A 70,003-nucleotide genomic window follows, 5' to 3' on the forward strand; every position below is an offset into this window, starting at 1 on the left:
TTTCACACCAGGAAGTTCTATGCTCCCTGCTGAACACGACAGCGCTCTCCCAAGCAGCCGAGCCCCTGAGGGCAGAGCTGCTTCCCTCATGCCGTGCCAGGGGACGAACGCGGCACCGCATCCCACACTTGGTAGGGACACCCTGTCCGTCGCCATTCCAAGGCGGAACCTGCCGCCGTTAGCCAAGACGAGCTCCCTGCCGCCGCCGCCGCCCCGCTAAGTTTGGTAGGGGCACGTCTCTCCCCTATTTCTGAAGGGCGGTGTGGCGTGCCCTCATCCAAGATGGCGGCGGCGGAGCCTCAGCGGGCGCGGGGCCGGGCGTGCCGCCGCCGCCGCCATGTTGGCGGCGGGCAGCGCGTACCGCTGAGCTGGCCTTGCCGGGCGCGCGGGGCGTGCCGGGAGGGAGCGGCGCGAGCGGCGCGGGCAGGTGGGAGCGGCGGGGCTCCGAGGGGATGGGGATGGGAATGGGAATGGGTCTGTGTCCCATGAGCGACACAGGCGGTGTCAGGCGGTCAGTGACGGCCCCTGTGAGGGGGAAGGGGTCGTCCCTTGTGAGGGGAGCCAGTGGTGTCCCCTGCGGGAGGGTGTGGAGGGGGCGGTCAGCGGTGTCCCCTGAAGGGATATGGAGCGTGGTCAGCGGTGTCCCCTGAAGGGATGTGGAGAGGGCGGTCAGCGGTGTCCCCTGAAGGGGTGTGGAGAGGGCGGTCAGCGGTGTGCCCTGAAGGGATATGGAGCGTGGTCAGCGGTGTCCCCTGGCCCGGTGCTTTCATGGGGTCAGTAGTGTCCCACAGAGCAGCACGGGCTTGGCGCTGTTCGCTTCGGCCGGGTTAGGCATCAGCAGTGACCCCCAGGGCAGGGCTGGGGTCAGGCGTGTCCCCTGTGGAGGGTCCCCTATGGTCGTGCCGGGGATCAGTGGTCTGGGGGGCGGAGGTGGCACCTATGGTTGCACTGGGGTCTGTGATGTCCCCTATGCCATGCCAAGCACACCAGCTGGGCCATTACACCTCTCCTGACCCCAAAGGAGGGCCACAGCTCATGTCAAACCCAGCATGGCAGTCAGGGCTCTGCCTGGGGCAGGGAAGTGATTGCTGGGCTGCAGCTGGAGAAACATGGAATAAATTTACCCTGTGGCTCTGCTGCATGCCTGAGATGTCAAATGTTTGTATTGCTGTTCTGATGTGCGGGATCTTTTACAGGCAGACTCAGCTCTGAGTTTCACTTTGACAGACCTGTTTGTGATGGGGATGTGCTGTGAACCTGTCTGTTTGTCCATCCAGTGACAGGGGTGGAAACATGGGGCAATTCTGCCTAAGCTTGATTTACATCCTTAATAGCATAGAGGAAAATGTCAGTGAATTTGGAGTTCTGTAGGAAAATGTCACACCAAAACTTCCCCTCCTCTGAGGGGAGGTGTTGCTTCTGGTTTCTCATGTGTGTGGCCCTCCTGAATATTCCACCTGCAGTGAGGACCAGGAGTAAGGTAGTCCTGGAGCATCTGCAGCTGTAGGTGAACCTCTGAGTTTCCTTGTCTGAAGCACGTTGTGGAGCTGCTGCTTTTGGCTCTGTGAGTTGCTGCTAGTGCTGTGTGGTGTTTTTGTGGTCTGCATTTGACAAGTAAGTTTTTTGGTAAGCTTGTCCTTGCCTTTCTCAGAGAAATCAAAAGTAGTGATGGCCTGGAAGCTCTTGTTTGTGCCTTATTTTGAAGAGTTAAGTTAGACAACACGGAGAATGACTCCTCTGTTGTGTTGGAGATATTCCTCCTTGATGTTTTCTGAAGTCTTCTGGACTCCCAGTTCCTTCCTTGCAGTGGGCCAATGATGCCATGCAGAGTGGGTGTTTTTTGATATTTTGTCATGTACTTGCTTCCCTTTGTAAGCAGGTCAGGCTGGCAGCTTGGTGACACTTGTGACTGGTTTGGTGTCAGACTTGGCCTCCTTTTCTCCCTGCAACGTTTCAGCTGAAGGCTTCAGGACGTCTTGCAAATCTGGCCTGTTTTCCTTTACTGACCCAGTCAGGAAGGATTGCCTTGAGGCCAGCATGAGGCTGATTGGATTTTGAGATGTTAAAAGTGAATCATAAGAAAAAAAACCAAACAACCTCTTGCATTTTGACTTTGAGTGTCGGCTTTCCTTGTTTCTTTGTTGGATTTGAGTGTTTTAATTGGCTGTAATGTTGATGAGAGCCCTGGACAGAAGAGATTAATGGAGTCACGTGGTTTATTTGATAATGGGATTAATGCATTGTGCTGTGTTGGCTTTGTCCTGCAGTGCCTTGTGCCCCCACCTGTAGTTGATCTGCTGAGCTCCTTTGCAGGCCCTGTTGCCCACAGCAGTGGCCTGAAGGTGCCTTTTTCTGTCCTTCAGGAGCTTCTGGGGGCCATGGCGACGTACCTGGAGTTCATCCAGCAGAATGAGGAGCGCGACGGAGTGCGCTTCAGCTGGAACGTGTGGCCCTCCAGCCGGCTGGAGGCCACCAGGATGGTTGTGCCCCTGGCCTGTCTCCTGACCCCGCTGAAGGAGCGCCTGGACCTGCCCCCCGTGCAGTATGAACCAGTGCTCTGCAGCAGGCCCACCTGCAAAGCTGTGCTCAACCCTCTCTGGTAGGAGTTGCTCGGATGGGGATGTTGGAAGGGGCTGGATAGGATTTGCATCTGAGATTCACTGCTTCCTTATTCCCCTTTTTCTCTGCCCTGTGCCTGGCAGCCTCTTTCATTTAGATGTGGTGGGCTTGTTAAAATCCATACATCAACATGCCTGTTACTAGAGCTGACAGGAGCAGAGGGCACAGGAGGATCTCTGGGGAGGCTGTTAAGGCAGAGAGTCCTCTCAGCATCCCAGAGAATTTAATGGTGAATGAGGAAACTCGTAATAGACAAAGATGCCCATTATACTGGTATACTCAAATCTGATGATTTGAGTGCTCTGGACTGTGACTGTGTTAACTTGTTTTCCTCTGGACTCTGCTGTTCACTTGTTTTCCAGCTTTCTACACATCCTGCTGCTTGTAGGTCAGCTCCAGTATGAGCATAATGAAGTAATTTTAGAGAAATATCTTGGTCCCAAGATCATGTGATGATCATGCATACTCAGAGCGTGGTGTTGGGCTGAGAAAAAGCAGGGAATGCCAATAAGAGGAAGTGAAATAAGATCAAAGCCATGGAATGAGAACGTGGCATCCTGCACTAGCAGGATGTTGTACTGGGCTGAGGAGAGTAAACTGTGGGACAGGGAACAGCCTGTTTGTTCTGTGTTTGCACAAGATCTGGGTGGATGGCTCCTGCTGCTCTGAGACTGGAGCATTTGTGTGCTACAGCTGCACAAACAATAAGACATGAGACGAGCCTAAGTGTAGTGAAAGAATTATTAGACCCAAGTCTGTGTCTGCCAAGGGCTGAGCTTCAGAGAGCTGTCAGTGGTCCCTCATGCTGACAAGCCTGAAAATGGCAGAGCTGGATTAGCTAATGAACTTCCTGGGTATAGAATCAGAGTCTGAGTCCCTGAAACACTTGCTGTTCAAGCTGGAGTGTCTGTTTCTTAGTGCTATGAACCAGCATGGATTCATGAATTAATTGTGAAGCTTTGCTGTGAAATTGTTCCTGAAGTCACAGCAATGCCTCATCTTTCCCTTGCAGCCAAGTTGACTATCGGGCCAAGCTGTGGGCTTGTAACTTCTGTTTTCAGAGAAACCAGGTAGGTTGGAAAAAGCACTTCACCTTTTCAGTGAACACTTTATTGATGGCCTTCCCTGGACATAAAACATAAATTCTGCTTCTCTAGATCCCTTCCCTTGGCCTTCTTGCTGAACCCAGGCTAGAGTACAGCCTGCTTTATCTGACATACTGTCAGTGATTTTACTGGCATGCAGAGCATAGCAAGGAGATAAAAATGCTATTTTGTTCCATGTGTCCCAGTGTATTTTTTGCATCTGATATTTACTGTTCCTGAAGATTATGGGATTCATTAGATTTGAGTAGACTTTTGCCATCAGAAAAGAATGGCTGAAAGAATTTCAGCTACTGCATCATTGATGTTGTAGCCTTACCTTTTATTTACACTGGATTGAGTCCATCCTGCTGGCCACTTTTTGTCTGTGCTTAGGAAAAGCACTGTGGGTTTCTTGCAATGAATTAATCAGGTTGGTGCAGTGGCAGTAAATAAAAAGTTGAATAACCGCATCATCAGCAGGGCAGGCTCTGTGCTGAAGAAGAGAGCCCTACATTTTTGCCCTGCAGCTTCCTTGTCCTAATTTTTTGTTCTCTTTTTCAGTTCCCCCCAGCATATGCTGGCATTTCTGAAGTCAATCAGCCAGCAGAGCTTATGCCTCAGTTTTCAACAATTGAATACATAGTGCAGGTAAATGAACCACAGGCGAGTTTGGAGCTCCCAGAATTGTCTTGTTTCTGACAAATGATATATGTGTAAAATAATTTTAGGATAATACAAATAAACACTATGTCTGCAAGGTGCTCAAAAAGGGGTTAATTTTATTCCTTGGCTGGAGGCTTTATAGAATGTCATTTCTTCCCACTTCAGCGAGGTCCGCAGACGCCGTTGATCTTCCTGTATGTTGTGGACACGTGCTTGGAGGAGGAGGATTTGCAGGCCCTGAAGGAGTCCCTGCAGATGTCCCTGAGCCTGCTGCCCCCCGATGCCCTGGTGGGGCTCATCACTTTTGGCCGGATGGTCCAGGTTCACGAGCTGAGCTGTGAAGGGATTTCCAAGAGCTACGTGTTCCGGGGCACCAAAGACCTGACAGCCAAGCAAATCCAGGTGTGCTCTGCTATCCCTCAGGCCAGGGGCTTGTACTCTCAGCTCTGTTGGGCTCTCAAGCACAGGAGCCCTTTCTCTTTCTTCTCCCAGTATCTGTCTGTCTTTTTGCCTTTGTAAATGTCTTGGAAGCTTGTTCAGGATTGAGTTTGTGTATCTGACATAATGGACCCATGATCCATTCCTAATGGCAGTGCAAAGATGAATAATTTTACAGATTTAAGTATATTTAATGCTGCAGTATTGCAGGCCTCAGGGTATATTCAATAATAATACAAGTAATATGTAGTATGTTTAGTGTTTGAATAGTACATCTCTGCCTCCTCTTTACTGTTCTTAGGATATGCTTGGGCTTTCAAGGCCAGCTGTCCCCATGCAACAGGGAAGACCTCTTCAAACTCCAGAGCAGCCTGTAATTTCCAGCAGGTAAGCTTTACCAGCACAGCACACAGCAGGGCAGATGTTTTATGCCCCTTTATACCTGTAGGTCATGCTTCTAACCCTGGGTTTCCCAGGAGAGGAAGGAGGATTTAAATGGTATTGTCTTGTCACATTAATTTACCTCCATTGAGTTTTCTCTTTCTCAGCTTCTCTTTTTCAGTGGTAGCTCTCATGCCTTTCAGCAAACTCACCTTTGAACTTCTTTCCTCTTCTTTATGTGACTTTGCCTTCTTGCCAGTTCCTGATGTCTTGCTTTGATCAAATTTTTTATTTTGCACAGGCTTGTTATCTTGGAAAGTTTGCATGTAAGAAGACAACCTGCTGCATGTCTCTTTACTTCTGATTATTGTCTCAGTGCAATTTATGTGTGCCAGGAACAAAGAGGCAGTTTTTTCTTCTCCAGACTTAGAAGCAGGAAAACACTCTATTTCTATTTTTGCAGGTTCCTACAGCCTGTGCATAAGATTGACATGAATTTAACAGATCTGCTTGGAGAGCTGCAGAGGGACCCATGGCCAGTGACCCAGGGAAAGAGACCCTTGCGTTCTACTGGAGTGGCTCTTTCCATTGCAGTTGGCTTATTGGAGGTACTTCCAGTGCTGTTGTTTGACATGAGCAGGCCAAAGTAAGCACATGAGATGAGATGAGTGCAGCTGGGTTACAGTGGGGTGCAGAGCTGCAATTTGTCTCTACTGACATTTGAGCTGTGCTAGCACCAGCTGATGTAGGTGGGCTGGAAGGTTCCATCTAAATGGTAAAATTTGCAGATGTTGAAAGGTCTCTGATTCTTGTGTGTGTTGCTACACAAGAGGTGATACTAAGCACTGGATTTATCTAAGTATTATCTAAGATATAAGTAAAGAGAACAGAAACTGCCTGCTTCCTGTTTTGGAGACATGAAACTTGATATGGTTTGAGTTTAAACTTTATCTGAGTGCTGTGACTGTCAGGAAGTGCATCACTATTTATCAAGGTGGCCTCCAGCAGGGACAGATCCCCATTGACATTGCAGGAGCACGTGCAGACCCTTCTCTAAAGAAAGCATTGTTGCTATTTAATCAATTTCCCTTTTTTTTCCCCTCCTCCCCCTCTCTGATATAAGTCTTTGTTTTTATTTTAGGGCACATTTCCAAACACAGGGGCCAGAATAATGCTGTTCACAGGCGGGCCACCAACACAAGGGCCAGGCATGGTGGTGGGAGATGAACTGAAAACACCCATCCGTTCCTGGCACGACATAGAGAAGGACAATGCAAGGTTCATGAAGAAGGCCACCAAAGTAGGTACTAGGGCTTGATGGGTGTGTTTAAAAGCTGAAACTGAGCGTTGTGTCAGAACACTACATGGGTTGCGTGGTTGTCCTTGAAGTAATGAGTCTTTGTGTATGCTAAATTATGAGGATGGTTAAGGGCAGGGTAAAGAAGCTTCCTCCTAGTTAGTTCTCCATCATGGTCTTGTGCCTTCTCAGAGAAGAAAGTATTTCAGTGTTGTTTCTTAGCTGGTGGTGGGTGGAGAGTTTGTTCATCGGCATCATTGTATCTCCTCCTGGAGAGGAACAAATCTCCCAAGAACTGGTTATTTCCAGAAAGCCTCCTTTGTCTTCTTGATATATAAAACAACCATTAAAATAGAAAAAATGTCAGATATGAAATGTGCCTGTCAGCTTAGAGAAAGTTAAGAGAACAGGTGTCATCCTGCTATCTTTGGGTTCCCAGCAAGTCACCACAGACTAGATGATTCCTTGTCATTTATGCACTGTTTATATTTGAGACAATAAACTCAGGCTCATCCAAATGCATCCCTCATCCTAGAAGGGAGCAGTGTACTGCAGCCAACATCTCCTTAGCTACCATGGTGATTGTCCCATTGTACCTTGTGTTGGCCTGAGGTGGGGAGCAGCACAAGTTGCACTTTGCAGCCTCCTAACCCCCTGTGTGTGTTGCCAGCACTACGAGACTCTGGCCAACCGCTCTGCGGCCAACGGGCACTGCATCGACATCTACGCCTGTGCCCTGGACCAGACAGGGCTGCTGGAGATGAAGTGCTGTGCAAACCTCACTGGGTATGTTCACTGCAGGGCAGCACACAGCTGGCACCTGCTTTTTGGGGTTGGTTTTTTTTTTTTTTTGGAGGGGGAGAATAGTTCAGGAAGCAATTAGGTGTGCTGGCAGGGCAGAAGGGTTTTTAAAGTTCTGTTCTAAACTGTGGTTTGAATTTGCCAGGAATTATATGGCAAGCCTCACCTGATCCCAGTCCACATTTCTGGAGTCTCAAAGCAGCATGTGAATTAGCACTGCTGCTAGAAAACTCAATGGTGGGTAGAAGCTTTCCTTGTGTGGGCCAGATTTTCTTTGCTTAACAGCTCGCTTGTGCTTTCTCCAGGGATTCTTGACTTCCCTGGGCCCAGTTTTAAGTGACATGTCTAAAGGATAAATGTCTCTGTCCCATATTGCTAGAAATGATCTCTGTGAGGAAGGCTGTGTGCTAACCCAGGCCTTTTGGGGACTTGGCATGTTTTACTGCAAGTGCAAGGTGTTTGTAAATAACCCCTCAGTGCTCAGCAAGGAGAAGAGAGACTGTTTGACCCTGTGGATGTGTTAGTGAGCTGCATCTGGTCAGGCCTGGGCTTGCCAGGGCACTTAGGGGAGGCCCAGCACGTTCCCTGTGCTGCAGTGGTGCAGCCACCCCTGGTGTGGTGTGGGTGGTTCCAGCCCTGCTCAGGGAAAGCAGGCTGAGCAAAGAGCTTTCCAGAGCTTTTCCACACAAACATTTTGAAGGCAGCTGAAGCAATGGCAAGGAACAGAGTTGAGAAAGGAAACTGACAAAGGTGGAGCACTAACCTGTGTGGCTTTGTAGGAGGCACCCATGAATCTGCACTCCCTGGTATGAATCCTGCCTATGCAAAGGCATGCTCTAAAGCAGTAACTGCATGTGTTTGCATGTGTCAGAGGTTCAGGGATGTATCCTTTGTACTTCTAGTTCCCAACTGCTTCAGTTCCCTTGTTTTTTCTTTCCCAGAGGACACATGGTGATGGGAGACTCCTTCAACACTTCTCTCTTCAAGCAGACCTTCCAGAGGGTATTTAGCAAAGGCTACAATGGGGAATTTCGGATGGCTTTTGGTGCAAATCTGGATGTGAAGGTGAGAGATGAGTTTGATTGCAGTTTCTGGCATGTTTGGGGTGTAGGAATGTCTACATGTTTGAGGTCAGATGTAGTGCTTCTTTGGGAGAAGAAGCACTGTACTGGAGGGATATTTATTTGGAAGTTAGTAATTTTGTTGTTGTGTGGGTTTTTTGTTTAGTTTGTTTAGTTTGTTTATGTTTTATTTAAAGCAGCCTCTCCTCACTCAACAAGGAACATTTCATACAGTTTCATCCCTATAAATATGTCTTCATGATTAAAATGTGGTTCTGCAAATTCTCTTACCTTCACTAATTGTAGCAGTGGATGGTCTGGGAAAATACCATCTCATTAAAGCTGAGCAACACATTTAGACTGTGTGTATTCTATTTGACTGACTTAATGAAAAAAACTAACTTTTTTTTTTTATTTTTACCTTGTTCAAGACCTCCAGGGAGCTGAAAATTGCAGGAGCCATTGGACCATGCATATCCCTGAATGCTAAAGGACCATGTGTGTCTGAAAATGTAAGTTTCTGACATGGAAAAATCTTTAATAAAGAAGTAAATATACAATGGAAAGTTTCTGTCTAGACCTACAGTTGAACCAGAATGTCAGAGTTTTCCAGGAAGCATCCCTAGGAAATTACAACCTTTCTTAGACTAAATTCTTGCTTCCTAAGGCTTTCTTTTAACTGTATGGCCTTCAGTAACTTCATTCACACCCAAAAGATAAGCAATCTAGAAGGCCTGCCATTACTTGTACCTCTGATCAGAATTTAACAAAAGCTTACCTCTCCTGCTGCTAGAGGAAAATTGCTGATTTCTTTCTGATTCTGTGCAGGAACTTGGAATTGGAGGGACATCTCAGTGGAAAATCTGTAGTCTGGATCCCAGTACAACTCTGGCCATTTACTTTGAAGTGGTAAATCAGGTAAGCCCTGGCTTTTTTTTTTTTTTTTTAATCATCTTTTTTACTTCTTACAGGTCTAGATAATGCCATGGCACCCCCTGTGTAGCAGGTGGATGGTTGCAAAGCAGCCAAGTATTCTGCGATGACAAAATAGTTTTGGAAATTTTTTGCACGTGTCTATTTCTTTTATGTGCTGTGGGGGCTTGTTACAGCTGGGAAGAGTTCTGGAAATCATGTTTTGAAGTGTGCCTTTGTTTCATTTTCAGCACAATGCACCCATTCCTCAGGGAGGCAGAGGGGCAGTGCAGTTTGTCACCCACTATCAACACTCCAGCACCCAGAAGCGCATTCGTGTCACCACCATAGCCAGAAAGTGAGTACCCCGTGCCAGTGCTCTGCCAGAGTAGCAGCAACTTCAGCTCCAGTCTGTGCTGGGGTTCCTGGCTTTTTGCTGCATGCACTGGCACACGTGGATGCACGTGGCATTAACCCTTTGCTCACCCTGCAGCTGGGCAGATGCACAGACTCAGCTCCAGCACATCGAGGCCGCGTTTGACCAGGAGGCGGCTGCCGTGCTTATGGCACGGCTGGGAGTGTACAGGGCTGAGTCTGAGGAGGGACCTGATGTTCTGCGTTGGCTGGACAGGCAGCTCATCAGGCTGGTAAGACCAACACACTGAGCTTGGGGGCATTCTTGATTGCAGTAAAAATGGAAGAGACAACAGCAATCTTTTTTCAGATTGCCTTGCTTTGTTTGTGCTCAGATCATGGTGACGTAGCTGTAGCATGGAATAACTCAGAACCCAGTGTGATCAGCAAATTTAGGATGGGATAGGTGAACATCCCATTATGCTGAAAGGGACTGAATAAGGGATAGTGAAACATGGAATAATGCAGGTGGGATTGTCACTGGTTCAACCCTCCTGCTTAAAGTAGGACCAGCTCTGAAGTTAGAGCAGCTTGCTCCAAGTCTTGTTCAGTGGTACTTTGAAGATCTCCAAAGGTGGGATTTCTTACACTTCTCTTGACAGCCTGTTCCAGTGTCTGGTCACAGTCACTGTTTGTTTTTTCCCTCTTCTCTATCTCTCAATCAGAGTTTCCATGTCCCCATTTACCAGTCAGGTAGACAGCAAGTTGACTCCCTAATCTCACTCTTCACCAGGCTGAACAAACCCAGCTTCTTCAGCTTCATTTTCTTCATAAGATGCTCCAACCCCTGACTAACTTGGTGGCCTCTGCTAGACCAGTTTGTTTGTATATGCTAGAGCATATCCATGTTTGTCTTGCACTGGAGAGCCCACAGCAGACACAGCATTCAGATGTGGGCAAGTTTAGGATAGTAATCTGAATTAATTCTGCAACCTCCTACTGTCTCTTGCTTTGAATTTCACAAGCTCAAATTGTCAAAATCAGTGCTGGTCTTGTCCAAACACTCATGTGGGGTTGCTACTAACACAATATGGCACATCAGACCCCCAAAAAACAGGGCCAGTCAAATAGAGATTGGAGCACAAGCACAAACAGGGCCAAACTGTTTGCTGCAATGACTGTGGGATCATTAAGAGTTTAATTTCTAAAACCACTGATACTTATTTTCAGTGAAATGGTGAAATACCTATCTGCTGTTCTGCAAGAAGTGTTTCATAGGGTACAGAACAGTTTAGGTGTAATAGCCCTGAATTAATGGAAAAAAAAAGGGTAGTACTGTAGAGGCACCATTTCTTTCATTCTTGGATAATTGCAAATCTAGACTTTATGAATATATATATATATAAATATAAATAGATTAAATCTTCATTCTCATTCTAGTAAGACAGAAAAGAACACTGACTTAAAGAAAAATAGCCTGTAACTGCTGTAGTACTTGTTTGGTTCGTGCCTTGATTGTTTAAAAATTAGCAGAAGAACACCCTCTAGAAAAAGAGATCTAAATTCTTAAAAAAAAAAAGAAAAAAAAAAGAAAAAAAAAGAAAAAAAAAAAAAAGAAGAGAGAGATAACCAAAGTACCCATTTTGCTTCCAACAGTGTCAGAAATTTGGACAATACAACAAAGATGATCCCAACTCCTTTAGGCTGTCAGAATCATTTTCTTTGTATCCTCAGGTAAGAATGTCACTTCCCACAGCCGTGGGAAGAGTGTGCAGGGGTGAGTGGGAATGATGATAAAACATCTTGCACTATTTATCAGATTCAGGAGGGGAGGAACAGGTGCTTTTTTAATGTAATGGACTGGTCCTGTAGTTCAGCACTGCAAGAGACTGATAAGGGAAGAAATCTGAGGAGTTACTAAGGGGCAGACTTTTCCCCAAAGAATTTGCTGTTCATAAATACTGGAATTGGGTTGAGATGTTTTGGCAACTTTGGCTGACATTTCTTGTCTCACTCCTCTTTCTGGTGCAGTTCATCTTCCACCTGCGCCGCTCCCCATTCCTGCAGGTCTTCAATAACAGCCCGGATGAATCTTCCTATTACCGGCACCACTTTGCCAGGCAGGACCTGACCCAGTCCCTCATTATGATCCAGCCCATCCTTTATGCTTATTCTTTCCATGGGCCTCCTGAGGTGAGTCTGTGTTTTCCAGGAAGAGGTCAATCAACTCAAAATAATGAGTGTTCAGTTGAAGTAACACTATTTCAGCCAAAAGGCCCTTGTAGATTTAAAAAAAATTATTACAGGACACGATACTTTTAGTCAAGATCATATCAAATTACACTTGGATGGGCATAGAAATTGCTCTCTGGCATCCTGAGATCTGAGAGCTTAGGGGTGCCTGACTTTGTTCTTTATTTTCCCCAGCCAGTGCTTTTGGACAGCAGCAGTATTCTTCCTGACAGAATCCTACTGATGGATACTTTCTTCCAGATAGTTATCTACCTTGGTGAGGTATGGTGAAGCACGTTCTCTTTCACTTTTTGTGCTCCTTCCCTCCTGCCATGCATGCAGCCAGCTTTGCTGCTAGTATGAAATATTAACAAACTAACTTCTTGCAAGCTCACACAGCATAGTGACCATGTCGTGTACATGCTGCTTGTTGGAATGAAATTCCCACCACTGTCAGAATAAAAATAATACTGGAACCACTAAGGATATGTTCTGCACCAAGTAGCAGTATGGGAATGTGCTCTCTGTGGATGGAGTGACAAAACTATCTTTTGTCTCCTTAAAAAGGAAAAAAACCTAGAAGTTTCTTTCCTCAATCAGGTAAAAAGACACTTCATAGGACTTGGGGGACTTCACCTCAAACTTAAGGATAGCCAATTGGACAGAAGCCAAAAAGTCCCACCTAAGCTATTTACTAGAAGAAGTCAACAACAAAGGAACCAATCACTTTTGTGAGATGTTTTACCAGGAGCAAGAACCTCTTGCACCTGGCTCAGTTTGTCTCTGTGAAGAGTTTTGTTATTTTGCCTTTTATAAATCTTTTCTCTTTCCAACACTACCACAGAAGCCATCCTGCTGATTTTATGCCTTCTAAGGTAGCTGAGCTATCTTGGTGTGATATAAATCTCCAAGAGCTTATGAGACCTGGCTCAAAGAGACCAGATATCATAGCAGCTGTTGTGTTAGCTTGGCCACGAAGGTGGTCCCTTACCATGCCTGGAAAACTCCAGAGAAACTGGAAATGAAGCAAGGCAGAGTTACAAGATGATACATACTTTAACAGAGTTGCAAGTATTTTCAGAGGAGTGACAGACTTTGTTTGCAGGGTTTTCATACTTAAGTACTGTAGCTCTTCAAGAAATCAGGCAGTTTTCCAGTTTTTGCTTTTAAATACTGGATGTTTTTGAAAGCTGCTGCTATATTCCTTCTCTCACGACTGAGGGAAATGCTTAGATACTTTTCCTTTCTAAAAATCTTCTGGAGTTACCTTAAGGAGTTTCTGTCTTCTGTTGCAGAGCAAGACACTCAGCCGGTGGGTAAAATTCAGACAAGGGAAGAGCTGAGTGTCTGACCTGTGTATGTACAGAGGAATTGCTGCAGACATACAGTGCATGCAATGGATGCCTTGAAAATACTGTAAGGCCAAGTCAGATTCAAAAAGTCAGTGGTTTATAAATGTTTCATTTCTGTGTTGGCACAGGCTGAAGCATATTGAAGATTTTCAACAAACAGCTCTGGCACTGCACAAATTGCTGCCAGGTTTTGTGTTGGGTGCCTTAAATTTAGGGACAGAAAGTAATGTTGTAGGCACAGTAGTGAATGTGTGTGTTTGCCCCTAAGCAGAAGCACATGTAGCATTCTGCTGCCTTAAGACATGCAGGGTGAAAAGGGGAGGCTTGTAGACATCTCTGCTCCATTTTCCTTTCCTCCCTATGCCATCAATAGACTATTGCCCAGTGGCAGAAAGCTGGATACCAGGACATGCCTGAATATGAAAACTTTAAGCACCTCCTGCAAGCCCCACTGGATGATGCCCAGGAAATCCTGCAGACCAGATTCCCAATGCCACGTTACATCCACACTGAGCACGGGGGCAGTCAGGTAAGGAAGTTTCTGGAGGAACTCTTTCTGTTGTTGCCTAGAGCAAATGGCTCATTCTGCTTTTCTGAAAGGATGGTTCTGGTAGTCAAACACAGTTTAGCTCTTCAAAGTACAGAGCTTGCATATTTTCTTACCAGCTTTTACTACAACTCTGTCTTTTAATAGGCTGATCACTTGCTGGATGTGGTTATGAAATATGAGGGTGGAAAAAAAAGGGAAAAGCCAACTTAAATATGTTTTTATTCCCAAGTAAAAAGGTGGGAAATAAATTATTTGGCTCTGTGTCTATAGTTAGCTTGCTAGGACAGTAATGCTGAATGATTGACCATCTGTATCTTCACTCTCAGACACTGAATGAGGATATGAAACTGTTCTTATTTTCACTCTTCCTGGAATTGCAGTATACTGTAACTTGTGTACAGTCTGCTGTACCTGTAGCAGTGAAGGGGCAGGAACTGATGCTCCAAACCAAAGATTTGGTGTTGATTTTTGATGTGACCCTTTTACACTGGTCTTGCACTGAGCCATTTTTGGAAGAGCACATGTGGCAGGGGAAGAAGAGCAGTGCTGGTGTTTCCTGTGCCATGGAATCAGAGCTGCCAGCTGGGCACAGCCTGCTGGAGCCGGGCACTCAGTGCCCCTGAGAGACAAGCTCTCTGTGGAGCAGGGATTTCTGGACTTGAAACCTGCTTAAATTAACCTAGAACCTTGCAAAAGCAGAGGAACATTGCTGGTCATGCAGCCTGAGGGAGCAGACAGGGCTCTCATTTTACCAAACTCCTCCTCTTCTGTCTTTATAGGCCCGGTTCCTCCTGTCTAAAGTGAATCCTTCTCAGACCCACAATAACCTCTATGCCTGGGGCCAGGTAAGCAATGGAGGAGCTGCTCATGTTTGGGAATGCTGTAAAATACACATAGACACGTTTGTGTGTGCAGTTGCCATCCTGTCTCACCAAGGGGCCACAAATAGCATTACACTTGTCTTTGGTTCCTTATCATGGTAGCACTGGATGATCAGAATGGAGTTTTCAAGCCTGGATGTCATGCTTTTTCAATATTCTGGAAAAAGCAACTAGCATATGGATACCTGTAGATCTAATTTAGTTGAGAATATTAGACTTTTTTATCCTGTTTGTGTAGAGCTTTGGGCAGCAAAATTCCCAGTGCTTTAGGAAGAAACTTCCCTGCAGCAGTTCAGATTGTAGGAGAGGATAATGTCAGTGATGTTGCCAAAGAGTGGCATCTGGCTTTTGCAGGAGAAAAAGGTTTTAGCAGGCAATGAATTCAGAGTGCTGACATTTGATTCACTTTTACTTCATCCCCTGTGTTAGCAACAGTATTTTAGGCTTGTTATTTCTTTGTTTTTTCTGCAGGAATCAGGAGCTCCAATCCTGACAGATGATGTGAGTCTCCAGGTATTCATGGACCACCTGAAAAAGCTGGCAGTCTCTAGTGCATCGTGACTGATCAGACTGAGCAGCAGGAGCAGACGATTTACATGGATCGTGTTGATGACAGAAGTGGACCAATTCATTTACATTTCCTTTCCTCTCTTTTAAACTAGGGATTTTAACTGTTACACGAAATAAACATTCAGGGAGAGTTTTTTACTTCTCCCTTCTAATTTATTTGTACTGCTGTTTGTCTATATTCTGTTCACTCTGCGTTTTCCACGCATCCTAATTAGAGTTGAAAGGTGTTTTAGCCAACAGAGATTTTGACAGCCTTTAGCTTAACTTTTAAAAATTCTCTTTTAATGCTCTTAAGAGGTCTCCCAGCCAGCAGGGGCCTGTATTAATGAAAAACACAACGGGGTAGGAGCACTGCTCCTTAGTGTCGTCCCCAAATCCTGCTGTCGGTGCCATGGGCGGCTCTTGGCTCCTCTTGCCCCGCCCCCTGCGCCTGCCCCGCCCCCGGCGCGTGCCCCTTTAGGGGGCGGGGCTTCCGCGCGGGCGGCCATGAAGTCGGTGCGCGCCGCTGTGTGGAACGCCAGGGCCGCGCTGATCTACTCGCTGGGCGCCTGGACCACGCTGGGCGCCCTCATCTACTACGGCCGCCTGGAGAAAGGCAGCACCGGTACCGGCAGCGGGGCCTGCGGTCACCTCCGGGGGCTCGGGAGGTTTCGCTGAGGGAGAGCCCGCTGGGCGCGCGTCGTGTCCGGGGCGGGGCTTGCTCAGGGGGCGGGGCTTGCGTGAGGGAGAGCTCGGCCGCGGGCGGCTCCTGGGCTCTCCTGGCTGCCCAGGGTAGGGCCGGGTCCCGCTCTCACCGCTTCCCGACCCGGGAAGGTAACGCTGGGTGCTGCCCGCCCGCCCCTCGGGGCACTTCGGGCTGTGCGGCTGCCGCTGAGTGAGCCGGGTGTCCGCCTGGCCCGCCCCAGCTGTCCCTCCTGAAGAGAGTTAATCCCGTGTTGATGGGAGAAGGTCGTGCTTTATCTCAAGTCACGGGAACAGGCACTGTACTCTTCCCAACCTGTTGCTTTTATTTGCGCTCTTGGAATGGTTCGAAGCTGTGCTGCGGGAGGGCTAGGCTGGACATTAGGAAGCGTTTCTTTACTGAGAGGGTGGTCAGACAGTGGAATTAATGGGTGTTTGCACTGGGCTGCTTGGGCTAGCTTTGATGTGGATAGCTTGGGAAACCTGTTGTTACTGCTACTGTAGTACTGATAATTGTCCAGTACCAGTGTAGGTGTCTGATCTACCCCATTAAATCAGTTTTTCTGGCTATGGTTAACAGATCTTTGCTATCTGAGCCTCAGAATGGAAGGAAAAGCAAAAAGAATACTGAATGCCCACATGGCTGCCATGATAGAGGGATAAAACATTTTTATTGTTGTGCTCTTTTTTGTCTTCCCTCCCTTACCATCCTTTCTATTCCTTAGAGAATGAAAATGATCCTGAGGCAAACCAACTTCGCAAGGAAGTACACACTAAGGAATATCCTTTTGGATTGACAGTGAGAACAGAAATAACATACAAAGAGGTTCAGCCTCCTCTTACTCGGCTGCTCAGGCGTGTGGTATCATTCTTTGTTCCTGATGACAGCCCTCCTTCTGAGAAGTGATCTGTTCAGAAGCTCAGAACGTTGTGCTGGACCTCTGAGAACATCATCCCAGTGCCTGGCACCAGAGCACTGCTGGAAAACTGTCCCTTGCATTGCTGGAAGAGCAGCTCTGCCCCGCTGGTGTGAAGGTGCTTTCTCAGCGGGACAAACCCAGGTGATCCAGGCTGTACCTGGGGTGGCTCCTCAGCTGGGCAGCTCTGAAATGGATGCTTCAGGAATGATGAGTAAATGGGAAGGAATGTATTTTAATGTCTTGGTTACCGGAGTTCTTAATGGTCCTTCAAATAAAAGCTCAGAGAGATGAGTTACAAGTGTGGAAATGTTTTTGTAAGCTAAAAACTTACTGAATGTTCTGCTCCAGGCTCTTGTTCTTTAGGGGTTTTCCTGATCCTTGCACAAGCTGTCCCCTTGTAGGGTACTGTCCCTCAGCTCTGTGGCCAGAACTAATGTTTGCTCTGTAGGATTTTCCCTAGTCCTTATGGACATCACCTGCCCTGTTTCTCCGTACAGCCCTTTTAGGACACATCTTGCCCTGCCCCACGAGGGGATCTGAGGTTTCCCATCTTGCTGTTTGGAAAGCTGTCTCCATCTCCTCTGCTCACACACCTCAGCTTCCAGATCCTTCCCACTGCTGAAGGGGGCCCTGCATGGATGCTGCAGGGAGGGGGAGTCTTCGTCAGGAACTGTGGTGATACAACAAGGCAGAGTTGGTTCCAATAAAAAGAGGGGAAATTTAGGTTTGGTATTAGGATGAAATTCTCGACTGTGAGAGTGGTGAGGCACTGGAACAGGCTGCCTGGAGAGGGTGTGGATTCCCCCGCTGTGGAAGTGCTCCAGGCCAGGTTTTGGATAACCTTGAGCAACCTGGCCTGGTGCAAAGTGTCCCTGCCCTTCCAGCCCACACCTTGACTCTATAGGAGCTTTTACAACCCAAGCTCCACCCGGCCCATGCACCTACGGACCCACCTTTCCACATGGGCTCCTCAGGTCCTTACAGCCACCACCTCCTTTTCCCAGCCACTCATTTTTATGGGCATCCCGCTGTCTCCCTATAGCTGTTCCTATAGCGGATGCCAGTCTGCTTACTTGCATATTCCTTTTTTGGAAGGCACCCCCAAATTCCTACAGGGAGGGGAATTAGGAGGAATAAGAGGAAGAGGGGATTAAGGGAATAAGAGGAAGGCCAAGCACCTGGACACGCACCTGTCCCTGTCCCATGGAATCCCCCAGCGCGGCGCTGCCGGGGCTGCGGCGGCACCTCCCGTGCGCCGGGGGGCGCTGTGCGCGGGGAGCGGCCGCCGCTGCTGCTGCTGCCGGGCGCCGCCGCTGTCCCCGCTCGGCGCCGGCCGCGCTGCGCTGCGCCATGAAGGCGATCGTGCAGCGGGTGGCCCAGGCCAGCGTCACAGGTCAGTGTGTCCGAGCGCGGAGCTGCGGGGGCCGGGGCGGCCGGGCGGGGGTCTGTGTACGGGGCTGGCTGTGGGGGTGTGCGGGCGCTCCCCTCGCCTTGTCCCCCCGCGTGGGTTTGGCGTGGGTCCGCTCGCTCGCGGCTCTCCCAGGGGCCCGGCCCCGCGGGTGCGTGTGTGTTCGGGGTGTGTGCGTGGAGCTCTGTGTGCAGCCTTGCCTGGCGGGCGTGGGCTGGCACACACGCTGCCATCGCCTCCTCCAGCGCCTTTGTGTCGGCAGCACAGTCGCAGTCGTCTTGCTTCGCTTGTGTTCACGGAATCGCACAGTATTCCGAGTTGGAAGGGATCCACAGGGATCGTGGAGTCCAACTCTTAGCCCTGCACAGGACATCCCCGAGAGTCATAGCACTGTCCAAACTCTTCTTGGGCTCCGGCAGGCTCGGGCCGTGACACCGCCTGGGTGCTGTGACACGGCCTGGGTGCCGTGACACGGCCTGGGTGCCGTGACACGGCCTGGGTGCCGTGACACCGGCTGGGTGCCGTGACACCGGCTGGGTGCCGTGACACCGCCTGGGTGCCGTGACACCGGTTGGGTGCCGTGACACCGTCTGGGTGTTGTGACACCGCCTGGGTGCCGTGACACGGCCTGGGTGCCGTGACACCGCCTGGGTGCCGTGACACGGCCTGGGTGCCGTGACACCGGCTGGGTGCCGTGACACCCCTGGGTGCCGTGACGCGGCCTGGGTGCCGTGACACCGGCTGGGTGCCATGACACCGCCTGGGTGCTCTGTTAGCGGGGCTGCCCTGGCACGGCCGTGCATTGCTGTGCGTGTGGTGGCAGTGCCACCCCGGTGTCCCTGTCCCTGGCACTGCAGTCACAGTCACCTCGGTGCACGGCAGGCATGTCGGCAGTGCAGCCCGGGTCATCTTTTTGCTCTGCCTGTGTGTGTGTGTCAGTGGTGCTGTCCCAGCTGCCCCGCCGGGCGCTGCTCGCCTGGGCTCCTTCAGGAATGGTGCGTCCTGATGGAATGTCCCTGCTATTGCACTGGTTTGCACCTTCTGTGCTCAGGGTGCTTCAAATCTCCAAGAAGTTTACCCGTGAGGCAATGAGTGCCTGCTGTGGGAGTCCCTGGTGTGCAGCAGGGTGGCTTTGGAGTCATTGAGGAGTTTCTGGCTGTGTGTCACCGTGTGTCAGCACGGGCACAGCGTGGCTGCGAGGGCACAGCTGCTGGGCACAGCTGCTGGGCACACCTGTCAGCACGGGGGTTCTTGCTGCCTTGGGTCCACTTTTCTGGGGAGAATTTCAGCTGTTGTTCCTGGCTGTTGAAGAGTTTGGTGGACACTGCTGTACTTAGCAGGACAGATTTCTGGACTGGAGAATTCATAGCCTGATCCAGCCACTGGTGCACAGACACTTGCAGCTTTCACTGGAGGCCTGATCTCCTTTCATTTTGTGGGATGTTTGGAGCTTTTTGTCCCAGTCATGAGCCTGGATGCAGTTTTAGCAGCTGGGTAAACTAGTGCTTATCTCAGTTTTAAGACGACATTTATTCTTACCACAGGATGAACCACGTTAAGATAATTTAATTAAATTAAGATAGTTTAAGGCATTTCTTAGGAAAACACTACAGATCTATGATAATTTGTGTTTTATTGTAATTGTCATTAAAGGGGTTAATTTCCCAATTAGAAGGATCTAATTTGCAAGTTGCTGGGAGTCATGTTTCAAAAAACCCATGAGGACTCAGGTAGAAATCACCTGCTCAAAATAATGGCAAAGTATGAAGGAAATAGTGGAGTAGAGAAATTGAGTGCACTTAGTGGCATCAACCAGGTGGATAATTTTTCAGGGATTGGGGAGAGTTTTACCACCTTTCTGTTTAGGACAACTGATGGAATTGCAGTATAAAAATCTTCATACAGTGTTTTTAAATGCTGGAGTAAGTAACCCAATCTGATAAGGAAGTGCTGGCATTGGAAAACTTTTGAAAGAATGCTTCTGTGTGATCTTTCAAATCCACAAACTTAGGACAGAGGAAACAGGGTTTAGAATGCTGTTTTCTTTAATGGTTGGAGTGCTGAAACCAGTCCTAACTTGTGCCATAGAACAAGACAGTGCATTTAGCCTTATTTTTCTTTTCCCTCTCTGCTTTCTCCAGTGGGTGGTGAACAAATCAGTTCAATAGGACGAGGCCTCTGTGTGCTGCTGGGCATTTCTTTGGAAGATACACAAAGAGAGCTGGAGCACATGTAAGTCACTCCCTTCCTTTTGCCTTGTACTCTTCTGTTTGTGCATTGCTGATACCTGTGCAGTAGCCAAACAAATCAGTTCTTCCTATTGGGAAATTCAGGTTTGCCTGTTCCTCTTCAGATTTTACCTTGAATACAAGTTTTCTCTTCATGTTCCATTGAGAAAAATCTGGTCCCATTTTCTGCTATGTGTTTTTTATCAAGAGCAGGCTTTTAAATCCTTTTTGAGTCCAAAAGAAATCCATCCTTCAATGCTGGGATTTATGAGCATCCTCAAACTCTCCTTTTAGCTTACACATGAGTTTTGTTCTTCCTAAAGGCAGGATAGTCTTGTCAGCTGCTTGTCTGCAAACAGGAATCAGTTTTGGCAGCCTGGAGGACTGGCTCTGGCCATCTGCTCCATGGCCACAGAATATTGGGATTCAGCCAGCAAACACATGCAAGGGAGAGCTCTCCAGGGGCTTCTTCTGTCTCTTTTGGACTGGTTATTGCTCTAGGGCTGACCTCAGTCCTTGCAAAGGCAGAAAAGAAACAGGTAATGGAGCTGACTGATGTCAAGAAGAAGGGGTTTTTATTCTCACATGCTCCATTATTTGCCTTCCTGTTTGCCTCCCTCAGTGTGTAACATCTGCTCTGCCATCACTTCCCATTCCTGCCTTGGTGGATGTAGAAGCTGCTCCTGAATTTTGCAGGCAGGAGATCTGTGGCTGCCATGCTCTCAGCACCAAGTTGTTGGGATGGCTGACACAGGAAGGGCAGGAAGCCAGCATCTGGGCAAAGGGAGTGAGAGAAAGCAGCTTAACCAGGCTTTTCAGGTCCTATTAAAGGAAACTTTAGTAATCCTGTAAATGAAACAATAAATATCTCTGTGAAGAAAACAGAGCAGTGGTGATGATTTAAGCCTCCTGCTGGGGCCTTCCAGTGGATCCTTTCAACAATCCACTTCATTCAGGAGTTAATTCTGTTTGCTGTTGACAAACACAGATTGGCAAGGATGTTCCTGTGCTGTGCCTTAGTGATGGCAAAACCCTGAAGCTAGACCACAACAAAGTCTCAGCTTTGTCTTGCACTGACTGCTTCACCTCTGGTGCAGTGCAAAATGCTTGGCTGATGACTGCAGCTGAAACCCTTTGTACTGGATAGGCTCCCTTGGTATGCTGCAGGTGTGGAGAAGCCAGAAGAAGAAACTAAAGACAGGAGAGTGGCTTGGATGCAGTCCTGACATGGACTGGGTTGCCTTCTGCTTTTCAGGATCCACTTGTGAAAGTCCCCTTGTTGTGTTGAGCCAGTCAGTTCTGTCCCCTATCTCTAGAAAATCAGCCCAAAATTCAAACTGCTTTGCTGCCAGCTGCAGTTCTGCCCTGTTCCTTGGATTCCTCCTCTCATCCTGATGAGAAAGTGTTGTCATCATCTGGCTTATGGGGCCTGGTCTGGAAATAGTGCTAGGAAGTGACAAAGCAGGAGGAATATATCATGAATCATGATTGGAATCATGATTGGAAACAAAAATCCACAGTTTTAAACACAGTTTAGGATGATCTCATTTCCTACTGAGTGTGATTTCCTGGTCTGGTGGGAGGATTCAAATTCCCAAAGCTGTTCACACGTTCAGTAATGTTGTGACACATAAAGGCAGATAGTAAAGAGTGAGCTTTCTTACTTCCTGTGCCATCTTTGTGTTGCTGTGGAACATGCAGTTATTCTGTCCTGGTGCCACACTGTGAAATGATGGTGTGGATTAATGACCTGACACTGTTGTGTAAGGGCTCTCTTGGTTAATGTGATGAGATTCCCATGGCTGGGAATCAAGGGGCAGAGGGATATCTTGTTATCTGGAGGCAGACTGAATATGCATCTGTTATTGTGTATGGTACCTGTTGATCCTACAGAGGACAACTTAGGAATTAATTATCTTCTCCTCCTCCCAGGGTTCGAAAGATCTTGAACTTGCGAGTCTTTGAAGATGAAAGTGGGAAGCACTGGTCCAAAAGTGTGATGGATAAACAGTATGAAGTGTTGTGTGTGAGCCAGTTCACTCTCCAGTGCATCCTGAAGGGAAACAAGCCTGACTATCACATGGCAATGCCCACAGAGCAGGCAGAGTCTTTTTATAACAACTTCCTAGAGCAGCTAAGAAAAGCCTACAAACCAGAGCTTATTAAAGGTAAGGACAGAAGGTTGGTAAGGTCCTTGCTGTGACCAGTGGACACTCCTTGTGTGTGTCCTTTCCTGATTGTTGCTTTCTTTATTCTATGATTTTCTGTAGCTGAAGGGATGTTAACAATATTTTCACTAGAGCCTGTCAGGGTGATTGCTCCAGTATTCCTCTATCCAAGCCTTTCTCTGGGTGGCATGTAGATGTTGTATTCCATGGCATGTAGATGTTGTATTCCATGGCATGTAGATGTTGTATTCCATGGCATGTAGGTGTTCTATTCCATGGCATGTAGGTGTTCTATTCCATGGCATGTAGGTGTTCTATTCCATGGCATGTAGATGTATTCCATGGCATGTAGATGTTGTATTTCATGACATGTAGATGTTGTATTCCATGGCATGTAGATGTTGTATTCCATGGCATGTAGGTGTTCTATTCCATGGCATGTAGGTGTTCTATTCCATGGCATGTAGGTGTTCTATTCCATGGCATGTAGATGTATTCCATGGCATGTAGATGTTGTATTCCATGGCATGTAGGTGTTCTATTCCATGGCATGTAGGTGTTGTATTTCATGGCATGTAGGTGTTGTATTCCATGGCATGTAGATGTTGTATTCCATGGCATGTAGGTGTTCTATTCCATGGCATGTAGGTGTTGTATTCCATGGCATGTAGATGTTGTATTCCATGGCATGTAGGTGTTGTATTCCATGGCATGCAGATGTTGTATTCCATGGCATGTAGATGTTGTATTCCATGGCATGTAGATGTTGTATTTCGTGGCATGTAGATGTTGTATTTCATGGCATGTAGATGTTGTATTCCATGGCATGTAGATGTTGTATTCCATGGCATGTAGATGTTGTATTCCATGGCATGTAGATGCTGTATTCCATGGCATGTAGATGCTGTATTCCATGGCATGTAGATGCTGTATTCCATGGCATGTAGATGTTGTATTCCATGGCATGTAGGTGTTCTATTCCATGGCATGTAGGTGATGTATTCCATGGCATGTAGATGTTGTATTCCATGGCATGCGGATGTTGTATTCCATGGCATGCGGATGTTGTATTCCATGGCATGTAGATGTTGTATTCCATGACATGTAGATGTTGTATTCCATGACATGTAGATGTTGTATTCCATGGCATGTAGATGTTGTATTCCATGGCATGTAGATGTTGTATTCCATGACATGTAGATGTTGTATTCCATGGCACGTAGATGTTGTATTCCATGGCATGTAGATGTTGTATTCCATGGCATGTAGATGTTGTATTCCATGGCATGTAGATGCTGTATTCCATGGCATGTAGATGCTGTATTCCATGGCATGTAGATGTTGTATTCCATGGCATGTAGGTGTTCTATTCCATGGCATGTAGGTGATGTATTCCATGGCATGTGGATGTTGTATTCCATGGCATGCGGATGTTGTATTCCATGGCATGCGGATGTTGTATTCCATGGCATGTAGATGTTGTATTCCATGACATGTAGATGTTGTATTCCATGACATGTAGATGTTGTATTCCATGGCATGTAGATGTTGTATTCCATGACATGTAGATGTTGTATTCCATGGCACGTAGATGTTGTATTCCATGGCATGTAGATGTTGTATTCCATGGCATGTAGATGTTGTATTCCATGGCATGTAGATGTTGTATTCCATGGCATGTAGATGTATTCCATGACATGTAGATGTTGTATTCCATGGCATGTAGATGTATTCCATGACATGTAGATGTTGTATTCCATGGCATGTAGATGTTGTATTCCATGGCATGTAGGTGTTATATTCCATGGCATGTAGATGTTGTATTCCATGGCATGTAGGTGTTATATTCCATGGCATGTAGATGTTGTATTCCTTTTGGCTGCACAACATGAGCAGCCCAGAGAGGCTGCAGCCATGAGAACAAGCTGTGTGGTCAGGCTCCCTCAAAGGCTGGATGTTTTGTGCTGTATAAATAGATTAACCCAAGAGAAGCATTTTTTTCTGAGAAGTGTGTTTAGTGAGGCTCACCAGGTGTCACCAGTGTGTGATGGACAGCACAGTTCCATCTGTCACTTCCACATCCTGTTAAATGGAATTGTGACAGTGGGAGGTGTAATGTGCTACTTGAGAACAGGTTTTGATTTAGACTCTTTCCTCAACTCTGTGTCATGTGTGTAACAGTTTTCTCTTTATCAGAAAATACCTGGCTTTCCTGTTCATTTGTGCTCTATCCACACTCAGTCTTTTCTGTTTGGTTTTCTGAGTACTTTCTGTCCATTTTCATATTCAGATTTGACTTTTTGCTACACTTGACAGAAGACAAGTTTCTAGAAAAGACTATTTTTTAAATGGTGTCTGCTAATAGGTAGTGGTTGGCCTTACTTTCCTGATGAGGAAAAAAAGTAAAAAAAGCTGAAGAAAGATTTAGAGGCTAATTTTCACATTGACTTTGGGTTAGGATAATTATTCCAGTTCTTTCCAAGGAGGCACAGTGAAATGCACACATGTCCACATGTCCAAAAATGTCAAATTTTCAAGCTTTTTTAGCTTGATATGTTCTTCCAACATATGTTCCTGATAAGGAATGCATTGCTGATACCACTTCAATCACTTTATATTTTGAAAGCAGCTTTTTGAATTCATTCTCTCAGAGAATAGCAGTTGTGTATCTGAAATGAATATTAAGTGCCCTTATTTTGGCACTTCTTTTGCCAGTGCTTTCTGCAAAATGAGCTTTCACTTCTGCATTTTTCTTTCAGTGTTAAAAGCATAGATTTGGAAACCCAAGAGTGCTATTGTGTCAGATAACACATGAATTTAAAACTGCTGGCAGCACTGGAGCTACCTGTCAGTTTATGATTTTGCTTTCTTATTAAGCTGTGCCAGTTATAGTGTGTTGCACCCAAGTCTGTTAAGATTCTCTTAGGTTGAAGTTTCTGCTGTGCCAATTGCTTTGCCAGTGGGTGTTTTTTTTTTTTTTTTGCTTCTTTGCTGTCTGGAAAATCTGTACTCACATTGCCCCTACATACACACAGGCACACACACAACAGTTGTGGTCATTGGCAGATTAGAGTTTTATTCCCTGGATTGCTGTAGGTGCCCTTCCCTTTTGATCCTACAAGATGCTTAATGCATTTTAGAGGAGTAATTTAATCACTGAAAGTGGAATTTGTGTAGCTGAGGCAAAGACAGATCAATAAAGGTCTTGTCCTATCTCCTGAGAGCCTTGTGCTTTCTGGTTCCTGCTTCCAGGAGAGAATTGGGCTGTTGGGAGTTGTTGGTGCTGGGCAGGCAGCTCCTCTCTGCTCTCTGGTGTGCCAGGAGCTTGCCAGCCAGGAGCTCAGAGTGGGAAGTGTTCCCAAAGAGAGGCACAAACCATTCTTCCACACCAAGAGCAGTGGGACACTTGGCAAAAGAAATCTTGGAGAAGCTTCAGAGCCATGGTTCCTAGGTCAGCACATGGGCACCCACATCTAGGAAATAAAAGGCTGCATCAGAAGTCCTTGCTTGTTGTGCTTCAGTGATTTCTTGTGTTCTTAAACATCCCACTCCCCTCTAGGGAGCAGAGCTGGTGTCTGCAGGCCTGAGCACTCTTGTGCAAGCTAATATCCAAATATCAGACCTACCAAGGCTCCTCCTTCTGTTTCAGGGCCTTTGCTCCCTGTCTTGAATGTGGATTTATTCTTCTGAGGTAGTAAAGATTAACATGGCAAGGAGTGTGAAATGTCTTACTCCCTTAGTAGTAATATCTAAGTAAATATGAGAGGATTGTTCCACAAGGAAGAGTTTAACTCAGATTAAGGTTTGGTACAAGTTGAAAGCACAATTATTCTCCCTGATTAATTTTCTTTGTGAGTGTTGTCATTTCAGAATAAGTGCTCTTATCTGGAGCAACAGTATTCACATGAGGTTAATTAAGAATAACTTTCCAAGTAGACAAGCTTAGAAGTATAAAACCAATGTGAAATTTCTGGGTCATAAGGCTTGAAATATGTACAAAAATATTCTGGAAGTAAATGATGCCTCTTTTTCAAGTCTTTATGGCTCAGATGTGGCTTCTCTGACTCATGTCAGGTGCAGATATTCCATCTGAGGAAGGCATGCATGCTGGGCTTTTGGAGGCAAGGAATTTGGAGAGCTAGGTGTCCAGCAGAATGAGCTTGTCACTTTTATAATACTTCTAGGATCCTGTTTTATTGCAGAAGATGTTGCAAGATGAGTTGATCAGTCCAGAAGTCTTACAGTGGGGAAAGATGAAGAGCAGTAACTAGAAATTTAAATGTGTGAGGAGAATGGGAGGGAACTGTTACAGAAAGATGTCCCTTGACAGTAGTGCCAAAACAAGACAGAAAATGCTTATGACATGGGAGTACTTTGAGTGTTCTGGTAAAGTTGGGGGTTTATTTGACCACTTTATCAGCCTCTGGAAAATAAGGGCTTGTGGAGTTTACCTTTTTTTTAGGTCTATACACATGAATGGGAAATGGAAAAGACCAACCCTTTTTGTAAGTGAAGTACAGCAGAGGGATGGGATGAATGGGATGATTGTAGAGAGCGACTTGCAAAGTTGTGCTCCCACTAATAAAGTTTAAAATAATATTCTTTGTTTATTATTTTTTTAAAGAAAGATGCATTAGTTGTGACTGGGTTTTGTGGCCACAGGGTGTAGGTTACCTCTGTGTAACTCTCAAAGACCAGCCTAGGTTGCCAGCAGGAATGTAGAAATGGCTGTGGCAGATTGGCACTTAATTGTATTTGCTGGGAACGCCCCAGTGAAGGAAGGAATGATGAATCTGACTCCATCTGTTCTCAGAAGGCTAATTTATTATTTTATGATACTATATTCAAGAATACTAAACTAAACTATACTAAAGAATACAGAAAGGATACTTAATGCTAAAAAGATAATAATGAAAACTTGTGACTCTCTCCAGAGTCCTGACACAGCTTGGCCCCAATTGACCAATGAATGAAAACAACTCACACCAGAATCCAATGGAACAATCACCTGTGGGTAAACAATCTCCAAACACATTCCACATGAGCAAAACACAGGAGAAGCAAATGAGATAAGCATTGTTTTCCTTTTTCTCTGAGGCTTCTCAGCTTCCCAGGAGAAAAATCCTGGGCGAAGGGATTTTTCTAGAGAATGTGAATGCCACAGGAACTGAGCTGCACCCTGGTGTCCCGTGCTCTACAGTATTCAATTGTCAAATGCTTCAGACTAGGCTCCAGGTCTTCTTACTTTTTGCCTAAATATAAAGTTTCTTCAAAGCATCTAGTGGTCAGTTGGACTGGATCCCTAGGCTGAGCTGTTACAGCCTTTGAAATGTTGTCTCCTGGCAGTGAGAACCATCCTGCCCATCCTGAACTGTGGACACCCTGATTACCTGTAGACTTGGTTTGTTTTGTGCATGTTTCTCTACTTAGCTGTGTATTTATCCTCTCTGAATGTCAAGCTACATACCTGGGTGCACATACACTGTTTTTTTTTCTTAGTAACTTTCTGCAGTTGGCTGCCCTATTATGTATTTTTTATTTCTTTTTGGGATCACTTTTGCTAAAAACTTTGGTGTGTGTTATCCTCCCAAGGGCTCTGAGCACTTGTTGTCTTTTCCCTTTTCAGATGGCAAGTTTGGTGCCTACATGCAGGTCCACATCCAGAATGATGGTCCTGTAACAATAGAACTGGAGTCCCCAGCAGCCACTGTTGATCCTAAACAAGTAAGTGACTTGCAAGGTGTGTCTGGAAAGGATGATGTGTATCCTCTGCAAATTTGTAGCATTCCTGTTATGAAGCAGTACAGCTTCCAGCAGGTACAAGGACCTTGTCCTTCCTGTGCAGCCTCTGAACAGAAAAACAATTGCATGGTTTTGTTCAGTTCCCTGGCCTCTTGAAACGTTGTGTGTGTGTAATGCAGAACAGCTTTTCACAGTTTATTCCTCCTCCTCATTAAAGCTGTTTTTTAATCATGACTCATTAACAATGTTTTTAATAAGTCTGGACCACCCCCCGTGCCTTTAGTGAAGTTTCTTGCTCTGTGGGTGACTGGGTGGAGGTGAAGAGGAGCCTCTCTGTCAGAAACAAGGGAATAGGGAATTTCAATCCCAAATTTAAGTCTGGAGTGGACAGGAGAGTGAGCTAGCTCTGCTGAGAAACAGCACAAGCTGTGCTGAAAACCAAATGCAGTGCTGAGGCATCCTCATCCTCTAAACACAACAGTGGCCAGCTTTTCCAGGCTGAGAGAAAAGGGGGAAGGATTCTTGTGCCTCAGCAAGGCCACACCAAGCTTATTTGTAAAATGCTTCACTTAACCTTGGTGAAATTGTTACTGCAGTTTATAAAAAGAGCATGAGAGAAGAATCAGGAAACTACAGGCCTGTTAATCTAACCTCAGTGCCTGGAAAAATTGTGGAGAAGATCATGCTGGGTGCTCCTGAAAGGCATTTAAAGGACAGTGCACAGTCAGCATGGATTCAAAAGGGAAAGTCCTGTCTAACTGATTTAATGCTCTTCTAAAATAAGGAAGGGAAGGTGGTGGATTTAGTTTTTCTAGATTTTAGTAAAGCTTTTGACACTGTCCCTCACACCATCAACAAGTCCTCCAACTATGAATGAGCAGATACAAGTGCCCTGTGTTGCCTTAAGAAGCTTGGTTTGAAGTTGGTTTCATTTTTACCTTCAAATTCTGTTTCTGGATTCTTGTGTCATGTTTTAGCCCCTGAAAAAATCTACTTCTGTCTCTAGTCTTTCTGTAATCTCACAGTTTTAGAGTTCTCTGGCCAAACCATGCATAATTAGCAGCAGCAGCAGCAGCTCTTGTTTTTGGAGTGAGAACTGCTGCCCAGTGTGTAGGTGTAAAATAACCAAGGAATCACCAAGGTGTGCAGGATTCTGCAAGGATCCATTTCTTTCTTGGGGAATATTGACTTGTTTAAGGGTTTTGCCTTCCCAGTTCGAGGCTGCCTGCTTTACCCATCTGACATCTTCCTGGTGGCCACAGCTTGGGCTGAAGACAGGGAAGGATGCTGGTTTTTAAACTTTCTCTGGCAGTGTAAGGGCCAAAACTCCCTTGACAAGCCTCTGAAAAGAGCTTAGGGTTTTTTCATGTTCCCTGAGTTAGACACAAGGGAGAAATTCCAACAGGATATTATCAAGAAGTCAAAACAACAAAACCTTCACTGGCAATCAGACAGCTTTGGCAAAAATTTGGAGCAACATCCAGTTAACACAAAACATTTCACAAAGCATTGGCTTAACCCATTCAGCTTCACAAACTGCAAAGCTGTCCAATTTTCAGTTGCTCAGAACTCAGAGGAGAGGGAATTAGAAGAAAGAGACAGAAAAGATACAGGAAAGAATGAATATAGCTCCCACTCCTGGTCCCAGCAGTGTTCAGCTGATAGAAATTCCAAGAGGAGGTGGGGTCAAGACATCCATCCTGCAAAGTGTGATGAGGGAGAGCCAATTTAAATTGTTGTTCTCTTTCCTCCTCCCTGCCCCTTGCATTCTTTTTTTGCTGACAAAAATCTGTTGATTTGTTTGTAGCATGGGAAGTAAGGTTTAGGGATGGTGTGGTTTTTATATTTGAGCTTCAAGCTTTAGCAAGAAGAGATAACTGAGCCATCCTGCAGTGTTTAATGTGATGTTAGCAGGAAGAGATTAGACAAATAAATGCTGATGAATAGCTCTTTTATGTCATTGGATGACAGTGAAATATCTCATTTTATCTGAGCAATTGTCTGTGTTTGTAATTGGTAATCAGAACTTTGTAAGTCATTTGCAATGTAATTAGTAAAAATACATTTGGATTAGTCAATCCAAATGTATTTTTTGTATTACTTGTGCTGAGGGATATAAATAAATCATTTCTCTTTTATACTTGGGGTGATCATGTTATCTTATGGTGATAATTCACTGTCTTTTCTAAATTTTTGAAGATCTCAACCTTCAGGTTTTTTTTTTTTCTTTCTTTTTTGTTTTGTTGATACATGTATTGGTGTTGTGAATCTTAAGTTGCAAGTTTTATACAAATGCTCACATTTACAATGTTTTAGAAATGGACTTCTGAAATCGTTTTATTACATGATGTATTTTTTTCCTTACTTTGTGAATAGCTGACAAAACTTGAAAAACAGCAACAAAGAAAAGAGAAGACCAGAACCAAGGTGCCCTCTGAGTCAAGTAGAGAAAGAAATGTCCCCAGAAACAAGGATGACCCCAGTGCCAGCAGCGGAGCAGAAGGAGATGTGTCCTCGGAAAGAGAGCCTTAGCTCATCCAAGGCAAGCCTCAGGTTTGGCTTCTCCTCTCCTCTGGAATGCTTGGCCCCCTGCCTCTTTTACTGAAGCAGCACATGCAGAGAGTGCCATTAGAAGTGCTGGAAGGTGAAATTTTATAATCTTGCTGGTTTTATGAATTTTACAAGCTCTGCTCCCATCTGCAGTCGCACACCAGAGCGTTGGGGTGGGTGAAAAGCTCTTCCCAGCTTGGCTGGAGTTGTGGGTCTGGCCCAGTTGTGATTGTTTCCATGTTGACTCAGGAAATCTGAAAGTTTGATCTGATAATACAGCAGTGACTTAACTCAGAATCCTGCCTTGTGTTCTTCAGATTCTACATAGGGTTGTATTTCTGTCTGTCCTCACCTAGCAGGGAGCTCGCTCTGGAACAGCCCAAACACAGCACAGTCCCCAGCAATGGAGGTGGAAAACAGCTCAGAACCTGGAGACAGGGCAGAACTGCAGCTTCCTTTCATGGTTCTTACCTGCCCCTGCTCAGTTTTGTACTTTCCCAGGATGAATTAGTCACAGGCTGTTTCATAGACCTCCACCATCTAATAAGGACATTAGGGCAGGCATTGAGAGCCAAACTTGCCTCAGCAGCAGGAGATCTTCTCTCCCTTCAGGCACTCGACCTGCAGGACATGCCCAGACATCAGTGAATGGAATTAGGCTGAATACAGACCTGAATCCTTTGTCATGGATTATCTGCCTATGTAGATAAGTGTTTATCATACTCTTCCAGTCAGCTTTAAGCCTTCCGGACACAGCTTTCATTACCTTCCCTCCCCCAAAAAGTTACATTGCTGATTTTGACTTTTCAAACATGCCCAAGCTCTCAAGAAAGTGTTATTATCCTCATCTGCACACTGAAGCCCTGAGCTGGCTGTGCAGTTTAATTATTAGCAGCTTTGCAAAGTTAAGGTTTAACCTTTCTCTCATTTTCCTGTCCCCAGAGTGTAGTCTGGCTGTGATTTATACAATTCAGCATCGTTCTTTGCTCAAAAAGTTCCTTACCTTTTTTTTTTCTTTTTTAAATCCATGAATATCTCAGGTGGTCAGACATTGGGTGATGATTTCTGTTCTGTACAGTGTTTCCCCCCCACTGTTTCTGGGTTGTGTGTTGAAACAAGGACATTTTAGAGGGTTTGCAATGATACTGGAATGATTGGGTCAGTCCAATCTTTCCAATAACATTTGGATTTCTGAGGAGCTGAACATCTCTAAAATGTGGTACACAGTTAACCTAGCATTAGTTTTCGTGCTGTGACAATAAGTACAGATTCTTTTCTCTTTGGGATTTGAAGGAATCCTGCAGTATTTTTGCTCTACCTACAGTAATGTTCCTATTTGTTTGCCTTCCACAGTTTCTTACACAAAAGCTACACCGAATTCTTGAAGAAAGACCCAACATTGGCCTCAGCAACACTCTTCAACCACTTTGGAGAAGGATGGAAAATGGGAAAGCAGAGCTGAGACATTAGAAACCTTTCATTCTGTATTGAACCAACCAAAGCAATGCTATCAGATTCAGTTGTTAATGTGTAGTGTCAGTAGTGAAAAGGACTTGTGACATTTCTGTGTTTGCGTTCTCACACGACTGCTGAGCAAAGGGTGACTGTAGGCAGGTTGTAGCAGAGCATTTCACTCTCAGTACATAAGCTCCATTTAAAGAATAAATCAGGGTTTTTCCTTAAACTTACACTTGAATTCTGAAAATTCTCTGAGCAGGCTTGTGTATTGATTCTCACTCCGTGGTGTCATGTGCTACCTGTTTCCATTGCAGTGTGCAGATCTGTGCATATTTTGGTAAATTGTTAGCTGCTGCCTAGCATCAGGTTAGGCAGTCCAGTCTTTCTGCATGGATTAAGTTATTACAAGAGAAGATCAGCCTCTAGTTGTTTATCATGTGGAACACATCTGTCTTGTAAACTTTTTTAAAACCAGAAAAAACTTTATTAAACAAATGATGCCAGCTGAGTGCCTGTTGGTGTTTGTGTATTGCACTCCCTGAGTCACTCCTGGGTGTAACAAAGTGGGGGACACAGAGATGAACTTGTAGGCCATGAAACACCTATTGCTTCAACTCACCCACCTTTCCCATGGAAGGTTGGAAATCAGGCTGCTGACATGATATCTTTGCTGTTTCTAACACATCTAAGTAATTTATTTTGTGGTGGCTATCAAAATGCCACACAGCTGCTCCACCTACTGCATCCAGGGCTGCTGACAGACACTTCTGTCACATCCAGGGGAGCATTTGGAAGCTGCCAGCGAACAACAAGAGCTGAGAAGATGCTGCAAAACTGCCAAGGAAGCTTCAGGGGAAATGGAAGACTGCAGGTTGTTACACTTTGACTTCTTTCACAGGTGATGGCACCTTTTCTATTTGCTGTTCCTCAGGCCTTGCCCTTCCAGTCTGCCCTGGGCACCTGCTGTGACTGCCATCAGAGCCAGGATGCAGAGCTCTCTCCCTGATTGTAGGGATAACTCACTGGTGAGAGCTTTTAATCCAAATGCACATCACAGTTACAATGCTGCACGTCGTGTAACCACTGTGGTTTTTATTATTTAACTTGTAGGCTGCTTGTATTGTAAAATATCAGTCAACCAAGACAGAAGATTTAGAGCTGCACCCTGACATGGTTTTTTAAAAACCATGAAGCTCAAGTAAAGATTTGGCAAGCTCCACAGCTGGCATTTGAACAGGAATGGTGAGTGGGCAGGATAGGTGGAAGTGTTACACTTAGCCTTGCCTTTAAGAGTGACGTAATTTCCCATCTGACCATTTATCAAATCCAGGGTGCCCCCAACACAGAGAATGATTGGCATCTGATTCCATTGATCCAGAATGCTGAATAATTGCTTTATTAGGACTCTATTCTATTACATTATACTATATTAAAGAGTTACTATACTATACTAAAAGGATATTAGAGGAAAAACCTGTGAGTGTCTCCAGACAGCCAGGACACAGCTCTGAGCCAATTGGCCAAAGAAACAAAACAATCCTCAGCAGAATCCAACTGACAAATCACTTCAGGTAAACAATCTTCCTAACATGTTCCACATGTGTAAAAACAACATAAGCAGCAAGTAGAGTTAAAAATTGTTTTCTCTTCTCCCTGTGCTTCTCCAGGAAAATCCTGTGAGAGAGAATTATGTCTCTGTTCAGAGAATGTGAATGCCACATCCATTATATGTGATATAAGGAAAAGCTATGTGTTTGGGACAGATGCTTCCTGTTGTCCTGTGCCCAGAGTATTTTTAAGCATCACAATTAGTTTCAAAAAACCCACCAGCCAGCCAAGCCCATTTCATTTAAAAGTACTGTTTACTTTAACAAAAGTTATTATCTTACTCTGCTGGCAACCAAACTTGGGCAAGGCCACTTTTCCAAATGCAGTCACATGGCTTTGAAATTGGATATTTACCCATGGATTTTTCTGCTTGTAGAGAGCTGCAAGCAAAAACCAGGACACATGAATTCCTGTGCCTTGTTCTTGTGCTTGATATTTCTTAGGAAAAAATGTTTTCTCAACAGAAGACACCTCCAATGGAAATGTGCTGCTAATTGTCACGGACTGCTAAAAACCAGAAAATACAATTATTATAACACTAAAAAACTTCTGCAGGTGTTTTTCCAACATCTCCATTCAGATACTGGCCCTAGGGGCTATGATAGTTTGAAAAATAGGATTTTAAGAATGGAACAGTCAGAATAAGCGATATTTCTACAAAGCTGGAAAAATGATCAGAGTATTTTATCTTGGGATGTAAATGCAGTAATCCAAGTCCAAATAACATGACTGTTGCTGTAAGTACCCAGTGGCTAAGCTCACAGTTTAGAAACTAGAGATGCTCACTCATGGAGCATCCCCACTCTAGTGGAGTTTCTTCCTTTCAGTACCTGCCCAGCAAAGGTCACACAGAGCTCCCTAAGCAGCTTTTGAGCTGCTGTGAAGTGTCTGCTCTCCTCTGGCTGCCAGTCCATCCTGAGCAGTGCCACAGTGTTCTCTGTGAGAAATGCCTTTCTGAGAGCTCCTCTGATTTAATAAACAGTTTAGTATTTGCAGCCAGCAGTATCTGAATATGTTTTTGTTCTTTGTGAGTTTAACCAAATACCCACAATATTTTAGAGCTGCTCCTTGTATTTCCAGGCCCAAAAATTATTATTGATTTAATAAATATGTTGCCAACACATAGGTGTGTGGGGAATGTGCCTCAGTTGTGACCTAAGGAGAGGAGATTTACACTTTGTATAAGACAGTACCTTGCTGTTCATGGAAAAGTGTTTCTTCCTCTTGTGTTTAGCTTATCTGGGTGATGTTGACCAGTGCCAGATGAGGTATGATGGTGAATTTTTTTCCTGTTAAGAACTGGGACTCATTTTATGAGGGTGGTTGAAAAGCCTCTGGCTGTATAGAGCATATATATGTCTTTTTACTAACCCTTCTGCACTAACACAACTGTATGCAAAAGCTTGGAGCACTTGGGGATGGACAGCTCATAGGGCAGATGTTATTGACCTGTAAAAGCCTTCCAAGGCATCTCTTACAGAACTTTGAGTGTTTTGGTTTTGTAGTAATAGAAATGGCAAATCTTGACTCAGAGAGGGTGAGATGAGATCAGCAGCAGGACCAGAGATATTTATTGCTTTGAGACTATTTCCCTTTGTGCCACCTGGTGTCAGCAGAACCTAAGAAACTGAAAACCATTACTCAGTGGATTAAGGTGGTGTTCATTAAAGCCTCCTTCCCTAAAGAAAAATTACCATTGCAGTGATAATTGACACCGCTGTTTCTTCAGAGTGTATTTGATATAAGTATGAATGAATCTGTCTTTCATTCTGGCATGAGTTTGTTTCTTTGAGGTGCTCTTGCTCCTCAGAAGCCACACATTGTTTGTTTTACTATGTATTTTTATTTCTATCTTGTGATAGCTCCAAAGAAGTTCTCTCTAGTAGCTTTCCTTTGTTTGTTTGGTGTGGTGGTGTTCACGGGGGTCCCAGGACGAGGGAAGAGATGAGAATCTTGACTCCATGTTTCAGAAGGCTGATTTATTATTTTATTATATCTATTATATTAAAAGAAAATGATATATTAAAACTATATACTAAAAGAACAGCAGAAAGGATTTCATCAGAAGGCTAGCAAGGAAAGAAGTGGAATCATAACAAAAGCTCGTGACTCTCAGAGAGTCTGAGACAGCTGGACTGCGATTGGCCATTAATTAAAATTAACCAATGTGTACCAATCAAAGATGCACCTGTTGCATTCCACAGCAGCAGGTAATTATTGTTTTTCTTTTCCTCTGAGGCCTCTCAGCTTCTCAGGAGAAAAAAATCCTAAGGAAAGGATTTTTCATAAAAGATGTCTGTGACAGTTTGGAGTTAGGGGGACACAAGACAGGAATGTAAAGAGCAAACACAATGGTTGTCAATCCTGGAATATTCACATTGGAAAAGCTGCAGTTTCAGGGGGAAGTTTCAGTTTCAAAAGGGCAGCCAGCTGGAATATTTCTCCCTGTGGAGAGTTGGTGGCTGTGTCAGGGTCTCACAGTGCTGAGTTTGCTGTCCCTGAAGCAGGCACAAGCAGCAATCAGCCAGGCAGCATTCACTGGCGTGCTTTAGGAAGAGGAACAGCGTGGGCAACAAGTTTGTGGTGCCCAGCCAAGGAACTCCTGGTCAGCATGGAAATTCCAAGAGGTTGATAAACATCCTTAGAAAAGAAATCTGAACAAACCCCCTGTACCTGCTAGAATAGTTTATGATAGGCTAATACACAGTGAGGACTTGATGAAATGGGAGGGAGGGTGGAGTAATGCAGATGTTTCTTATGGATTAAAAGGAATACCAATGAAAACTTTAAGTTTTTGGAAATTTATTGGAATATTGCCAATGGGCTTCATAAGTTGAAGTATCCACTACAACCATGAAGTTGTTGTGTGCCTACTGCAAAACTGTCTCTGTGTTTCAGGGGAGAAGAGGGAGGTGAAAAACTCTTTTATTCCAATTAGTTTAACATCCATATATTTTTAACACATCTAACAAAACATTTTATGAATAAATTTCCATTTCCCCACCTGTGTTTTGGGGAAATCCATGCTGTTCTTCTATAAAACTGACTAGAAATATTTCTGATGGTAGGACAAATTCTATTTTTTCCATTATGCCCCAGTGGTGAAAGTATACTGAGCTAGTCAGAATGTTCCTGCAAATAATTACAATGAAATATAATCTATTATGGATTAAAATCCATAAAGAAAGTTGATCAGAGTATTTAGATTGAGGCTAATATCTCTTTCTAATAGGAGGTATTGTTGAGAACTCCATGGAGTCATCTGCAGCCACATGCTGATAAGAAAACCATCTTGAAGAGCAGCATAGTGCATTCTTGCAAGGATAAAAGTGCTGACATGAAAACTGAAACTGTGTCATTTGTATTCAACGTGTTTTAGGAAAAATTCAACATGTTTTAGGAAAAAGGATTTCAAAATAGCCCAGAAATTCTGGCTACAACCCCCTAACTTCAAATCTTGTTTGGTGTTGGAACTGTTCTCTGTGTTGATGTGTTTTCACTTGTATTTTACCTGTGCCAGCTCCAGGAATCTCTCAGGGTGAGCAGGATCTCAGGCTGGGAGAAGCTGTGCTGCTCCTGATGTGGGTACTGGTGTTGGTGATCCTCCAATCTGCACCAGACAAGGCAGAAATGTTTTTGCATATCAATGCCAGGTCACTCACCATTTTTTTCCCCTGTTATTTCCTACCTGAAATACATGTGTTTGTAAAGATAAACTGCTTTTGTGCACATTTTCCCCATCATGAAGCTGATCAGCTCCTGCTCCTCTGTCTATTGTAACCCCATGTTGAAAAATGGACTCATCCCCCTGGGGTTCCTCCATAAGCCCAATTTCCAGCACAGCTGGCAAAGTGGGCTTTGTTTTGGTTTTGGAAATGTTTAGAAGGATGTAAAAATAAAATAAAAGAAGCTGAGAAGGGAAAAAACCTGTTTGCCTCTGCAAGCATAAATCCCTTTGAGATCCCAGTGGGGAAATGGGGAGTAAGGGAGAAGAGGAACAGCTGGAAGCTTGAGTGGTATCTGTGAGGTTTTTTCCTTGGAGTAAACCAAGTAAAAGATGCTTCAGGTATGAACTGGATGTTTCTGCACTGATGGCAGCATGCCCAGCATTACCAAGTGCAAATGCCATGGGAGATTAATGAAATGCACCAGAATGGTGTTGCCATGCTATTATAAATAAAATATAAAATACATTGACCTGTAATCTTTGGAGCTCTGAAGTGGAGTCCATAGGCTGCTCATCTGTTCATCTCTAAATTTACAGATGATATCTGTGATATCATCAGTGATATTATCGGTGATATTTTTGCCCAGTGTCCAGGAGAAATGACAAGGAGGACTCCATCTTATCAGAAGGCTAATTAATTACTTTATTATACTATATTAGTCTATATTATATTACACTTTATTACATTATATCTAAACTGAATCTGCCAAGCACTCAACTTACAGAATCCAATCACCAATTCCCTTCAGGTAAACAATCTTCCACATTGCATTCCACTTGTGAACAACACAGGAGAGTAAATGAGATAAGAATTGTTTTTTCTTTCTCTGAGGTTCAGAGAATGTGAAACCCAGAAATATTCTTGGGAAGTTGTGCCTTGCTTTTCTCTCTGAAGAGAAATGCAGGAATTTGGGCCGTCACTTGTTTGCATCTTTCTGGCCTGCTCCATTGGTGCAGGACAATATTTCCCAGCCATCTCCAGGATCTGTACATCTCTGAAGTGTGATGTGTGAGCTCTGAGGTCCATCCACTGTCCCCTCTCTGCTGCTCCTGCTAACTCTGTTTTACACCAAACCACAGTTCTGCTCCAGGATGCTTCCTACAGAGGCCAAAAATCAGGGGGCTGGTGGCTCCTGGAAACAGGAGCAATGAGGAAGAGCACAAACATCCTGACCTTGGTGCCACACAGTCCCAGACAGATTCTGCTCCTGGTCCCCCATCCAGAATGTGCAGAAGATCCTGAGAAAGACCTTTTGGGCCATGGCATTATTTGTATGATGATGGTTTTCACCTCTAGCTTGCCAGTGTGGTCATCAGATTCACTTTTCTTACATCACCAGCATCTGGGTGGAGTGAGGTTTAGTTCATGATGATTAATTTAAATAAGCTGAAAATTATGTTTCTGATGGGGAAATCCAGAGATACTGGAGAAACTGCAGCAGCTCTTTGCATTCAGGAAATTTGTCAAACCAGCTTGGATTACTGAATGTAGGTATTTTGTGTCCTCAAAGCAACAGGGTTTCATAGAGCATTTGTCCTTCTGATTGGTTTGATATTTGCCAGCTTTTCTTCTTCAAGCCAGATCTTGCTGGAAAAATGAGCATAATATACATATATACACATATAATATACATATATATGTATGTATGTATGTATATAAACTAAATAAAATTTGTGAAGTGGCACTATAAAAGTGCCACTTTAAAATTTATATATATGCATATGTCATCTATATAAATATATGTAATATATAACACATATAACATATAAATATAAATATGAATGAATAAATAAATATATATATATATATATATATATATATATATATATATATATACACATGCATCTGGGTCCTGCAGGGTCTTGAAGAGACAGTAACAATTTTGGACACAAAGAGCTATGGAACACAGTAACATTTTGGGTTACCCTCAACAGTCTGTCATGTCCAACCAGGGATATTTAATATTTTCTTATTAAGATCAACCTTGAAGTTACCTTAAACTTTAGGCATGAGCAGGCCCAGCAGGTTTTGCTTCACAGGGTGTGCTAAATTCTGTGTGCTTCTGTTTTTCCAGACTGATTTGATTGTCAAAATCCTCACTCAGAGACAATTTACTTCTGCCCTTGCTGGAGTCTCCTGTGATGTGATGCTTGGCATGGGTATTTTCCTGAAGTGGTACTGCTCATTTCTTGGGACCACTGGCTTCAGTTCACCTCATCTTATCCAGTTCTCAAAAAGAATAAAAACATTTACTGTATAATAAAACCCAGTGTAATAATACCTCATGAGATTTTTGTCTAGACCTGAGTTCTCACCCATAAAAATCCTGTTTGCAGAAATCTTGAACAGCCTTTTCAGTAACAAAGTGGAATATATGGAATATATTTAGGCTCTTTAGGTGTTGCTCTACAAGCTTCTCAATAAGTGAAGAGAGAGAGCCTGCAGGGGCAGTTTTACTTCTTCCTTCACCCCAAATTGATCTCCTTGAGGGCTGCAGGGCACATTGAGGTTTGCAGCATCTCATTTCATGATGTTGCCATGTGACAACTCTTTATTTGGTCTCTCTGGGAAAGCCTGCAGTGTGTCACCATGACATTTTCTGAAAAATCCTCTTTGCCCAGGATTTTCTCCTGGGAAGCTAAGCAGCCTCAGAGAGGAATGAAAACAATAATTGTTGTTTTCATATTTTATAAATATTGTTTTCAAGGATTTCTGCTCCTCTGTTTGCTGCTTTGGAATGTGGCTTGGACATTGTTTACCAACAGGTGAATGTTTGATTGGTTCCATGTGAATTGTTTTTTCTTAGTGGCCAATCATGGCCAGCTGTGTTGGACTCTGAGGAGTCAGTCATGAGCTTTTATTATCATTCTTGCTAGGCTTTCTCATGTATCCTTTCTCTTTCTTTAGTATAGTTCTAGTATAGTATTCTTTAATATAATAGAATATCATAAAATAATAAATCAGCCTTCTGAGAACATGGAGTCAAATTCACATCTCTCACCTCATCCTGGGGACCTCACAAGCAGTGTCTAGAAGTCTTATCAGATGAGAATAACCCCTTGCCTCAGCTGCAAGATTTTGCCTTTTTAATTTCTCCTCGTAGGTCCATGAGAGCTTAAATGGGTGTGGGAAGTGGGGAATCTTCAGCCATCCTCAGCTGATAATGCTCCTTGTGTTATACAAGGCACATGTTTGGACAAAAAATGGGGAAGATTACATGGGTTATTATTATTTTCATTTTTTCTCCCCCTTTTATTTGCTCCTTGAATTTAGAAATGTTTGACAAGAGCCTGTGATGCCAGAACCCCTGCAGCAGCTCCAGCTGGCAGCAGGAGATGCTCCTGGAAGCAAAAACTGAAGGAGGAGAAATGCTGCATCAGGAGAACTTCACTTCAGGTGGTTTCTGGACAGTTCTGCATACACTTGTATTTTCTTTTAATTCTTCATTGATCTTGCAGTGAAACCTAAGCCTTCTTGGGTACCTTAGAGACTCCTTGGAGTTACAAGACTTCTTCCAACAGATGCTTCTTAACTTCCCTCCCAGACTATTTCTGGTGAACTCCTTGCTCCTTGCTTTGGCTGCCAGTACTTTGAATTTTACTTTTAAACACTTCTAGCAGTAGCTTGGGGTTTTTTTTGTTTGTTTATTTGTTTTTTTCCCCCCAGACATGTGCTTATATAAACTCCAGAAATGCAGCCCACCAAACCAAAACTGTAGTTAGATTTCTGCTATTTTAACAGGATTTTGAGACACTGGAGCATGTCCAGAGAAGGACAACAAAGCTGGTGAAGCATCTAGAGAGTAAATCCTATGAGGAGAGGCTGAGGGAGCTGGGGGTGTTCAGCCTGGACAAAAGGAGGCTCAAATCCCTGGAAGGAGGGTGCAGCCAGGTGTTGTTGGCTGTCCTCTTCTTCCAGACAACCAGGACAAGGGGACACAGCCCCAAGATACACCAGGGGAGGTTCAGGTTAAACATCAGGGAATATTTCCTCATGGAAAGGGTTGTCAGGGATGTTCTGGAGTCACCATTCCTGGAAGTGTTCAATAAATGGCTGGATGTGACATGCAGTGCTGTGGTTTAATTGCCAGGGTGATGTTTGGTCAAAGGTTGGGCTTGGTGGTCTTGGAGATTTTCTCCAACCTTTATGATAAGGGTTTTTCCTTCTTTTCAGTGACTGCTTTTTGGGGACCTGGCAGTTTGCAGGTGTTTTTTATATATTGATTTATATCTTGATTTGTATCAGCAAGAATGTTTTAACATCCTCTTTAAGGTGAAGGTAAATAAGGAATCTTTTCTATGATTCCGTGCTCACCACCTATGGTATAAATCAGAACTAAACCCACTTGTTAATCTGGAGTTTTTATTGGCAAGATCTGTGTGACCCAAATTGTTACTCCCCACATACTCAGACCATTCCATCCCATGCCTAGGCCTGAAAAGTTCCTACAGCTTCAAATTACCATTTATACCCATCAGATGAAATTCTAATTAATAAGAAAACCAGCATTTTCTCATGAACACACAGAGAGAATGATGTTCTAAGTGCTCCTTAAACATAATCAGATGGTAAATTTAACATTAATCCTGGCTGCTTTGCACAAGTGATTGCCTCTTCTTATTTGCAGGAACTTCCACGTTTCAGTGTGAGTGGGTGTAGTGAGTGCATTTAAAATCAAGTGCCTGAATTCTGGGGGTAAGAAATCAGGTACTGATAAGTTTAGCTGTGATTTCTACTGCTGTGCCTCCTGAAGGGAGTGGGATGTGCTTGTCTTTTGTCTCATCACTGGCTACACTTTTATTTTCATCTCTGAAATATTTTGTCCTGTCCCTAATAGCAATGCTGCAAAGAATTTGTTTGCCATGAAACCCAGCAGAATTCAGGGAGGGGGTTTGAGTTGGATTTTTAGACCAGACCACAGAGTTGGAAACCAGCACTGTGTGATCCTTTAGGACAAATTGGTTTTGCCTTGGGGGATAAAGTGGCGGAAAAAACCAAAAATTTATGATTATTGCAGTAAAAATTTAGTGAAAAAAAAAAAAATAGAGTTGTGCACTGAATCTTTTAGTTATATTTTCTTTATGAGAATGCCTTCTTTTTCCTGTTGGCCTTGAAGGTGCTGAAAATGGGCACACAGGCAATGCACACAGGCATTTTGGCCTGTTCCAATATGGATGTTGGATGAAATTCCATGCCCCAAGCCTTGTGTCAGGTGACCTTGGAGTCTCCCACCCCATTTTCATGTAATGCCACATTTTGAATGACATTTTGTATAGTTTTTCCATTGTTAGGTGATTTTTTTTTCCTGCCCTATCCTGCCAGCTATAAGGCAGTCTGGATGATAATGGAGTTGGAATGCACTAAAAGAATACATTGAGACTACAACAGCAATAATTCTTTAGGTATTATGAATATTGTGCCGATTTATGAGTTCATTTGTTATGTTTGGGAACCTGTTAAGAGATTTTTTTGAGAAAGGTTTCTATTTAATAACTCTTCATAAGTGAGACACATGACCTATTTCCAGAACAGAAATGTATTGGCTTAGTGGTTCTAATAAGCTAATTTGAGTTCCATTTCTGCTTATTGGCTAAATGAGCAAATGTGGAAAATGAAATTAAATTTGTCTCATTTGTTCCACCACCAATTTTTGAGGTTGTATTTACAGTACAGAATATACTGCATTTTTTTTTCTGATTTCTGTTTGTAATGTTTGGGGGAAAAAAATGGGCTGTGTCAGTTCTCCATCATTTTTAAGGGAAAAAACCCCTTATTTTAGGGATAATTTTTTTTTCTCCAGCATTTTTAAGGGAAAAAAACCCCCTATTTTAGGGATGCACAAGACCCTGAAATAAAATAAGAACAATCCAGGATAAAGGAGCAGCTCAGGAATGTGAGGGTAATTTTGCATTACACATTTGTTTGTTGCTGCTCAGTGTGCAAAGCTGGATAAGTTAAGAAAGTTTCTACCCCTTGGTGATGGTCACCATTGCTTTAGTGTGGGTTTTTAGACTTTCACTGATTTATCATCAGATACAGTTCTACAGGTTTAGTGGTACATTTGGACATTGCAATGTCCAATTTCAGAGTTTTCAATCTAATTCTAGTTGCAAGCAGGTGTCCAAAACTGTTTGGAGTAGGAGTAGAAAACCACAGTGTAACACTTAAGTGGGACTGTAGATAGTAATGAGCCATGAATATGATTTACAGCTCCACTTCTCACATATTTTTTTTTATTATTAGCAGGCAATATGCCTCTAATAATATGTGTCTATATGAAGCCAACAGTCTGTCAGTTGAGGAAGATTATTGGCATGTGAATTAAACCACTGAGTCCTCTACATGGAGGAGGTGATTCTCCTCTGTATTATGTTATTTTGGTGCAGTTTTAATAGTGCAGCAGAAGTAACTAATACCAAAGGATTAAATTTTTAATATTTTATTATTAACTTAATAACAAGGTGAGCACGTTGGGCTGGTCTGGAGAACTATGCAGCCCCAAATCTTGAAAATGCTATTCCTTGGAGATAGGGTAATTCTTCACTACACAGAAAAGAGTTTGCCACGTGTCTCAGGTGTAGATTTCAGGAAGGTTGGTTGGGATGTTACTGCAGGGTAATTCACCCTGGAATCCCATGGCTTGCACCTGACTGCCAGCATTTAGGAGGAAAGATATTTAATACAGATGAAAAATGTTTAAAACTGCAAAATAACGAGGAGATGCTTGATCTGATCTCAACCCTTAGGAAAAAGGGGATCTTTGGCTGAAGCTGTGTGTCAGACTGAGGGCTCTTACCAGGATGATGAGGGTTTTCCTTAAACCCTTCAGGAGTGAAAGATGGGCTGGTAAAGTTGTCAGTGCCAGAAATGGTTTTGATTTCTTTAAATCAAAACCAGCCTTTGCAACTTCTGCAACAATATGAAGTTTGGACTCTCTGAGCAGCATCAATAAATGAGTAGCAGAGTGTCTCTCCCCCAGCCCTTGTTAGCTGGGGAGGATGCAGGTCAGAGGGGTGAGTCATGGAATAAGATTATTTTTCTGCTTCAATATCAGTGTTCAGAAGGAGGAAATATTAATTTTAGCTGCAGCTCACATGCTCACCTCTACACTCCTGGGAAGCCTGGATCTAAATGCAAACCATGGGCACCCAGTATCACTGCAAAAGGGACTGCTGGTCATATCAAGTATGTGATTCTGGTTCCAATTAAAACACATTTATTGCTTGGCTACTCAGAATAATGGAAAACTTCCATTGGGTGTTAGGGGCACCTGAGCCTCTGTGTGCAGTGTAATTTACACAGCCAGTCACAGATGTAAATCAGTGCTGAAGCACATGTTGTTAAGACAGTATTACTGAATAAGAAATGCTCTTCTTCAAAGCAATCCCAGTCATTAGAAAAAAAAAATAAATTAAAATGCCATTGTTCCATAATGTCTCCCAGATAATTAGTGGCTCCAGGTATTTGAAGCTACCTGGAGTTGCTAATACTGGGGACAGAGCTACACCTTTAATACCTGGGTGTTGTGTGGGGCTGGGGCCCCCTGCAAGAGCCAAGCCCCCTTGCAGAGACCTCCTCTGGGAAGCTCAGCTCTTTGAAGAGCAGCCTTGTAAAACATAATTGCAGTCTAGATTTGGTGCTTTCAAAAGGCCTTATCAGCCTCATCTCTGTCTTCTGGGAACTTGGCTTGCTGCTGTAATTGAATCAAATTGACTCTTAATTAGTTGGGTTCCATTCAGGAAGGGTAGGGTAGTGAGAAATCCTGACTGGCTTTCTGTGTGCACGAAGCCAAGGCTGCTCAGCTGGATGCAACTCCTAAACCAGCTCCCAGTATCAGCACACTCCCTGTGTTTGGGATCCAGGGCTTTATTTCACGTGGCACAGCTTGAAGGGGAAATCTAAGCAGGTGGGCACGGTGCTGTCTGTCCCTAGGCTGAATGAAAACCCTCCTGCAACATGCAACCCCCTGCTCTGGAGTAATTCAGGATACTCTTGGAACAGCAGAAGTTTATTTGGATGATTCTTCAGTAATGCAGTAGAAGCCCGTGAGCAGCACGAGGATCAGCTGCCTTATCTGCTGTCAGGTGGCTTTAATTCAGTGAATTTACTGTGTGGGGCACCTGGTAAGCAGATAAAGCTGTGTTGCTTATTTAAATAAAGGCTGCTAATCTCCAAACCTCTTGCCTGGCTAGTCCAATGCGTGCTTTCAAAGGATGGCATGTGGAAATTAATTTCTGGGATCAGGTTTAGTGAGGGTTATGGAAAATCTGAGCTAAAGAAGGGAGTGTGTGAAGGCTAAATTCAGTAAAATTCAATTTCAAAAAATTCAATTGCTTCCCTCTCTATAGGAAGAAAACCATATAGAAAAGTTACTCATTACCCTGGAGAAAAGCATCTTTACTCTATTCCTATGCATTAGACCCCAGATTTGATTGAGCAACAAGAATAACTTCAGATGCATAGAAAGAGGTGTGAAAATACAGGAGATGAAAGCAAAGGTCAGGAGAGAAGGAAATGGGTTCAGTTAGACATTGTGTGAGATAAAACAACAGGGCAAAAATGCCAGCCTGATTTTGATATTTTATCACATAGGAGTAATTGTGTGGTAATGTGTAGCTCTTAACTAGGCCCTATAGAATTAAGCTTCTATTTAAAATTATGACATATTTGTATTTTCTTCTGATTTTTATTATCAATGAAAAGATGCTTAGACTTCCATATTTATAAGCTTTTACCAAAATAATTTAAGTTTTATAATGTCATTAAAATTATTACTCAGTTCCAGGAAAAATGCAGGATTTTAAGATTTACTTAGTTTTAAATATTGATTTTTATTTCAGATACCATTGAGATGTCAAATGTATTGCAGTAAATTTTTTTTTAGCTGAATGTAACTTTTAAAAGTGTTTATGAGACTTTGATGTTGTGTTCTTTGCAGTTTACCAGTTAACAGAGACAAAACAAAATCACCATTTTCTTAAAGAGAGCTGGGCTTTTGGGATTCTCCCCTGTATATTTTTTGGCCATGGCTTAAAAAATTATTTTCTTCTGGTTGAAGTCAAACCTGAAATCCCTTAATGTGGGAAGAGGAAACAATTTTAAAAAACGACACTAGAGTGTGTACAAGAGAACCTTTGACACAAATCTGTTGGAAAAGAGAAAATTATTAAAGATTTTTGGTTTGATATTGTAATTTTTTTTCTTCACTTAGCACATTTCATTTCCCCTTCAGGAGGAAATTCAGGAATGTTTGTAGATCTAGGCAGGAATGACATGGCTTTTTATCCTACATAACATCATAACAGTTGCTCATACCCACAGTGCTCCCCAATTAAGCCATCATTAAAAGTTCTTCACACACTCTAAAGATCTGAAATGTAAGTTTTAGACCAATTCCTGACTATGTACAAATGCAACCTCTGGTGGTAGGAGACTTTGAAATGCTTGTTAATTCTGTATTTAAAAAAAAAAAATAGCAAAACCCCAAAAGCTAAATATGCTTAATCTGAGTTTTTTTTTCTCTCTTTGTCTCCAAAAGCGCCTCCCTGGTAGCAGGAGAGCCTGGAATTAGAAGTGGGAGAGCAAAATTCTGCAGAGGAAGGTGCTGCCTGAGGCTGAGGCATTCCCCTTGGAAAGCAGGTACACTTTCTTCCAGCCTAACTCCCTTCCAAAAAGAAACAGAGGCATATCTGATTGCATTAGCAGGGGTGATGCTGTCAAATTGACTTTAGAATTGCTTTTGATGGTTTACTGTCCTTAGGATAGGAGTCGGGTAAGGATTTGTTAAAAAATAGCACAGCTGTCTGTGCATTGTTTCCTTTCTTATTTCAGTGCTGCAGTGTGCAAAATTTTGTGTCAAAATTTTAGAGGAGTGTTTGTCTGTGTGGGATTTGCCCTGTGGATAAGGATGCCCTTAATTTCATGTTGGAGGTGATGAGCTGGGAGGGACTCCCTCCAGCTGTGGAGCAAAACCTTCCAGGCTCTGTAGAGGCTGCCAGGTGAGAGGTACAGTTGGCAAAAACCCCTCTGCATGCCCCAGTTTCCAGAACCTAAGAGGGAAACAGCTCTTTGTGCTCCTACCCAATAGCAACAGAACATCCAATAACCAACAGGAATTGCCCAGAACCCAGGGAAGGGCAGAAACTGTTACCTTTGCAGAAAAAAATGGGATTTGAATGCACTTTGCTGGTTGTGGTGTTTATTTCATAGGTGTCATGTTTAAAGGAGGTATTTTTGATGTGTGTGCCTCATGCTGAGTGCTCTGAGATGCTGTCACACGAGCCCCAGCACGTGTGACAAGGTGATGCTGAGTGCACACCCATCAACCTGTGCTCCCAGTACAGCTCCAGGCTGAAATGAGGGGAAAAACTGGGAGATGGTGCCATGGTCTTGCTTTGTAGAGACCACCTTTGGTACCCAAAAGGAGCTGGGACTCACTCTGGGAACTGGGGAGAGGAGTTCACATGGGAAAACCCAGGGAATGTCAATGAGAACTGCACCTGTCAATGAGAACTGCACCTTCTTAATGTGATTTGTTCAGCCTCTTGGAAAATTTGGGAGATGATAATGAGTATTATTTGATTACATTTTCTAGACACTATCCCACTGACTTTGTTTATTAGTTTTGGAATTTGATTTGTATTTATAGCAAAGTGTCTACCCTGCTATCTTAGCACTTGATGGCAGCTAAAATGCAAACAGCAGAGATTATCATAATAAATATTTGCAGCTTATTGTCAATTCTATAATCAAAACCAGGTCAGCCAAAAGGAAAAGATTCAATGGCTCTTTGTCTTCAAATGCCACCCTCCAGAAAAGCAGATTTAGTACACAGAATTTATGATACAATAATATATATTGTTCTTGAAAACTTGTGCTCAAATGCCTTCAGTACTGCCTCACATCTAACAAAATTCTTCTTTGAAGGGTGATAAAACTGTGTTAATGTCATTAGAATTTCTTTGGAATATTATATCTAGTATTAATTGGCATAAGCTTTTTGGAATGACAAAGGGGGTTGCCTGCGGAAATTGAATTACAGTTCTTTCTTTGTTTTCACATCCATTTACAACTTTACATAGGAAAAGCATGATTGCCTCCTTTCATTGTTTTTGTGTGTATGCAAGTTGCCTGCCTCTGCACAAAAGCTGTGACAGTGAGCCTGTCACTCACATTTTTTAAGGAAGGTGTTTGAGGAGAAGCAGGGATGGATGGATGTGATGAACAGCTGAATTGCCCAGGCTTTTGGGAAGCATCCTTGGTAGTTTTACTGAAATTACTGCAGGTGAGCAGCTCTGCCCCTGCACAGCAGGCTCAGCTTCCAGTCACCAAACACAAAGAGAGGGAGGGGAAGAAAAAGCCACAATTTTCCCCTTTTTCATTTGCTGAACCAGCAGCAGGTAGGGAGGGCAGCTGCTCTGCTGAGATTGAGCCTTTCCCACCCCAACAGGGCTCAGAGCTTGGGCTGAGCTGAGCTCATCACTTGGCTGAGCATGGGAAATTAAAAGTGGAGTATTCATGCTGGCAAGTTCAAGAACTGGTGTTCACACCTCCAGCTGACATCTGCCCCTGGCACACTGAATTTACTGCCCATTGTGTCTCCTTTATAACAGAAATCAGATTTTTTTTTTTCTCCACATATATGGGAGTAAAAGGTGACATAGTAGGGAGTAAAAGGTGACATAGTAATTTTTTTTTTTTTTTTTAGAAAAGCTATTTTTTTGGAACGCTGCAATACTGTAAAATTAAAAAGTAGTGCTTCAAGAAGGTGCTGTGTTCTGGCAGCTGTTACTTTGCTCACCATCATCCTTGTAAGAATGAGTTCATTCTCTTCTCAGCTTGGAGCTTTTTTAGGAAGAGAAGGCTGTGTTTTTAGAGGAAAGACAAAAGGGTCTCTCTCTTACCTTTGTATTTAGTATCACTTTTGAGTTGCACAACACTTTAAAGTTTGATAACAAATCTAAAAGTTTCTGTGCAACCCCCAGCTTCTTTTGTGCCTTAAAAGAACTGTTTAGGGACTTGATGTGTATGCAGTTGTCTTCAAAGACACATTTCATATTATGATAGGAAATAGCAAATGTGCCATGGAAGAGTTTGTTTCCCAAGAAGCTGAATTCTGCTGCAGTCCAAAGTAAGACTTTCATTTTAGAACACCAAAGATTCTGTAAAACATCTGAGTATTAGGATTGAACTGAGTGAAACAAACATCACTTTAAAAACTTTTATTCATGTTTTTTGACTGCTGGTGTGACTGAATGATGTTGTTTTGTAGAATCAATAGATAAAGCTGAATGCAGATCATTAGGGGGGAGTAGGCTGGAGCCAAGGCTTACATTTGGGAAGCTGCTGCCTTTTTTGTTTGAAAACAGCATCAAAACTACCAAAGTGCAGTAGGTTTTAGTGCTTTTTAGAGACCACCATAAGAAATCCCACTTTTATTGGTAAGAATATCCTCAAACATTTGATCTCACTGCCTCAGTCATTAAGGAAGATATTATAATTGAAGATTAGGATAATCTTGTCCTAATGTCTCCAGTGAATGACTCTAAAGCTTCCCCTTATACTCTTCCCCAGACCCTGATTGCTATTACACCACTGGTGACAGGAGCAGTTTTATTTCCAGTTTTGTTTTCATATTCTGCCCACGTGGTTTTGCTGGCTCACAACACCCCCCTTAAGGTATTTAAACTCACCTTAAGACAGGGGCAAATTCTACATTGTTCCACTGCATGTTGTGGCTCTGTGTCTCCTGGATTGACCTTCTCAGGTTGTTTTGCTTTCAGAAGCTGAGTTTCCAACCAAATGCTTCCAGGCAGTGGCACTGCAGAAAAGAAGTGACATCAATAAGACACCCTACTACAGGCAACCCAAACTAAAGTGCATAACAGGAATTGGCAGGAGCTGTGAATAAAACTCCCAGCCCAATGTCACAAAGAATGCTATCAGGCTTATGGAGCCAACAAAAAGCAAAATCTGTTTCTACTGAAACCCCTTTGAGCACCTCCACCTCTCCAGCTGAGTCTGTTGTGAGCATCCTGAGGGTTTTTTTCAGTTTCCAGCCCTCTTCCTACAAAAGGTGGTTTGTGTCAGCGAATTTGGGGCTGGACCAGGTTTCTGAACTGAAGCAGAGTCTTCGCTTTTTTCTTGTTTGCCATTTCCAGTGTCTTCAAAGCTGAGTCCTGACAAGTGCCAATATGATACTCTCCAAATTGAAAGGCTGGCAGGGCCCTCACTTGTGGTGTTCAAACTGCATTGTGCAAAACAAAGTGAGATCCCATGGAAGAGATCTGTGTAGATAGGGAGGGGCTGAAGCAAGGAGTGTGTCCATGTCACTGCCATATCTTCTGAAAAATCCCTTTGCCAGGATTTCTTCTCCTGGGAAGCTGAGAAACCTCAGAGAAAAAATGAAAACAATGATTATCTGATTGCTGCTCCTGTGTTTTGCTGCTTTGGAATGTGGTCTGGAGATTGTTTATCCAACGTGTGAATTGTTTTTAATTAATGACCAATCACTGCCAGCTGTGTCAGGACTCTGGAAGCTGTCACAAGTTTTCATTATTATCTTGTTATGGAAGCAGTCACAAGTTTTCATTATTTTGTTATGGAAGCAGTCACAAGTTTTCATTATTATCTTGTTAAGCCTTCTGTCTGTGTCCTTTCTCTATTCTTTAGTATAGATTTAGTATAATATAATAATAAATCAGCCTTCTGAGAACATGGAGTCAGATTCACTCACCTCTCACCTCGTCCTGGGGACCCCTGCAAATACCACATGTCCAGTTCTGGGGTTGGAGGCTCTGGATTCTGCAGGATTGTTTGCCATACAGAAAGGTCCTTCTGAAGAGCCTGAGTGAACTCAGCCCTGTTAAAATCCAGGGATTGCCATTCATGGGAGGATCTCAGGGTTCATTCCAGGTCTCTCCACAGCAAGGCCCCCGCACATCCATAGGGGAAATAGAACAAAAGTGAACTCAGAGCTCGAGTGACTTTCATAGCACCACAACCAGGGGCTCTGAAATAGATCAGAGGGGATTAAAAACCAGCAGCATTAACTCCAGGTGACTTCAGTGAGCTCTGCTAATTCTGGAGACAGTGAGGAGCTCAGCATTGCTCACAGAATAGCAGTGTTTGCAGAAAAAAATAGCAGCTGCTCAGTGGGGAAGGCAAAAGACTGAGCAGAATTGCTCTGAGTCCCTTTCACTCCTCTTATCCCTTTTCTTCCTAAATGCCAGGTTAATTTTTTTCAAAATTTTATTTATTTATTCTTTCATCTCTTTCTTGACTTTTCATAATTTTAGAGAGGGTAGGCTTTTTCAGGCTCAGGGTGAAAACTGTGCTCACCTGCAGGAGGCTTTTGGAAAACAGGGCAGCTGTGCTGTGCCTGCATGGCAGGAGAGAGCAGCTCAGGGCATTTGGCCCAGGGAACACATCTGCTGGGGAAATAACTTCTCCCTTTTCTTTGCTCAGGCAGCTCTGTTGTGAAGGATCACTCCCAGGAAGGTAATCTGTCTTCCAGGCTCTGAGCTAAACATGGGCAGGATCCTATTGATTTTTGTGGCCTCATAAAGGCACATTTTTTAGACATAATTTTCTACTCTCAGCTCTGGTCAGTCCTTTCAAATACTTGAATTTCATCAATCAGGAGTGTTTCTGAAGAGGAGATGGTCTTTACTAGTTCTGGCTGCATGATCTTGAACAAATCATGGAGTCAGGAGCCTCCTATTTTATGTTTTTTGGTCCTTTTTCAGGTGACATCAATAAACTGACTTTTCAAGGTGTCAAATGCCCCCAGGGTAACAATCCATGCTTTAAAACCAGGAGAGGATTTCTTCACTAACCAGACACTGAGTTTGAAGGACTCTGCCCTGTGCTCCTTGTTGTACATATTTTAAGGGTATAGTGGTAAAGATGTTCAATACCAGAGCATCCTCTGCACAGGGAGCTTGAAGGAGCAGGGCAGCTGCTCACAGAAGAAAACTGCCCCTAAAAGGTGGCAACAAATGTCTCTGTTTTAGCTTTTCTTAGCAGAAAAAGCTAATTGAAAGATCTCAGAGGTACTGCTCCTCCAGAACATGTGAGCAGCAACTAGGAGGGTCCCCGGCTTGTAGGTGGTTTTTAGCCTTTCTTGTCATAGGGTGGTTAACAGACTTTATGCTCTTTGCCATCAAAATGTGTGAAATTTTCATTTATCATGTGTGTTACATGCACTGAACAATAATACACCTTGGGATTTGGAATAAGGAAGGAATGGGAATGAGACACCGAGTAAATGGAGAGTCTTTTTGAACAGATAAATTTGAAAACTCAAGTTTTCCCATGTGTGTGGAAACCCAGGGCACAGGGAATATTTCTCTGTCTGCTCTGGGGTGCCCTGACCCCCAGGGCAGCACTGACTTTGACCCTCAGTCATGGAGAAAATTTCCTAAACTCCAGAATAGACCAGAATGCACAAAGGTGTGAAATAGATTATAGAGAGCAGTGTAGGTGTATCACTTGGTGAGGAATTCAGGTTTTGGGATTTTTAGTATGTTGTGGATGGAAGCAAGATGGAGGGCACAGGGTGTCATCCTGGGTTTCCTCTTCATGCTTCTTCTTCCTTCTTCTTCATGGGTTTGGGTGGCATTTTGTAATTGGGTGGAAAAGTCTGCATTGTGGGCTCCTTGGGATCAGTTATTGGGGTAAAAGGGAAAATAATCCAGGTGTCAGTTCTTAATTGGATAGTTTAGTCTTAAAAGTCCTTGGAACAAGAGATTGTTGGCCATTTTGTGCCTTGCTAATGAAAAGCTGCTGAACTCATGGTTGTGAGACTGTTTTATTTCTGCTAAGAAATAATAAACACCTGAGTTAGAACATGAAATACCACCTCCAATGGTGCCTCCAATCCAGACCCAGAGAAACTGATAAGTGTGGAAACAAACTGATCTGCTTTCAGTAAGAAAAAAGCAAACCCCAAACCAGAGTGAAACTCTTGCTCTGCTCCACGTCCTGGCTCCAATCATGCAATTGCTCTGCAGGTGCCTTTCTTGCCTCCCCCTGATGTCAGCAGGGAAAAGCTGCAGCTCCCCACAGCTTGGGAGAGCCATCCCTGCTCATGGCTGGCCCTGTCTCAGTTCAGCCAGGCCTCTTATGCATATCAAGCACATTTTTAGTCCCTCTGTTTTAAGTCCCACTGCAGCTTGATTTTGGCACGAATATAAGACCACTGGGATTTTAGCTTGTGCTAAATTTGTTGCTGGAGTGCCTGGCTGAATGTGTGTTTGAGCTGTGGCCTCTGAAAGAGCATGTTTGTATAATGCAATATCCTGATTTGTGAAAGGAGGGAACATAACATTTACTGGGGTACTGCAGAATCAGGGTAATCTTTGTGCATCCTGAAATCCTCCTGTGGATCCCTGCAAGACTCTGGGCTCAAAGACCCCTGGGCTCAGAGTGCTGCTATGTGAAAAAAATCATCCATAAAGTCTTTTTATTTATCAGATGCAAGGAGTTCCCATAAGAAAATGATGCATTTGGAAAAGCAAGAGAAAACCTAAATTTATGCAGCATAGCAGTTTTGAAGTAAGCAGGCAGTCTAGACATCTACAGTTGTTACATAAGGATGCATTGAGGACTCATTAATATTTCACTAACCAATAAAATGTTGTGTATAAAAGTATTAAAATATAATGTTATCCATTTAGTTGCCTTGCAATGGGAAACAAACAAGAAGAAGGCATATCATAGGAAAAAAACCACCAGGGTAGACTTGAAAATGGCTTTAGATGCAAAGCCTTGTGGGCTTAAAAAAGATGCTTAAAAAAGAGTAGGAGAAGAGGAGCAATTTTTGGGGTCTGTCCTGGTTTTGCAGCCACACACATGTAAACTGTACATTGCAGCCTGGGATAAACCCCCAACAGGTGATTTTTGTGTGTTCACACTGGTTGTGGCAGGTTCAGGGGGCTGCTGCTGGCTTTATGCAGAGGCTTGGGAAGCCTTATCCTTTCCATGTCACCAAATGTTTTGTTTGATTCCCAATCCAATGGGTTTTTCCAAGTGCAGGTGTCAATTTGGACTAAGGCAGCTGCAGGCTTTGCAGGGGAGGTACTTGAAGGAACTGGGTGCTGAGCTTGCTCTCCAGATCCTTTCAGTGTGCCTTGGAAAAGGCAAATATCCAGGGAGAGTCTCAGATTGTAGTGGGCTGACCCTGTCTGGGTGCCAGACAGGGCACCCCTGTACCCACCCACAGCCAAAACCTTCCTCCATCAGCCCTGTCCCCAGACACACAGGGTATGCTTCTTTCCATTTGCAAAAAAACCAGAGCAAAACAAAGCAAAAAAGCCAGGGAAATCAAACCACCAGGAAATACAAGTAAAAACCAACCTCTCTTTTTTGGCTTGGGAATGACACACTTTAAAAGGCAGCCTTTTAAATAGGGCTGTTCTCAGTAGGGTTTGAAATACTGTAGGAAAAAAAAATAAAAAAATCTGTGTCATCAGCTTTTAGGCAGGAGAAGTGAGGCAGTGCAAATTCTTTCCCTGCCAAGTCTCATCTCAGGCTCTGGGGGTGAGGGATAAGGTGACTGTGGCTGTATCTCCTTTTTGGCTGCCAAGGGAACCAGCCTGTGCATCAGGCCCTACAAACAAGAGAGCTTGCTGTCAGGGAATTTAGATTTGCATCAGCAGCCCCAGGTAAAATAAACCCCCAAATTTAGAGCTCTCAATACAGAGAAATGATGGGGTGGCTTAACTGGGATATAGTTCTAGTTTTACTGGGGAATGGCTACACCAAAATCTTCTGGGTTACACATGTGTATGATTTGAGATGTATCTGAGATGCAGGGGAGTGTCAGGCCTTAAAATAAAATTTGGTGGGGTGAAAACCTTGATTATATCTTAGGTTTTGGCAATGAATTTCTTTGAAAGGGTGGAAGCATTATTATTATTATTATTATTATTATTATTATTATAGCTCTTGTAAGATGCTTTTCATCAGTGTTTCAGAGTAAAATTGTTCTGTAAAGTGCTTGCACAGACAACTAATGTTGATTACAATTAAAGTCTCCCTTTTGAATTTGAATTTAAGGCATGCCAAATATGGCAAGAAGCTGTGACTTTGTTATTGATATGTGTTTTTTGATGGCTGATATCAGCCTATGGCTGTTCAAGAAATTGATCTCCCATAGTATAAATATTGTATATGACTCACTCACAGCCACATTCTGGATAATGTAGTATTAATTTATTGTTGGTTTAATTTAGTAGTAATGGAGATAAAGGTGTGTTTGGTTTAATATACAAACAACTTAAGTAAACATGCCTATTGTTTAGTTGTATGAGGTATTGGTATATTTTTAATGTAACTTTTAAACAAATTTTAATGTAACTTTTTAACTAATGCCATGTGTACGTGTGTTCATTTAAAGGCCGGTGTTATGTTTAAGGCTGCAACAAAGACAAATGAGGATTTCAACATTTAATTCTGTAGACTATGTCCCTCAAATGTAATTAAATCTGATCTCACTTACCAGCAGACAAATGAATAATTCATGGGGTTTAGGCATAGTCAGGTTACGAACTTTCTTAAAATTCCCGATGATGTGCAAAGGTTAATCTTTATATTAAAAGAAGAAAAACTGGGATAGTTGTATCTCCAATGTGATAATCCAGGTTGCCTAGGATACCATGTTAAAGAGACAGAAAGTTCAGGATATATATATATATATATATAGAGTCAGACACGACCTGGTATTTATTTAATCCTGAAGATGTATAGATTTTTGTGTGTGTCTGAATAACTCATTATTTCCTCCTGACAAACACAACAGGGAGAAAGGGCTGGGGGAGCTGAAGAGGGAAGGGGGAGCTGCAAACCAGAAATGGCAAACATCCAAGGAGGCAGAAGGAGAGAGGCGATTCTCAGCCTGGCAGCTCGAAAGAAGCCTGATGAAGGTAAAAAGAAATTGTGAAAAACACCAGTCACTTGTTTGTAAAATTTTAAAAGTTTAACAGGAATAAAATGGTTATGAAAAGAGTAATATAATTAGAGTAATAAAAATGTGGACAATTGAGATTAGGACAATATGAGACAACAGAAACAAAGAGTTATGGACAGTCCAGGTGCCTCTTTCTGGGCAAAATAAGCCTGAAAAAGGACCCATATTAACAGAGGATTAACCCTTAAAAGCAACAGCCTGTTGCATATTCATACATGTCATCCATGATGCATGAATTCCATTCAAACACAGGATTCTGCCTGGTCAGTGTCAGCTTCTTCCTCTGAATCCTGACAGCATCTTCAGTGCTGAGCGAGGCAGGAAGAACTTGATAAGGGAGCAATAAATTCTCTTTCTCTGAAAGATTTAGGTGTCCTGTGGCTGCTATCTCGCTGTGAGTCTTCTCTTTAAAAAAGTATCTTACACAGCATAGTTTCTATTTTTACATTATGTTATAACTTAAAACTACATTTACCACACTACTTGATAAAGTTAATACAGCATAACTTCCTAACATAACACCTATAATTTTCATTTTAATATTTGCCAAAAGCCCATCATCAAAGACGCATTTTCCACGGAAATTAAAGCGATGCCTTCAGCCAGCAGCGAGGCTCGGAGGGCCGGCAGAGCTCTCCCTTTCCCCCGGGTGTTCCCAAGGCAGCGGCACCGCCCGCAGCCCGCGGCAGCCTGGGGGAGCTCTTCCCACGCTGGAAAATCCGCAGCCAGCCATGGGGGATCCGTCAGCCTGCAGGAGAGAGGGGATGGGAGGGCTTCCCTGTCCTTACCAGCGCTGGGATGTCCGCAGGCAAAACCATTCTACCCCCAGGGCATCGTGTGAAAAATGTGTGTTTTATGTATTTTATGGGCTTTTGGCAAATATTAAAATGAATACTATATGTGTTATGCTAGAAAGTTATGCTGTATTAATTTTCTTAAGTAGAGTGTTAAATATAGTTTTAGGTTATAACATAATGTTGAAATAGAAACTATGCTGTGTAAGAGACTTTTTTTAAAGAGAGGACTTGCAGTGAGATAGCAGCCCCAGGACACCTAAATCTTTCAGAGAAAGAGAATTTATTGCTCTCTTATCGAGTTCTTCCTGCCTTGCTCAGCCCTGAAGACGCCGTTAGGAAGAAGGAAGGAAGAAGCTGACACTGCCCAGACAGAATCCTGTGTTTGAATGGAATTCATGCATCATGGATGAGGTGTATGAATATGCAACAGCCTGTTGCTTTTAAGGGTTCATCCTTTGTTAACGTGGGTCCTTTTTTGGGCTTATTTTGCCCAGAAATGGGTACCTGGACTGTCCGTAACTCTTTGTTTCTGTTGTCTTGTATTGTCCTAAATCCTAATTGTCCAAATGTTTATTACTCTAATTATATTGCTATTTTTATAACCATTTTATTACTGTTAAACTTTTAAAATGTTAAAAACAAGTGATTGGCGTTTTTCACAATCGTGAGTGGGGTTCTGTGCTCTGCTGTTTCACACAGTTTCCTTTTGTTCTCCTCCTTGCTGCTCTTAGAAATCGTTGGCTTTGGGAACATCTTTCCACCATGGATTGGATTGAATATACCCAAGCAAGTCCCCAGTGAAAAAGATACCAGGGTTTGCTCAGCTAAGCAACGAACAGATCTTTCATTAGAAATGCAAAATAGACATGAGAGAAGTAATGCACACTGGAACAAAAAGTATTATCTTTGGCATGCTTGCCTGAAATAGCAGCATGCTCAGTGTCTTAACAGAGGGGAAAATGGGTTTGCAGTAGTAAATCTCAGCTCTGACAGCTCTCACCCTGTGTGTTACAGCAATCCCACTTTTTCTTCACATGCTGTGTAAATTTGCAGGAGCTGTTCCACGAGAAACACCAGTGCAGCCCTGTCTGGAATCTCCCGTTGTGCTTGGAGGCCTTGGCCTGGAATTTCTCTGGCCCTGTTTGCTGTATTTTTGCAGGGATATGTGGACATTAATCCCTGAAGAGGAAGGTGCCCAGACTTCCCCACAAACCAGCTTTAGAGGGTTCCCTGTTCTGCATGCAGATGTCAGCACATCCTCTCTTCCTCTGCCATCCAACAGCCCAGGAGCCCAGCTGGGAGTGATTTTAACCATCCAGTCACCAGTATGGTTATATAGAAACAATTTATTTTTGCTGACTTTGTTGATATGTTGGGTGTGTCCACCACCATATTTTTTTTTCCCCACCCCATATTTTTAGGCCAGCCATTATTTCTGCCTGCAGCCTGAGGCTGGCAGCACTCAGCCCTGGCTGCTCACAGTGCTCAAAACTGCATTTGCACTGGACATACCCAAGTCAGCTGAGCTCCCCACTCTGAGGAGTGCTGGCACCCAATTTCCTCCAATTTCTCCCAGTTTCCACCTACTGAAAGGGGCTTTGTTTGCACCTGTGTCAGCACCAGGGCCCTGTGAATTCAAGGCTCCTGGGTTATGTTGGCTGAGCTCTGCTGCCTCTGCAGACTGGGGCAAAGCTGATGTTTTTCAAACAGGAGTGAGGTAGTTCTGATCCTCTGCTTGAAAAGCCTCAGCAACATCCAAGAGTCCTGCACCAGTGGACTGGAACTTCACTCCTGAACGCTGCAAGATCCTGCTGCAGTGACAGAATGTTTGGAAATAATAACACAAAAAAAAAGCTGTTTCTACTCCAAAGAGACATAACTTAAAGCACTACGCCGGGCCTTGGCTACTCCTCTGCAATTTCAGAGCAAAAGCCACTCATTTTCTGATGGAAGTAATAAAGAGAAGGTGCTCTGACACTGTAATGTTGGTCATTTGCTGCACACTGTACTGGGCTAACTGCACTCTCCAGTTTCTTGCTGAGGTAGCTGAAAAAGCAGGTGATGCCAGTGAAATGTGCCCTGGGATGCTGGGAAGGGAATTTGGGTGAAACACTTAAAGCCATTTATCTCTGAGCCCAGAAAGCTGAGGTTCTCAGGTCAGCTAAGCCACCAAGTGATGAGACAGTTTAGCACCAAATCCCTGTGCTCTAATTTAATGTGGAGCCTTATCTCAGTGTGAAGCCTGGTCCCCACTCCTTTCTCAAGGAGCACAGGGTTATTGCTCAGGATACCTCTGGGGAGGGCAGGGAGAGCAAATGAGCTCCTCTTGCTGTTCAGGTTACATGGATTAGTGATTGATTCATTAATTAGAAGCCTTTTTGACAGTCCAGCAGGTCACCAAAAGCCACAATCCTGTCTCATCTGAAATACTTGCTCAAATACCAATTTAAGGGATAAGGTTTATTTTCTTAACAGTTTCTGCTAGAGAAGGCTGGGGGAGGAGGGGTGCAGGGAAGGAACCTCCCCAGAGTTTTAGGATGGAAACAGAATGAAGAATAATCTCTGCAGACCTTTTGATAGGAGAGTCATGGGACAAAACTACTCTGGCATGTTAGCAAATTCACTTGTGTCCTATACCTTGTACAGGGAAGATGTATTTTGGGGCCTGTAGCTTCTTCTTTCAGGTTTTTTTGGGGTTTTTTTTTTTTAATTTTTTAAATTTTTTAATTTTTTTTTTGCTTGGTCATCTTTGTTTTAGGAACTGCTGTGCAGTTGACCCTCACCCAGAGCAGCCTTAGCCCAGGACAGACATCCTGTTGTTTATCTGGCTTTCAGAGGTAACAGCTTCTGTAAAAACTGCCTGTTGGGCATTTTATCCCCTGACTTCAGCACTCACAAGAAAATTTTAATGTGAATAATTTCTAAATCCCAAATAATAGGAAGGGAAAGTTGTATCAGGGCTGTGTTTGCTCTCTGAAGCTCACTGCTCAATGTCTTGGACTGAATTTTAAATATGTAGAAATCAGGGATGCTGGTGGTGCCTTACACTGACCATTTGTCTGAAGTGCAGGCTGTCTCTGAGGAACACAACTCCATGAGAGAGTGGCCAGGAGCAGCCATGAGTAAATGCTTGGATGTGTTTGTGGACACATCCCAGCAGTAAGAAAATACAGTTAAAAAAATACAGTAAAACATTTACTTTATAATGACAGATATATTCTATATAATGACATTCTACTATTCCATTCTAATGACATTCTGCACAGAAAAAGAAAATAATTTTCAAGTAACAAGTACTTCAAACCCATCTATTGTGCTGTTTCTTAAAAATACAAATTATGCTCTCTTGTTTGTGCTGGCTTATCTTCGAACCGTGGACATTTATGGAGTCACCATCTGTGGCAAGAAACATGTTTCTCATCTTGTCAATTCTTTTCTTCCTGGCCTCTCAGAGCTAGGATTTCAGAATCCTTCTGCTTGGCAGGTTCTTGAATTTGCGATGCTTCTTTCTGTGCCTGCAATTGCATTTTTAATATCTTGGCAGATGGTGTCCAAACAAGTTTTACACTCGTGGTTCCCGTGTTAGGGCATTTATTCTGAGGAGCACTTTTGTCCCCAATTACACCACAGTGCAGGGGTCTTTTTCCCTCTTTCCCCAGCAGCAGGGAATTTTGCAGTTTTAGGTACATTGCACAATTTGGAGCAAGGTAGAAAGAACTTTCACTGACCTTCAGAATTGTGCCTGTCCATTTACATTTCTGTTTCTCCTCTGAGGAAGGAGCCCTTGTTCCTCATTGTTGGCAAGTTCAGGACTTAGAGGGTGATAGAATCTGACCAGTTTGCGTTTAGGAAGTGGTAGCAGCAAGAATAAGGTGCAACCTTATGTAATTGTATGACAACTTTCAGGATGGTGGAGGAAATAAAGGGAGGTCTGGATAAAGTCTGGTGTGGGTACAGCTGAGCTGTTGATCTCCATTGCCCACAGGAAAGGCCAGCTGGCCTAAAAAGCAGTGACCTCTATGAACCAGAGCCAGATTGGGCAATGCCTGGAAGTGAGCAGCATTCAAATGCAACTTTTGAATTGCTGGATTGTCACAAAAGGAGGTGTTGATTGTTGGGTGATTATGCTGAATCAGAACAATGTTGACTAATGTAAGAATCTGTTGGTTAGCTGTTAGGAAATGCTGGATTGTACTTGAAGTGAGCATTTATGTTGATTTAACACTTATTTTCTAATATTTTGCCCCCACAGCAGCCAGAAATGTCTCAGCTTTTTTTTTTTTTCCTCCTTAAATTATGTCTGGCAAACCGTGTGGGGTATTACAGTATTAAATAGCATTCGCCTCTTCTCCATGAGTTATTCCAAGACTTGAAATATCTAGAGACCAAAAGATTAAAATATCTGGACCTGCCATTTCACTTGCAGGGCCCTCTCCAGTGGGTTTTGGGGGTCTGTTGGACCTGTCAGATCCCATCCATCCTGGCAGCTGCAGTGCATTAACTCCTGTTCCCAATGATGGTGGACACTGCCCTGGCAGTGCAGCAGCATTCTGTCCTCAGCTGCTGCTTTTCCTTGAGCATATTTACAGTGCCAGCATGGGGAGAATTAGCCTTTATAGCCATCTTTGCAGGCTCAAATTAATCTGCAAAGTAAGTCAGGAAATTCGCAGAAAAACTTCAATGCTCTGAAGGAGGGTGAGGAAAATCCATGATGCCATAATGTTAAAGCAAGTTGCAGTCCTTTCCAAGGGAAAAGGGATTTTTACAATGCCTGTGTAGTCAGGGTGTAAAATTCAGAGACAATTAGCAGAAAGTGGTCTTTAAAACCTTTAAAATCAGTATTTTAGTCTTTTGAATTACTTCTCTCCAACCTCTACTACCTTCAGTACTGGGATTAACTCCTTGGGGCTCTGAGCATTCAACAATGATCAGGAAGGTTACAGGGAGGCTTAGTTGATAGAAAAAGTTGGAATATGGAATAAAATTCCCTTAATTCCTCAAAGAGATTGGAGTGTGCATAAATGGAAATTCAGAAGGCTTCATGCAGGCTAAGGAGATGGGAATGAACAAGAGCAAAGGTGACTTGGGCTCTTTTGACAGCATGTTTGTTTTTATGAATTTGTGACATCTCTGTGATTGCTGTGCTTGTGCTGTCCTTACCAGCCTCTGGCTCTGCGGCTCTGTCTTCTCCTCCTGGGTGAAAACCTTGCTCCTATCATCCCTGACCACTCCCTGTGCTCACCTTGGAACACAGGGAGAAATTCACCCCATTTTCCTTTGCAGTATCCTTTGGAATACTGGGAGGCTCTTTCACAGCTCTCTTCTACCTTCCTGACATTAGACCCCAAGTCCATTAATCCTCTGATTAATCCCATGAGACCGTGTTTCCTAAAACCTTGATCTCTCTTAGCTGGAGTCTCTGGATGCTTTCTCATTATTGTGTGTCTTTTGTGAAGGGTGTCCCTCAGAAACAGACACTATTTCAGCTGAGAATTAGCAGGAGACCCCAGGCTTGACTCTCAGAGCAGTTTTTCCATCAGCCATCAGAAATTTGGTGGAGACTGCCCTCTGTGAAGCTGTTGATGGGCAATCAGGTGAGAGACTGTGGGGACTCTCTTGGAGTGGGAATTGCAATGGAACCCTTCAGTTAGAATAATATTTCATTTTTAAATTAAATGAATTAATTTTTATTTATTTCAGTTTATTCTAAGTTTACTCCATGATGTTTTAGCTCAAGGGATGTTTTGATGTGTGTCTGCTGTGTGTACTGGGGAGGAAAAGATAAAATTGAGTGAGTAGTCAGAATTTCTGCAAATCTCTTCACCTGTGAAAAGCAATTGCTAAAAATGCTTTTCAGTGCTCCCTTTGTAATCTTGCAAAGAGCAGGCTGATACAGCAATATCTGCATCTCCAGGAGGCATGATGATTTTCTTATGAAAGAGTAAATCAGAAGAAATGCAATTTGTCAGCTTGCCCCCTGAAGCTGGAGTGGGGTAATTTATTATCAGGTGGTTTGGCACTCTGTGCTCTTGAAATGTACAGGGAACAGAGCTGCCTTGCCTCCAGTTTCCCCAGTTCTGGCTGTTTGCAGTGCTCCCCATTTGTGTTAGGGCAGGAGCAGACCAGGTCCTTGTTGAAAGTGCAAGGTGAGCTCTGGTTGCCAGTGCCTCCATTCCTTGTTTTCATGGCAAGTCAAATGCCAGCCTCACTCTGGCAGGGAGGAGGAGGCTGCTGTTCCAAAAATGACATTTAATTGTGTGTCTCCATTCCCTTGGCAATAAAGACTGAAGTGCTCTATTTACCAGTGACTTTACCCAGCAGCCTGATGTGGAGCTGTCTGTGATTCTGTGGTGCTGTACTCTGTTCCCAATGTGAAATCCATTATATCCATCTCATTTCAATGCACAGGGATTGCTGTGGCATTCAGCCTTGCACAGAATTAGCTCCTTTTTTTAGCTCAGAAATCACTTTTATCACAGAGTGTAAAGGTGCCTTGCACAGCTTTATCCACTGTACCTGAATAATAGCCCAGAGACTGCTGCACTTCAAATCTTCAGAAATTCTTGCTGAGCAGCCAAGTATCATTCTTGCACTTAGCATATTTTCCCACTGTCATTAGTTTATGTCCTATTGAAGTGAGATATCAGAATGCTGGAAGTTATTATGTGTCTGGCCTGACAGCTCCTGCAGGTTTCCAGCAGGATCTGGGAGGTTTCTTGGTACTGCTTTGCTTTGTGTGCTTATTTCCATCTGTAAACAGGGAGCTGACTTTGCTGGCTGATCCATTCCAGGTTTAACTGGAAAACTTGATAGTAGTGTTCATAATAAAGGGTAGATATGCTTCCCAGACGGATTTTTGTAGTTCTCTTTTCACCTTTTCTTTCCTTACACAAAATGACTTAATGGGACCCCCCCTATTACTGTTCAGCAGCCAAACCTTCAAGTGAGAGCTCTCAGATTCTCATTGTAGCAGTTTGTCTGCTTAGCCCAGCTCTGAGAATTCATGCAGTAAACAAATTCCTTCTTTTTCTCTTGCTGGTTTCCTTTTCTTCCCCTCCAGAGAGAGCACTTACTCAGCCTGTTTGCTGTCACTTTGAAATGTCAGAGATGCCATTTGGACATTACTTTGCAGGAAAACAATGACAGGTCAAGAAAAACCCACAGGTCTTAAAGAAGCAGAGCTCTGGTACAGTCCAATGTTTCTCAATATCTAAATGACATCAGGTACCAGCTGAGACAAGGATATAAATTTCACAGTAACAAAGAGGAAACGGGTGAGCCAGATTGTGCTGTGCCATCTCACCCATTTCAAGGTTTTTTTTTTCATACTGCATTCAGATTGAAGGATAATTCATGGCATGAGTGTTAACTGCTGTCTGAATTCAGAATCTCTCTGAAAGTTATTACTGTAAATGTCTATTTCTGCTTTTTGTCTAGGATAGGCCCTCCCAAACCAGAATGGGCTAATGAATATATAATTGATGCAATTCTAACAGAGATTCATAGGGTTGGAAGGGACCTTTAAGATAATCTAATTCCAACCCCTCTGCCATGGGCAGGATGGGTGTTCCTGTCATTTCTTTTTAGCTCTATCAAATCCCTTTGAAAGTCTGAAGGACTTTGTGGGAATCCACAAAATCAGAGGGTTTTGGGAAAGCTGCAAAAGGCAGGCCTTAGAGACAGTAGAACTGTGATTAGAGCTAAGCAGCAGCCATGAGATAGGTCAGCAGAAAAATTATTTAAACTGTAGAAAAGCAAGGACAAATAGAACAATGGTCTGGGTATTAACACTTGTCTAGAATAACTCTCTAAGCTACAGAAAAGTTTATCTAGCAAGATATTAGGAAGGCTGAAGCTTAATAATGGAGCTCTGTGCATTGTGTTTTAAGGCTTACAAGCAGGTATTGTATTTGAAATAAGCAAGCATTGTTTTAACCAAAGGTACCTGTGCTTATAGTGGTTGGATAGAACTACTGTCAATGTGCTTTTGCTTTGTGTGATTGGTCAAGAAACTTATAAAGTAAGTTGTAACATTAAGTTCTTGGTCTGCTGCCTGGGATGTGAGCTGCTGGCATCTTCCCATTGTCACACCCATGTAATGAGACTGATGCTGGAAAATAAAACAGCTCAAGGCACGTTCCACAGCAGTCCTGTCCTGTTTGTGATTTGTACAGAGCCCCCGGCCGGCGACACTTGAGTGTTTTAAACCCTTTTCTTTTTAACCAAATGCTAAAATAGGGAATGAGTGCCACTAGGAGATGAGAGTCCAGATAGTTACATATAAGAGTTGAGCAATTACATGAGTTGTTTCAAGAAGTGTGTGGGTGTAACTTGAGCTGTGTGAAGAGTTTGAAGTCTGGTTTGTCTCTGGCCAGGTGTGAACAGGTCACTGTGTGGTGCTGACAGCAAAGCACAGCCTGGGATTTAAAGAGAGGATATGTTTGCTTGCCTGGCCCCATGGCTTCTGCTTGCAGGAAAATTGCTTTTATTAGCTACAGAAAAGGAAAAAAAAAATTAATTGCTTGAGAGCAGAAGAGAATTTTTACATGGGGTAAAGATGGGAAGTGTGTTTGACAGCTTTTGATGTCCTAGTTTGATAGATGGTTATGTGTGACCTTTGTCTGCAGAGGCACTGGGAAGAAAGTGAGCCAGTAGCTAAAATCTCAGGAGAAACCAGTGGAAGAAGAGGGAGAGGAAGGAGCTTCAGTCCAGGGCTCTTGGCAGCCTCCCCAAGGCATGGCAGCCGTGCTGGTGTGCCAGGGGCACAGCTCCAGCCTGTCCCTGAGGCCATCACAGGCTTTCCCAGCCAGGGCAAGAGATCCAGAGTCAGTCAGCCCAGCCACTCTTGGAAGATTAAAAGGGAAACTGGGGAAGAAACAAGAGAGAATTGCTGCAGAGCCTGCATGAGTGGGTGTCCCCATGGGAAGCTGTGCTGGAGTCTGGTGGCAGCCAGTGGAGGTGGGATGGTTTCACTGGAACAAAGGACTGGGATGAGAGGATGCTGTAGGAAATCTTTGATTTGTGTGGGTAATGGAGAGGCAAACACTGATTAAAAACTACTCCTCTAAGTCTGTCTGATCACTCCTGAGTGATTTGCCACAGCCCTTCTTTCCCTCAAGCATTGCTTTGTGTTTCCCAAAAGCCCCTTCAAAAGTGGGATGGACTCAGAAGTTTCTTTTAGTTAGCAGTGAGATCTAATATCTGATTCCCAAACTGCACTCCCTGAATTTTCATTCTCCTGTATTTTATGTTTCCAGGGGCTATATTAATGTAATGTAGCAGTAAACCTTTTGTCTACACTAATTTGATCATCTAGTTTTCTTTATAGAAGTTCTGCAGTGACAATTATCTCTCCTATACTCTAGGAAATAGCTTTTGTTTTGAATGCTACAGCTGCTACATTATATTTTTTGCAATGGTGGAACAGGTTTTATGCAAACAGAACTCCTGATTCACCTCATTTACTCCTCACTTCTCTCTATTTCTTCCTGTTGTATCTGAAGCACAATAACTTCATTTAACTCAATTTGCCTTTCAAAAGGCTACAACTCTCTGGTGCCGATCCTAATTTTGGCCTTTCCTTGGGACAAGCTTTTCCCAGTGGATAGTTAGGCTCCTTCTCACTTTTCCTAATGATACATGGAAAAAAATCATGGCTAAGTGCAGGCAAGGTTAACTGAACTGAATTATTTTCTAATTTAAACTTGGGGAAGGATAATTTCTATCACACTCCTGCTAGTGCTGCTTGCTGGTCTATATACAAATTGCTTCTCTGCTGTGAAATGCAGATGATGTGCCATGCCTGTGCTGTTTAAACATCTAGGCACATCCTGTTGGGGACAAAAGGAGTTTTCTGTCTTTTTCAAAGGTCACATTAATTTACTTCCTGAAATTAGGCTTAAATTTAAGTGCAGCACACCTGAATATCCACAAGGGTTGAACTAAAACCTCTAGAGGAGGGGGTTGTAATCTCTGTAGGAGGTGTAAAACCTGGGGGTGTTTTCTTCTGCAAAAGGGAATGCAATTTTCTGGAAAGTTCTCTGCTGACTTTGAGGCACTCCTGTGGCCTTGCCTGTGAGGGAGCTCCTTTGTAAGGTTTGGGGTGAGCTGGGAGCCAAGGGAGACCCCAGAACCTCGAGTGGCATCATGTATGAGGTGTATGAATATTGGCTTTTCAGAGAGCAGCACCCCAGGGCTTGGGCAGAGCAGGGAGCTGGTACCAGGGTCCAGCAGCTCAGAGCCAAAGAGGAACCACACTGGGGCCATCCAGGCCATCAGGAGAGAACAGGAACAGCAGGGTGGGCATGGGGATGACTACAAGGGATGTCCAGAGTCCCTGCTAGGAGACAGGGATGAAAGCAATGACACAGCTCAGGTGAGGAGTGGGAGTGCAGCCCAAATTTTTCCAGAGTTTCTGCACTGTGGCCAAAGGTTTGGTTGGGGGTCCCAGGTAAGGATGGTCAGGGTGACTGAGAATGTGAAAAATGCCAATCACTTGTTTTTAAAATTTTAAAAGTTTAACAGTAATAAAATGGTTATAAAAATAGCAATATAATTAGAGTAATAAACATTTGGACAATTTGGATTAGGACACTACAAGACAACAGAAACAAAGAGTTACGGACAGTCCGGGTGCCTCTTTCTGGGCAAAATAAGCCTGAAAAAAGACCCACATTAACAGAGGATTAACCCTTAAAAGCAACAGCCTGTTGCATATTCATACACCTCATCCATGATGCATCAATTCCATTCAAACACAGGATTCTGTCTGGTCAGTGTCAGCTTCTTCCTCTGAATCCTGACAGCATCTTCAGGGCTGAGCAAGGTGGGAAGAACTCAATAAGAGAGCAATAAATTCTTTTTCTCTGAAAGATTTAGGTGTCCTGGGGCTGCTATCTTGGTGTGAATCCTCTCTTTTAAAAAAGTATCTTACACAGCATAGTTTCTATTTTTACATTATGTTATAACCTAAAACTACATTTAACACACTACTTAAGAAAATTAATACAGCATAACTTTCTAACATAACACCTATAATTTTCATTTCAATATTTGCAAAAAGCCAATCATAAAATACACATTTTTCACATGCACTGTGGCCAGAGGTTTGGCTGGGGGTCCCAGCTGAGGATGGTCAGGGTGATTGAGAGCACTCAGGGCTCTGACACTGTTTAATTATGCGCTGTGTGTGTGTGTTGGGAAATGTTTTCATTAGGTCAATTAATTGTGATTGATTTGCTGATTGCATTTAGGGAAAGACAATTAATTTAGAAAGGCCTAAAGAGACGCAGGCTCTTTTTCCCTGTGTGGTGCACAGGGATCTCATGCTGCCCAGCTCCCAGGTGCCACCTTGCTGGCTGCAGCCACCAAACTCCCTGGCTGGCACCAGGAGTATCAGCAAGGTCAGTGCTGACACCAGGCAGAAAAAGAGATTCACAGTGAAGGAACAGGGTTTGAAGGCAGCTGGAAAAAGTAAGGTGTATTGAGTGCAGAAGTGTTAATTTGGCTAGTAAGGACAGTGGGTGTATTTTATACTGGTTCTTGGATTTGTTTGTAATTACAAGCTCTGCTTAACAATTCTGGGTTATTTTGCACAATCTGAACTAGGGCCATGGGCTCTCCTTTGGCCTGTGTGGAGTCTGATGGAACAAGTATTTGTGTCATCCAAAGGCATTTCAAACAAATAAGTGCAAGCAAGGAAGGAACAAAGCCGTTTTGGTTATCAGTGGTACAATGTAATTCCTCCTGCAGGTAATTACTGGTTTCTACCTACTTCTCATAGGGCTTGAACTAAATGCTGGGTTAGCAAGCTGCAGGCAGAGTTCAAGAGATTAGTGCTTATGCAGCTGGTTCTGGAGGGAAGGAGTAACAACAAAACCCAAAGGCAGTGAAAAGGAAGGAATTTTGGGATTACGTTGCCACAAACACTTGACATGAGCAGTTTTGGTTGATTCCCAAGAGAATGGCTCTTGCAGATCATTGCCAGCTTCCTTTTTTTTCTTTTTTTTTTTGGTTTGTCAGCTGTTTCCAGCAACAGGTAAGGTGTTTTTCTCCTTTTGCACAGTCACTGCCACACAGGTTACTGCTTGTATCCAGCTCCCAAAAAATATCTGCTGAACCTTGCTGACACTCTAAAATTTTACAGGGGTGCTGGCAATGTGTGAGGAAGGAAACAATCCCCAAGCTTTGGTTGTTTGCTGCAAAAGCAGGGAGCAGAGAAAAGGTGCAGCAGAAGCAGCAAAGATGAGCATTTAGCATAAAATAAATGGACTTCAGCTGGTGCAATTATGAAACTCTCAGAAGCAGGGTTATGTTGAGTGTTTTTCAGGGTGCACATGAGGTGTTCCATTTCAGTGTCACATCCATGTGTGACAAGCAGGGTAAATATTCCCCAAGAATCCAGCACTGCCTCTACCCATGGAGGACTTTATTTGGAACTGGTAGGGCACCTCCAACATGGATCAACAAACATGGATCAACAGCTGGAACACTTTAACTTAAATTAACTTGGGAAAAAGCAGAATACTGTGCTAGCTTGGGAGTTATTTT

At 43.5% G+C, this 70,003-nt stretch overlaps 3 protein-coding genes across 6 annotated transcripts; all 3 read left to right on the plus strand.

Annotated features, from left to right (window-relative positions):
• The first annotated feature begins 206 nt into the window (after positions 1-206).
• Positions 207-15,352, plus strand: SEC23B (SEC23 homolog B, COPII coat complex component). 2 transcript variants are annotated; one of them, XM_071422808.1, is made up of 20 exons: positions 207-225; positions 2,364-2,599; positions 3,632-3,689; positions 4,266-4,352; positions 4,533-4,769; positions 5,107-5,192; positions 5,650-5,794; positions 6,328-6,486; positions 7,154-7,269; positions 8,226-8,349; positions 8,777-8,857; positions 9,174-9,263; positions 9,509-9,615; positions 9,751-9,904; positions 11,268-11,345; positions 11,643-11,804; positions 12,039-12,125; positions 13,569-13,724; positions 14,525-14,590; positions 15,098-15,352. In XM_071422808.1, exons 2-20 carry the CDS (start codon positions 2,379-2,381, stop codon positions 15,185-15,187), a joined length of 2,304 nt encoding a protein of 767 aa, XP_071278909.1. In that variant the 5' UTR covers positions 207-225; positions 2,364-2,378; the 3' UTR covers positions 15,188-15,352. The 2 variants fall into 2 exon arrangements, with proteins under 2 accessions (XP_071278909.1, XP_071278900.1); XM_071422799.1 differs by lacking the exon at positions 207-225 and adding an exon at positions 297-427.
• A 285-nt stretch (positions 15,353-15,637) lies between these two features.
• On the plus strand, positions 15,638-17,088 carry SMIM26 (small integral membrane protein 26). Its single transcript, XM_071422821.1, has 2 exons — positions 15,638-15,800; positions 16,603-17,088. The coding sequence occupies exons 1-2, from the start codon at positions 15,683-15,685 to the stop codon at positions 16,782-16,784; spliced, it is 300 nt and encodes a 99-aa protein (XP_071278922.1). The 5' UTR covers positions 15,638-15,682; the 3' UTR covers positions 16,785-17,088.
• Positions 17,089-18,043: 955 nt separating this feature from the next.
• DTD1 (D-aminoacyl-tRNA deacylase 1) lies at positions 18,044-32,859 on the plus strand. Of its 3 annotated transcripts, none has more exons than XR_011678547.1 (6): positions 18,044-18,190; positions 20,347-20,437; positions 22,366-22,601; positions 28,228-28,325; positions 30,720-30,987; positions 32,247-32,859. XR_011678547.1 is itself a non-coding variant. In XM_071422833.1 (6 exons), exons 1-5 carry the CDS (start codon positions 18,148-18,150, stop codon positions 30,873-30,875), a joined length of 624 nt encoding a protein of 207 aa, XP_071278934.1. In that variant the 5' UTR covers positions 18,044-18,147; the 3' UTR covers positions 30,876-30,896; positions 32,247-32,859. The 3 variants fall into 3 exon arrangements, 2 of the variants coding, with proteins under 2 accessions (XP_071278934.1, XP_071278942.1); XM_071422833.1 differs by having other exon boundaries at positions 30,720-30,896; XM_071422841.1 differs by having other exon boundaries at positions 30,720-30,885.
• Positions 32,860-70,003: the final 37,144 nt, after the last annotated feature.

The sequence above is a fragment of the Agelaius tricolor genome, unplaced genomic scaffold (genome assembly GCF_023055355.1).
Source record: "Agelaius tricolor isolate 1412-34295 unplaced genomic scaffold, bAgeTri1.0.p SCAF_1, whole genome shotgun sequence".
Taxonomy (NCBI): domain Eukaryota; kingdom Metazoa; phylum Chordata; class Aves; order Passeriformes; family Icteridae; genus Agelaius; species Agelaius tricolor.

What these genes read in the sequence shown, in the direction of transcription:
- SEC23B (XM_071422808.1), top strand. Translation starts at nt 2,379, where the DNA reads ATGGCGACGTACCTGGAGTTCATCCAGCAGAATGAGGAGCGCGACGGA. An exon ending in ACAGGCAGCTCATCAGGCTG is followed by an intron (nt 9,905 to 11,267) that starts GTAAGACCAACA and finishes TGCTTCCAACAG; the next exon opens with TGTCAGAAATTTGGACAATA. An exon ending in CTGAGCACGGGGGCAGTCAG is followed by an intron (nt 13,725 to 14,524) that starts GTAAGGAAGTTT and finishes CTGTCTTTATAG; the next exon opens with GCCCGGTTCCTCCTGTCTAA.
- SMIM26 (XM_071422821.1), top strand. Translation starts at nt 15,683, where the DNA reads ATGAAGTCGGTGCGCGCCGCTGTGTGGAACGCCAGGGCCGCGCTGATC. An exon ending in CCTGGAGAAAGGCAGCACCG is followed by an intron (nt 15,801 to 16,602) that starts GTACCGGCAGCG and finishes TCTATTCCTTAG; the next exon opens with AGAATGAAAATGATCCTGAG.
- DTD1 (XM_071422833.1), top strand. Translation starts at nt 18,148, where the DNA reads ATGAAGGCGATCGTGCAGCGGGTGGCCCAGGCCAGCGTCACAG. An exon ending in GGCCCAGGCCAGCGTCACAG is followed by an intron (nt 18,191 to 20,346) that starts GTCAGTGTGTCC and finishes TGCTTTCTCCAG; the next exon opens with TGGGTGGTGAACAAATCAGT. An exon ending in CAAAGAGAGCTGGAGCACAT is followed by an intron (nt 20,438 to 22,365) that starts GTAAGTCACTCC and finishes TCCTCCTCCCAG; the next exon opens with GGTTCGAAAGATCTTGAACT.